Below are 72,089 nucleotides of genomic sequence, written 5' to 3'. Positions count from 1 at the left end.
TTCCATATTTTAGAGACGTGATTACTTTAAGTAGTCAGATTAAAAAGTTTTATTTTTCTGAACATGACTAACGATTTAATTATATCTTGTTCCACCTTATGTCTGCCCCCCTTCTTTTTTTTTTTTAAAGGAGCACCTTCATGTTTGGAAGTTATCTGAGCAAGGACGAAATTGCATTTTCTGATCCAACACCTGATGGGAAGCTGTTTGCCACCAAGTACTGCAACACCCCAACCTTCCTTATTTACAACTTCATAGCATAAGAAGGAAGCAACAGTTCATTAAATATGCTGCATTAATTGGCGTGAAGTTCTGAAGTTTTTCGTGTTAAAGGTTTTTTTGCTGAATGTTAATTATATGCAAAGCTGTTTTTTGTTAAAGCTTTGTGTGTAAAGTTGTTTCTATTGGGTAAGGTTTAGTATTCTGTATTTATAATGCAGCCCTTTTCCCTGAATGTTTTAATATCCCTTCCCCTGCTGCAGTGGGAAAATAAAAGTTCATACAATTTGATGTTACTTTTAAGCGTTTTTATTGTGAGTTCAGTTTTAACTGACAATCTCAATTTGTGAGACATGTTCAACATAATAGGATTCATTTTCCATGTACCCGTTGGAAGTATTCTGCACTTTGAAGGCGAAATATTTCTGAAACACGAATTCCATCACTGTTAAAGGGGAAATCAAACGATCAAACTTAGTTCATGGGATTGTGTCTTACTGTTATCGATAATTAAATTATAAACGTAAAGAGTAAAATTAAAAACCTTTTGTTTTATAATTCTTTGGTAAGGGTGCCACCATGTTGCAGTACCTCGAATGGTGACCTCACAGGGTTGATTAACAGTAGCTCTAGCAATTGGATATACTGGCGACAGATCAACCATAGAACATTTGGTTTGATGGAGGATAAAGCTGAAAGGGTTTTATGGTTGTGATCTATCAGCAGTGCTTCCAATCTATACAACTGCTAGAGCTAGCATTAATCTATCCCTGGACATCGCCGTGCGAGGTACTTCAACATGGCGATGCCCTTATCAAATTATAAAACAAGGCTTTCTTTTCTTTTACGTTTATGTTTTTCTCATTTGTAATATAAGTATTGATAAAAGTAAGATACGATCTGGTGAATTAAGCTAGTTTGGTTGAACAACTCTTTCCCCTTTAAGGGATGTTCCTGCTTCGCGCATTTAACAAAAATTCTTTTAAGGATATTTTTTTCCCCACCCACTTTTACACTTATTTACAAAAAGACAATAGTAAGAGCATTTTATGGTTTACTGTGAAAAAGTTAATGAAGTAAAGGATACAGTAAAAGATGACAAAACATAGAAATGACAATTATAAAACAGTGTTTTAACTGTTCCAGACAAATGGTTAACATTTACAAGAGTTCAGAGCAATAAATGAAGATGTTAATCAATAACGATCACCTCACATGGTGCTCTGTCCAACACAGTGTTGTCCTCTAAGGCCTGGACAATCTGTGCAGCTGATGGTCTCTTCTTAGGGTCTTCCTCAGTGCAAAGACAGAAGAGCTCCACCATCCTCCTGTACGAGGTGCCCAGAGATGCAGCGTCCAGCGGTGGCCTCGTCCCCAAACGCTCATAATAGGCATCCTCATCAAAGCTCTCCTCCATTGAATCGTCTAGAATGTACACAATATTTAAATCAGTGAATCTTGTGATGGAAGATGGTTTGTTTTAATACCATAAATCCATCGGAGTTAGAGATTTTATTTTCCTTTCAGAAGTACAAATAAAGGTAGTTGTTAAGATTCACTGGTAAAAAAACCAACTAATGTTAAGTTTGCTACCATAACTATTTCCTAAGTCTTAACCACAATAACATTTTTGTTTAACTATTTTCATTTATTACACAACAAATCAGATAAAATTTTCCTAAAAGGCAATAAGGAATCTAGAGTATACTTTTTTTTAAAAGACCGATTAAAATAACACTATAAAATGCTGACAAGTTTAACACTACAACCATGGTTTTTCTTTATTAGTAGCCTTTTCTTTATATTTTGAAATGGGGGGGGGGGGGGGGGGGGGGGGGATATACCATACAACCTGTAAAATTTTATGTAATTTTTTTAGTCAGGGTTTAGTTTGTATCAGGTTTAGTACGTTAAAGGGGAATGCTGTCCCCCACACACCCGCGGTTCTATTTTTTCAAAAACAAAGCAACGTGTGTATGACGTCATCGTCCGGGCCACAGGCAGCTACGCTCTACCCCTTATATTCATTCGGCTAGCTAATCTGAATTGTTCAATTCCATTTGAAGAGCGAGATCATCTGTGGTAGTAGCACTAGACATCTTCCAGGCATGTGAGTAAAACTAGCTGCAGTTCAGCGGACTGCTGCTGCAGGATGAAGGAATGGTAGCCGGCGCGCAGATGACGTCATACACACTCCGCTTTGTTTTAAAAAAATATATAAATATAAAAAATATAACCGTGGATGTCTGGGGGACAGTGATTTGCCTACATGTTATGAACGCTGCCACACCATAAAGAATAAATTTTGAACAGTTTAGTTTGAGCCTTCAAGTCGTTGCCCATAGGAAGACGTTACTTGGATATAACCTAACGGAATATCTTCAGAACAGCTCCAAATGACACAAAACTCATATGGGTGAGTAGAACATGATGTAATTACTTAAAATCAAGGGGCCAATGAAAAAAAAAAAAAAACTGGCGTCCCCTTTAACTATTGTCCCTGTAAATGTAGTGGACAACTTAGGCCGGTTTACCACTTTCAAAATAAAATTTTCTGTAATAAAAAAAAACAAGCATTGTATCCATAAGCCCACAATTGTGAAGCCATCTTACCCCCGTTATCGTCTTCATCACCGTCCAGCATCTGCAGGTGAGGCATGTCCAGAGTCATCATCTCCCACAGGGTCAGACCGAAGGCGAAGATGTCTGCCTTATCGGTGATTTCTCCTCCCTCCTCCAGAGCTTCTTTTGGCTTCCACGGCTCTGTGCCGATATACTCTGCCTTAGGGTCAGACACTGAGAACAAGTGGGGTTATTGTTATCCAACTCTTTGATGGGCATCTCTACAACATTTACACATAGGAGCTACAATACATATCTAGTTTACCTTCTTCATTTTCTTTCTTTTAAGCTAAACAAAGGCAAGTTTACCTCTAAATATCCACCCTTCCCAATCATTTACGCTGGCTAATATCATGCACAACAACTATGAGCCACTAGGGGCGCTAGAATAACAACCAAAAGGTATAGAACAACACTCTCCCTCTGGGTTCTGATAGACCAGTAGATTGAGAGGACATGGAATATATACATATATTTTACTTCTGGGCTGATATAAACTATCCCCTCTAGTAACAACTGATCAATTTCCTTAAGGACGTCCCAAAAGACTGAGAACCCTTTATAATTGAAGATAAGTTATACCTTTCATGTTCTCGTAGAGATGCAGAGAGACACCAACGTCACAGATCTTGACAGTCTCAAAATCACCTTTGATAACCACGTTACACGACTTCATGTCCCCATGCAGAAGCTTCTTCTCATTGTGAAGGTACTGCAAAGACAATATATAAAATTAATAATCTGGTGTTTTCATTTGGAAACCAAATGAAAACACAAACTTCATTAATGGCAACATTTCACATGTTAGATACGGGTTAAAATAAAAAAGTCGGCCCCTTTTAAGTTTGTTCTATTATGAATGTCACACTGAGGTGCTTATATATATATTAGGGATGGGACGATTTATGAAAACCGTCAGAATCGTTCGGTTCGACTGTCTCGGTTCGGTTCGCGTGTGTTTCGTTCGGTTCATGCGCTGCTCCTTTTTCTCATAGAGGAAGCGATTACACTCCAGAGCAGAAGGTGGCAGTGCTGCGACCAAAGCCAACCGCCAGTAGTAAACAAGAAGAAGAAGAAGCGAAGCAGCTTAGCCGGGTGTAGCAGGGGAAGAAAATCAGAACAGGAGTTGGAAGACGAGCCAGCAGCACTTTATAGGTCTGCTGTATGGTAGCGCTTTGCATTTAGAGTGACCTACGATGACGGCGGAAAGAAAGTTGTGGAACAGTGTGCAAGCATTGTGCAACACGTTTTGTTTATGCTAACAGCAACATGTCATGCTAACCCCGTAATCCCACATACTCCGTCAGTAACCCCCGCTCCGCCCCAGACCGGCTACTCAAAGCAAAGCTACAGCCTCCACTGTGGCTTCGTCTGCTCCCCTCTGAGTCCCTTGGAGATGTTAGAGAGCAGGCGCCAGATGATTAAATTCAAAGCAGCAAAACATACGGAAATGATCCAGGGTTTTTGCGGATCATTTAAAATAATTACAATCCATTATTTTTTGGGGGATTTTTTCATTAACTTCATAAATTTTTATGGGATTTCGGTGTAACAATCAACATGTATCGAACCGAACCGTGGATTTTGTGAATCGTTCCACCCCTAATATATATATATAGTTTTAATATTAAATAAATATAACCTTAATAAATACAAAAACAAATTTTCAAAATATTAATACAATAAAAGGAAAAAAGAACCCTGTATAAACCAAACTGACACTACAGTTTCTAAAACCCTTTTGCTTAATTATGACTTGACAGTGGTTTAAAAAAAAAAAAAAAAAAACACTGCACAACTTGTGCTTTTTTACCTAAATTGAAGTGTTTGCTTAAATTGAGACATATTAAATGAATTTTTAGGTCAATTTACAGCACTTGGCACGTATTGATGCTTCATAAGGGCATCTTTTCACAAAAAACTAGTCTACAGGTGCTGGTCATAAAATTAGAATATCATGAAAAAGTAGATTGATTTCAGTAATTCCATTTAAAAAGTGAAACTTGTATATTATATTCATACATTACATACAAACTCATATATTTCAGATGTTTATTTTGTTTAATTTTGATGATTACAAATGACAACAAATGAAAATCTCAAATTCATCATATCAGAAAATTAGAATATTACTGAAGACCAATAAAAACAAAGGATTTATAGAAATGTTGGCCAACTGAAAAGTATGAACATGAAAAGTATGAGCATGTACAGCACTCAGTATTTAGTTGGGCCTCCTTTGGCCTGTATTACTGCAGCAATGCGGCGTGGCATGGAGTCGATCAGTCTGTGGCACTGCTCAGGTGTTATGATAGCCCAGGTTGCTCTAATAGTGGCTTTTAGCTCTTCTGAATTGTTGGGTCTGGTGTATTGCACCTTCTTCTTCACAATACCCCATAGATTTTCTATGGGGTTAAGGTCAGGAGAGTTTGCTGGCCAATTAAGAACAGGGATACCATGGTCCTTCAACCAGGTACTGGTAGCTTTGGCACTGTGTGCAGGTGCCAAGTCCTGTTGGAAAATGAAATCTGCATCTCCAAAAAGTTGGTCAGCTGCAGGAAGTATGAAGTGCTCTAAAACTTCCTGGTATGTGGCTGCGTTGACCCTGGACCTCAGAAAACACAATGGACCAACACCAGCAGATGACATGGCACCCCAAACCATCACTGACTGTGGAAACTTTACACTGGACTTCAAGCAACGTGGATGAAGTGCCTCTCTTCTTTTCCTCCAGACTCTGGGACCTTGATTTCCAAAGGAAATGCAAAATTTACTTTCATCAGAGAACATGACTTTGGACCACTCACCAGCAGTCCAGTCCTGTTTCTCTTTAGCCCAGGCAAGACGCTTCTGACGCTGTCTGTGGTTCAAGAGTGGCTTGACACAAGGAATGCGACAGCAGAAACCCATGTCTTTCATACGTCTGTGTGTGGTGGTTCTTGAAGCACTCACTCCAGCTGCAGTCCACTCTTTGTGAATCTCCCCCACATTTTTGAATGGGTTTTGTTTCACAATCCTCTCCAGGGTGCGGTTATCTCTCTTGCTTGTACACTTTTTTCGACCACATCTTTTCCTTCCCTTCGCCTCTCTATTAATGTGCTTGGACACTGAGCTCTGTGAACAGCCAGCCTCTTTAGCGATGACCTTTTGTGTCTTGCCCTCCTTGTGCAAGGTGTCGATGGTCGTCTTTTGGACAACTGTCAAGTCAGCAGTCTTCCCCATGATTGTGTAGCCTATAGAACTAGACTGAAAGACCATTTAAAGGCTTTTGCAGGTGGTTTGAGTTAATTAGCTGATTAGAGTGTGGCACCAGGGGCCATCAATTTTGAACCTTTTCACAATATTCTAATTTTCTGATATGATGAATTTGAGATTTTCATTTGTTGTCATTTGTAATCATCAAAATTAAACAAAATAAACATCTGAAATATATGAGTTTGTATGTAATGTATGAATATAATATACAAGTTTCACTTTTTAAATGGAATTACTGAAATCAATCTACTTTTTCATGATATTCTAATTTTATGACCAGCACCTGTATATACTGGAGCATGTCAATCTGTCGTTGAATGGGCCATGAAATCCAGAGCAATGTTTTATGGCTGAGCTCCTGTTAAACACGAAAGCTAATTAAGGTAAAATTACTCTGAGGCAATAAAACAATAAGCATGAGTGGTTTTAAACAGGGACCATGAGAGACCAGTGCCCCTTTAGAACTGTCCAGTGTCCTCGTTACACTGCAAAAACTATGTAAAAAAAAAAAAAAAAAAAAAAAAAAAGAGTAAACATTTCTCAAAATAACTACCCTTAATTTGAGCAGGTAAATAAGATGATCTGCCAATAGAATAGGTATTTTTACCCTTAAAATAAGATACTAAGATATTATATCTTTGAAATAAGAGACTGATGTTTTTTTTATTATTTTAAATCTTAATAGTCTTGTTCTATTGGCAAAGTGCCTCATTTACCTTATTCTTTTTTTAATAAAAATTAAAACTATCACATATGAGCAAAATTACTCAAGTATTTGGTAGATCATCTTATTTATGTGCTCAAATTAAGGGCAAATACATTTATTGTGTATCGCACTGTTTTAGATTGTTTGTTGCAGTGTAACACAATCAATTTATGATCATATCGTAGGACAATTTAATTAAATTAATTTAATTTAACAATTAATTTGAATTTACAGTAGACTTTGAGCCTTTTCTTTTTTGTTCGTCCATTCTTTTGTGCAGTTGTGCAATAAAACACATAGCCCTTTTATCCATTATTAATTGATTCTATAGAGCAATATTGAATTTTTGTTTTTGTTGATGATCTGAGACGTTTAAGTGCAACTGAAAAAAAAAACAAAAAAACAAAACCAACCGAAACTAAAGAAATCTGGAAAGGCAAAACCTCCACCTTTATAAAACAACGTACACAAGACATTTATGACACGTTTTACCTTCAGCCCACGCGCCACATGCAGAGCCACCTTTTCTATGTTAGCAGCGGGAAAAGCTTTTAGTCCATTCTCCCTCCGCTTCTCTATCAGGTCGTTGAGGGACTGCTCTCCTCCATATTCCATAGCCAGACACTTTGAACCGTCTTTTGCTGTAGCAAAGGCACGGAAACCTTGGCAATGACACAAAGAGGCAGAGAATTACCCCTAGGGACTCACACTGGTTCAGAGTCAAGAAACAAAACAAGCCATGAAACAATTTATCTCCATGTTCATGAGATTTAACAAACTGATGAAAGGAGGCTTAATGCATATCACGTCATTATATATTGTGGGGTGGGAAATATTCTGTGGAAAAAAGTAATGATCCTGTTTCTACATTTCTAAGGCTGTGTCTGAATGTCCGCCCGAATCAGTGTATAGGACACTATATAGAGGTTATGCCATTTTAGATGAGTGTCCGAATGTCTAGTGGATGAAAAAGTAGTGGATTCGAAATTTCACAGAACACACTTTGAAAAGTAGTGATCATCCATGGTCACTTGACAAGCAGATATATCTCAGAATGCTTTGCAAGGAAAGCAGAAAGCGTCATAGGATTTGTTATCAAATAACAAAGATGGTGCAGGCACCGTGCAGGAAGGCAGAGTTACGTGACAAACCTGAAGCGAAAACTAGTGATCATCTGTCAGAAAGGTCAGTTAACTGAGTTCACCATAAAGTCCACCTTATAGTCCTCGCTCTATATAATGATTGAGAAATTTAGGAGTTAGGATGGACGTCCAGACACAGTCAAGGACTCTAGGTGCCTTTTCATAGAATCCAAACATCCAGTCTTTTCCTTGTAAGGTTTTAAGCACATAAGAGTATTTACCATTTATAACATTTGATGTAGAATAATTAATAATTCTTAATACAGTAAAAAAAATATATTCTAAACCATTACGTTAAAAATGTTTCGTCTTACCAACAATATTTGGGTGATCTATTCCTTTTAGGATCTCTGCCTCCTCATTTAGACGCAGCTGGTAAACAGCCGACTGTTTGGATGCACATTTACTGTTGATCTTCTTCACAGCCCATGGAGATGAGTTGAGCTTCCCCACTCTGGATTCAAAATGGAAAATGTGTCACTGCAACACCTGATCTCATGCAACAAATTAGAGAATTAACCTCCTGGGCTTTTCTGTTGATAAGCACCGATTTAACAATAAGAATTGCAGCATAAAAGAGATAAAGATAAATAAGTAAACGTTGAAGTTAACTCCTTCAGGCTGTGAATGTTCCCTTACAAAGTTCAAGGTAATGAGCAATTTATGTAGACCTGTTTCTTAAACAGATGTAATTTAAAGAGCAATGAATATAATGCAGTGTTTCTTAATAAGGGGATGCAAGAAATTATAATTTAATGAAAGAAGTTACATGTTCTACTAGGACTTTTGTCAGGGACTAATACTTAGTAATGAGGTCTGCAACCTTTTAAACTCAGAGCCACAACATGAAATAAAAGTTAAAGAGCCCCAATAAAGACTTAATAAATACTAAAAGTCAAATAATTAAAACTAAGATTCTCTACTTTTAGAATTAAAAAGAAAAATAATAATTTCACTGTTAAAGGAGAAAAATCCTTTATATGTTAGAACAGGGTTTATACAGGAATGAGTGACTCTAATTTGATGCTTTTTAATGCTCTTTTAAATAATATTTAACGCCATCAACAAGTACCTATGACTCTTAGACTCTAATATATATATATATATATATATTTTTTTTACCGTCGAATTCCTCATTTTCCAGCTACTTTTGTTAAAATTAGCATTTTCCCCCATTCTCTGCGTTTCCATTCTGGCATTATAATCACATTTAATGAATTTTAATGCCTATTAAGGCCTTAATTTAAAAACGAAATTAATGACCCGCAGAAACCCTGTAGAATAAGTCAAGCTGGGTGACCCACCATAAATATGAAAGACAAAGAACGACACTAAGGCTACGTTCACACCGCAGCCTGAAGTGACCCAAATCCGATTTCTTTGGCCCATATGCGACCTGTGTCTGAATTTTTTCATGGCAGTCTGAACAACACAGATCCGATTTTTTTCCAAAGCGACCCAGGCCGCTTGGCTATGTGGTCCTGAATCTGATCTTTTCAAATGTGAACAGTGTCTGAACGGCCAGGTCGCATTCATCCGACCTGAATGCCATTAATAGCCAACAAAGGTCACTATTCTGGGTCTTGCTATGAAGAAGCAGCAAGAAAAACAACAACCACGGCAGACGATGATGCGGAGAGCAATATTTATGTTTAACCATCTTGAAAAGATTGTGTTTTTATGGTTGGGAAAGATCGCTAGATGCGATACCGGCACTACCATCCATGCTTACTTCCATAAACACAAAGCACGCTGGCCTGTGATGTCATTGCATCCTCTACTGCGCATGCGGGACACTCGCTTTGTATGACTGCATTTCACACAGGAGATCACATACAAGTCGCATGTATTTGGAAATGTGAACGGCAACGCAAAAAAATTTGATTCACAAAAAAACGGAATTGAGCATGAAGGCCTGCAGTGTGAATGTAGCCTTAATCCGCCCAAAAATATAAACATATGGTTACAGCTAGGATCTGTACCGGTCTGTTGTGGTGAAGAGAGAGCTGAGCCAAAAAGCAAAGCTCTTGATTTACTGTTCGATCTACGTTCCTGCCCTCATCTATGGTCATGAGCTTTGGATCATGACTGAAAGAACGAGATCCCAGATACAAGCAACTGAAATGACTTTTCTTTTTTTTGTGTCTGGGCGCTCCCTTAGAGATAGGGTGAGGAGCTCAGTCATCTGGGGAGGACTCAGAGTGGAGCTGTTGCTCCTCCACATCGAGAGGAGCCAGTTGAGGTGGGTTGGGCATCTGATTAGGATGTCTCCTGGACATCTCCCTGATGAGGTGTTCCAGGCACCTCGCACCGGGAGGAGGCCCAGGGGGAGACCCAGGATGCGCTGGAGGGACTATGCTTCTCGGCTGGCCTGGGAGCGCCTTGGGATTCCTCCAGAGGAGCTGGCCAAAGTGGCTGGAGAGAGGGACGTCTGGGCCTCCCTACTGAAGTTAACACAAACTCTTGTACCACTGGATGTGCCAATTCAGATATTATATGCAGTGTTTAATGATAACCACTGTTGACTTGACAATTAAAATCATTTCTTATTCTGTCTGGGTTAGAGCCACATGCTGCAGATCCATGTCCCTCAACCAATCATACTTCAGCTCACTTTCAGGCAAAAATATTTTGAGTTAAAGTGGCTGGATAGATAACCTAAAACTACAGCAAAAGGTTGCAACAGTGATATCAGTAAAAATCAGCTCAGTTGACCTAATATGCTTCTTATTTTACCAATACACAATGTCCTCTCCTCTCCTTTGTGTTTTAACATCTCAGGTATTCGTCATTAATGATCATTGAGAACAGTTAGTCCATTCAGCAGGATAAATATATTATCAATATGCAGTGTCCGGGCTTGACTTTCAAAAATATGCTTCCAACACTGCATTCGGTTGCCTTTTGTGATTGCACCCGTTTCCCTGTAAAACAGTTTTGTGTTTTCATCAAGGTTCACTTGGATTAAATCTGTACTAATACATAAACTAACAAGGTGAACATTTATAAACTGTGTAAGTCGGTTTCAAGGATCTTTTCCAACCTGTTCATCAGATAAACACTGACTCCAGTTCCACAACCCAACTTCTTCATGAATGGTGAAGCAGGAATGGTGATAGGGGTCCCACCTCCACTGCTCCCAGAACTCCTCACCCTGCCTCTGATGGGGGTTTTAAACACGCTGTAATCATTAGTAGAGGCCATCCTAGGAAACAAAAACAAATCAAAACAATATAAGAAACATTTTATGACAAACATTTAAAAAATGTCCCTCTGTCTTTAAATTTAAAGTACTAAAATAAAGCTCAGCTGTTTCAAAAATCCAAATGTGATGCCAGGACGAAAGAAACAAAAATGTACGAATTCAGAGGGAGGTGTCCATTTTAGGAGAGAGAAAAAAAGTTAAATGTTTTCGTTAAATCATGAAATCAATCAAGCAGTATTTATTTCCCCCCCAAAAAAAGTTATAACAGCAAGAAACCTTGAACATTTTTCGTAAATCAAAGCAAAGGAACCGACCCTCGCCTGAAACAATGACAAAAAAACCGGATGCTAAGTTTCGGCTTTTAATTAGATTATCGTCTAACACATTAATAAGGTTAATGTAGAGGTAACAGAATTAATCGTGTATTTAATCTGACATTTAAAACGTCTTTTTTTTCAGTACATTTAAAGTTACCTCGGTTTTCTCTAAACTCAAGCGAAGTGCCAACCGCGCAGTACATTCAAAAAAACGGCTGATAGGTATGGACGCCGAAGAGGGACAAAAATCTTTCTTCTTCTTTTTCTTCTTCTTCTTCTGTTTTTGTCGCAAGCAAATTCTCAGCGCTTTGGTGACTGACTCCATAGGTCGGGAGGAGGAGGGGGGGATATATGTTGGACTTGCTTAAAGCGCAGCAAAGAAAATGTTTTTTTTTTCAGTAAATGGGACCAAAAACGAGGATTACAGGGAGGAGAGGTTAAGGCTAGATGATATAAAGTCACAGAATAAAAAAAAAGAAGAATAGTAAGTTATATAAGGGGTACGATCTAGTCTCTCATCCTGAACGTTCACCTCTATGCCATATTATCTTAAAGACTGAATGAGTTATTGTAAATACCCCCCTTTAGGTCTGAATTAATCTACTAATTATTAGTGGTAAAAAAAAGTGACAAAAGCGCCAGTACACATTGCCAGTACAATGTGTATTTAAAAACTTATAAGAATGAAAATGTACTTGTTGGACACCAAGTCCAGAGGAGAATAAGTGTAATTCAAATGTTCACCAACAGGGGTCAGTCATGCATTTTTAGATTGGATTTGGAAGCAGACCTGTGACAGGTGTATCTAATAAGTATGGCATTTTCATTTTTCTAAAAACTCAATTGGTTCTCATCAAGAAGTAAATAGGATCACGGTTTTTGTATTCAGTTATTTATCTGGTGTTTACAGCAGCAAAAAGGTTGTAGAAAAAATGGTCACACAAATGTGGAACTTAGAAAAATGTATAGCAATAACATGCAAGCAAAGAGTTAAAAGATAAACAATAAAATACTGTACTGTTTTAAAAATATATAAATATAGTATTTATGTATATATATTATATCCTCCTGAGACCCGGCCCATTCATTCATGTCCATTATAATGGACATTTTGTCCACCCTTATCTCCCTTAAGTATCTGGAGTTACCCTATCAAGCCCTACAGTGTTTTGTAGAGGACATCCTGGGCTTTCTAGTGATGTGTCATGTGATAGGTTGGCATGCTGGGAACTTTACTTTTTTCCTCTCACAAGATGGCAGCCATACCAACAACAACATTTTATGGAAAGAGGAGAGGTAAGTCAAATATTCTTTATCTATTGCTGTTTTTACCATGATAATTATATATATTCTTGTTTAATAATGTGTCATCAACAATATTATTACATCTGAAAACACTTTAATTATTTATGTTTTGAAATAACAGTCATTTAATGAATGTCAACTGTAGTGGACACTGGGACCATTTTAATGTATTTAATGACTGCACATTGTTGTAGGAGACAGAAGCAGAGCAGAGAGGATTCTGTACCAGATGATAGAGGGAGATTCAGATTTGGAGCTGTCAGATGAGGAAAAGGATGAGAATGAGTATCAGTCTGTAATAGGGGAAGATAGTGATGAAGAAGGAGAGGAAGAAAATACAGGAGAATCTGATGAGACAGAGTCAGAGACAGAGAGGGAGCCAGAAAGTCGTCATCCTCTGTGGGCCAGGAAAAACTTGTATGTTTTATTTAGTTTCAGGTTAATGTAATCAATTTTATTATCATGTTACTGTAGATTATTGTAGAATTTGTTGTCTGTATAACAGATGTTAAATATATGCAAGTTGCCTAAAAAAAATGCTTGTGAGAATGGTCAATATTACATACATGACACTGAAATTATGGTGTAAAACAAATGTAGTGTTTTTATTAACTTTATTTTTTCCCATCCCATTATAATAGATTCACACTTGTGCTACCTGGGCTCTCTGCCGATCACAATGACCCTAAAATCCGTGAATACTGGAGTCTAATACAGTACTTTTCACAGTACATTGATGACAAAATATTTGAAGATCTGGCAGTCTTTACAAATCAGAGACAACTGCAAACTACAGGAGTGTCGCTGAATACTACTGCCCAAGAAATAAAAATTTTCTTTGGCATATCAGTTCACATGGCCTGCCTTGGCTATCACAGAGTGAAATTTTTTTAGGCTAGAAAAACCAAAGTACCAGTCATTAGGAAGAAGATGACAAGGGACAGGTTCTACAAGCTATGAAGTTCACTTAAGATTGTCAATGACCTGGATGTGAGTGAAGAGACAAAGAAGTCAGACATTCATTGGAGAGTCAGACCATTGCTTGACCGTGTGAGGCAAGTTTGTTTCAGCCTTCCAAGGTGTGATAAAGTGTGCATTGATGAGCAAATCATCCCATTCACAGGCCATTGCCCAGTCAGGCAGTATCTGCCAGGAAAGCCAAACCCTACTGGCCAGAAGGTCTTTGTGCTTGCCTCTCCAAATGGTCTCATCCTTGATTTTGAGGTTTATCAGGGCAAGAACACATTCAGGGGGCAAAGACTGGGAGTTGGAGCTGCAGCAGTCTTGCGAATGGTCGTGTCTGTTCCTCCAGGAACTTATGTGTTCTTAGACCTTTGTGACAGAATGCTGAGCTTCTATCGCATGTCTACCAGGACGAAGAGGTGGACATCCCACGTGATGACACATTTCTTTGTTGTTGCCATCACAAATGCTTGGATTCAGTACAAGTCTGACAGTATAGCGCTGAATCGACCAGCTAAAAACACAGAGCACTACCTGGACTTCAAACTGCATCTGGCTGAAGAGCTGATGGATAGTCCAGCATTTCATGACAGCAGTGAAGACAGTGAGGAGGAGTATCAGCCACCAACCAAAACAAGGATTCCACAACCAGAGCCATCTGTACGCAGACTAGGAGCTAGACACATGCCAGAGATGATGGACATAAAGCATGCGGAAAGATGCAGGACCATGGGCTGCTATGGCAAGACATACATGAGGTGCACCAAATGCAAGATGTTCCTCTGCATAACAAAAACGAAAAGATGCTTCCAGGAACTGCTTAGTTCTATGTCTTATAGTTTATTGTTGAACTAAATACATGTATTTTTGCTGTTGCAAGCAACAAACAAAATAAGAATTTTACAGAATTGTATCTGTTTTTATCAAATGTCAAAGGTTCTTAGGTAAATATCACTTTCAAGACATAATCTTTTTTTATTTCTTTATTTCTTAAGCTTGTTCTATTTTCCCATGAAAATCGTCCTGTTGTCCTCCACAGTGGGCATGCAATAAAATTAAAATTAAAAATATATTTAAAAAAATTAAAATTGTAATGTGTTTTTTTAGGTCCAAATACATGGGAAATCACACAAAAAAAGAAATTGTAAAAAAAATTTTTTCTTCGGTTCTCAGGAGGATATATATATATATATATATATTCTTGCTTCGCTAAATACAAAAAAGTAATGATTTACCTCAAATTGCAATCAAAAGATAAATTTATTTGCTTTTTATTTGATGCATTTATTTACATTACCACAATTGATATTGCAGCTGATCTTTCCAAATACAACAGGATAGCACATTTACTGTTTACTGTACTCAAAATAGCAGGTAATGACAAGCAATGTTAATTGGTAAGCAATCTTTTATTGCTATGACTCCCACAAACATGATTTACCCAGACACTACCTTCTGGCAGAAACCCTTGAAAATCCGAGCCCACTCTTCTTGCAACTGCCTTATTTACATTTTTTGTAGATTGCAAGTTCCAACTATGATCTTAACTCCAGATATTTTCCAGGATCCCTTAAACTATGGGATGTTTGATTTTGAGGAGTGGTTAGATTTATTTTACTGTTCAAATTTCTGATTATATGCAAACATAAACTTCTCTAAAGATGGCCAGAGATGGGTAGAGTACCCAAAAATTGTACTCAAGTAAGAGTAGCACTACTTACTCAAGTAAAAGCAAAAAGTAAAAAGTAGTCATCCAAGAAATTAATTAAGTAAAAGTAAAAAAGTATTTGGTAGAAAGGCTACTTTTGTACTGAGTGTTGGATAATACACATCAGATTTAATGTTTATAAATTATGCTGGCAAACAGACTTTATGTGCAAGTGCTGGCATTTTAAAGTCTCGGATCGATACAGAATAGAAGTAAATGTCATGAATATAAAAAATAAATTTGTGCAGAAGAAATACCTTCTCCAATTAAAAAAAAATAGTACTTAGAAAAACAGTCCTTACAATAAGAAATGTATATTTGTTAGTACAGGGTAGCAAACTTCTAGTGTTAATATCTACTATTTTCTATTTGTTTACCTGATTTTTGAATAATTCAAATTACAGACGACAGTTGTCAGATTTTACCTATTTGGGAGAAGAATTTTCAAGAATATTACTCAAGGAAAAGTAAGAAGTACGTCACAGTCAACCTTCTCCATCCCAGTCTCAGGTCTTTTGCAGACTCCAACATGTTTTCTTCCAGAATGATCCTGTATTTGGCTCCATCCACCTTCCCATCAGTTTTAACCATCTGACCTGCTGAAGAAAAGCAGACCCAGACCATGACGCTCCCACCACTATGCTTGACTGTGGGGATGGTGTGTTCAGGGTGACAAGCTGTGTTGCTTTTATGCCAAACATAACATTTTGCCTTGTTGCCAAAAAATTGGTTTTGGTTTTGGTTTCATCTGACCAGAGCCCCTTCTTCCACATGTTTGCTGTGTCTTCCAGGTGGCTTGTTGAAAACTTTATAAGACTTTTTATGGATATCTTTAAGAAATGGCTTTCCTCCATAAAGGGCAGATTTGTGCAGTATATGACTGATTATTGTCCTATTGACAGAGTCTCCCACTTCAGCTGTTAACCTCTGCATCTCTTGAAAAGTTCAAGGGGGGGCGAATACTTTTGCCATTTTGGGTGACCTGTCTCTTTGAAAACATAGTTTTGTTTTTTTAACTTCTATCCATTTTCTGTGGAAAAATATAATTGCATTTGACCTACCTGCACTTCTAAATGTACGTCAGATTACTGTCATCAGTTTAAATATTTGTGTTCTCTCTTAGGCAAACTACATTTAACAAGTAAGACCCTTTATTAATTGCGTCTGTTGCGCTGAAAACACAGAATGTAACGTTTAAGTCGAAAATGTTTTGTATGTGCCTATTTCCAAATCAACATTAAGGCTTTGCTGAAAAGCAGCCTGTCTTCGGTGATGAAGTGGGAATGAGTCTGGACTTATGCAATCACATTTTTAATAGATTTTTTTTCTAACTTTTCAGCAAACAGTGCAGCTAAATCTGCTCATAGTGTGAAAGTAGAAACATTTAACTGTGAGGAAGATGAACAGCAATGTGGCCTGATGACAAATGGACATGGCAGGGAAGAATGGGACTGTCTACTTTTCCCACCAAGTTCCTTTTCCCCTCGGAGCAAAATGAGATCATGTTTGTGATCTGCAGCCCATGCTAGGGTGCATATTATAGCTGGGTTGTGTTCTCATCACTGACGACTAAGAGAGGTACAGTCCTCTTCAGTGGCCTGACTTACTATCTTTTTTGATGAAGCAGATAAATGGTGATATCTGGAAACACCTTTACCCATAACTTTATCATTAGCAATAAAGAAAAAAATGCTTGAGTTATCAAGACAGGTTATGAATCAAATTCTGATTGTGGTTCATACATCTGGAATCTCATAGTACAGCAACACATTGAAAACAATGCTGTAACCCAGCTCATTTTACCAAGTCTTCTGTACCAAATAGTTTTCATAATTTTCTTACAATTAGTTTGCCAACTTTGACACATTGACTTATCCCATTTATAATTATAAACAAAATGAACAAATCTGAATAAGCACTTAAATTTAAAATTAGGGGTATATTGCTTGTTTTCTATTTTGTTTCAGGGAGATTAGGTGGAATTATCAATTGGTATGCAGGTCTGCAGATATATTTCCTGCCCTTTTAAAATCACTTATATAAAAACCTTGATGTACAACTTCAGCACTTCAAATTTCACCTAAAAACATAATTATTTTAATACTGACATCCAAATCTGATCTCACATACTTAATTGGTGTTTCTATAAAGAGATATACCCTAAAGGCTGTTGCTGGTCTTACCAGTCAATTTTACCATTAACCCAACATATGCACAAAGTTTAAAAGAAATGCTTTTGTAGCAATGGCTTTTATAATGATGTTCACAGTGAAACGGAGACATTAAAGGCTGTTGCAGCTCTTTTCCTGTCGTGGATATCTGCCATGGTGAGGAGCACTGCATAAGCTGAATCCTAATTAGGCAAACTCGTAAGGACAATAAAGCAAAAGTACATCAGAATAGGACTGGCTGTAAGGAAGGAGGTACAGTAGGAGGTACACAATCATTTGCATGGCAGGAAGTTAGGCAGGGCTGACTGTACCTTTTGTGACACATGCAAATTTGCACATCTTAACATGTTTTGGGTTTAATAAAAGACAGCTTAAGCCGTTTGCTACATTTATATAATTTAAATTTTTTTGTAGTTCTTTTGGCTGTAGTCCCAACTTGACTACCATCATCCATGCACGTTTCTGTCCAGTGTTGACGTCCAGAATGCTAAAGGCCAGCACAGCAGTCTGAAGTTTGTTTCCTGCCCAGGATAGTGTTCTTACTGTTGACCACATGGAAGATAATGGAATAGAAGCTAGCAAGTATGAGGTACAGCGAGTGCTACTAGGATTCAGCTCTATAGACTGCAGCTAATGCTATAGTCAATAAAGAATGTTGTAGCAGAGCACTTATTTTATGAATCTTGGGGTTCTTTATGTGCCTTTTAACAAAACATGGATAACTGTAACTACTTTAAAACATTTTACAAGATAAATTATTAAGGACATATTTTAATAAATATTCATAGAAGTCACTCTATTATCAAAGCTGTTTGTGGGTGGAAAACATGAGTTCATTAACAACAGTGATGCTGAGTATATTGCTTTTAAAATATGGTGAAACATTGCTGCAATATGGAGAAGGTTAATTGGAAAACTGACAGTGCCAATATAGACCATGCCATGCTGATAAAATCTAATCATGGTACTCTACCACATAAAAAACACAATGAAATTCAACAATGGTCCATTAAAAAATAATTCTGATATGGATTTGGGACAAATAACCATATCTAACTTCAGAGATGGGAAGTAACGAAGTACAAATACTTCGTCACTGTACTCAAGTAGATTTTTCTGATATTTTTACTTTACTTTACTACTTATTTTTATGGCGACTTTTTACTTCTACTCCTTACATTTTTATACAAATATCTGTGCTTTCTACTCCTTACATAAAAAAAAAAATTGACTCGTTACTTTAGTTTTGAATCATTTCAATGGAGTTACTGTTATTAATTTTAACGTCATCAATACCAAATTCAATCTAATTGGATGGGAATCTACGTTGCATTTGACGCACCACTACAAGATGAATCGACAGATTCGGCGGTATTCATTCGCGGCAAATCATTGCAGCTTGGTGGCGGTGGCGTTAGCATAGTAGTATGGACGACGAGATGATTGAAAATGAACACAACGGAGATCTAGTCCTATTGGCAGACATCCATTTAAAATGTAGGCAACGGCATGAAAAACGTGGTTTCTACTTTTACTTTTATACTTTAAGTAAATTTACAAGCCTGTACTTTGTTACTTTTACTTGAGTAAAGAAGTTCAATCAGTACTTCCACTTTTACCAGAGTATTTTTTAACACAAGTATCTGTACTTTTACTCAAGTACGGAAAGTGAGTACTTTTGCCATCTCTGTCTAACTTTGAATTTATCAGTTCTTCTCTTGCTACAACTGCTGTCGGAAGACTGCAATTCAGGTGACTATCTCTTGAAGCTCATCATCAGAATGCCAAGAGTGTGTGAAGCAGCAATCACAGCAAAAGGTGGCTACTTTGAAGAACCTAGAATAGAAGACATATTTTCAGTTGTTTTTACACTTTTTTTGTCAAGTATATAATTGCACACGTGTTAATTCATAGTTTTGATGCCTTCAGTGTGAATCTTGAATTTTCAGACTCATGAAAATTAAGAAAACATTTTAATTGAGAAGGTGTGTCCAAACTTTTAGTCTATGCTGTACGTTGATTGTAAGTTACTCATAAGTCATGGCGTCTAGCTTGTCCAAAATCTATGAGTAACGTGTGCATAACTTATGTGTTAAGAACTTATCTCCAAGGCATATCAACGTATCTAACGTGTTCCAGACAACCACTGAACGTGTTTCCATCTTACAGCTAATCTTTAATGGTGTATTGGCAGAGTTTTGGTATAAAAGGGGGTTCAAAGGAGGAAACTGTCAGTTCTCCTCCAGACTTGATCCCAATCATAGGGTGAGTGAAAATGTGTGATAGATCCTCCCTGTGTTCACCCCCATGACCAACAAACTTACCAGCAGACATGACGCTGAATCTGCTGCGACTGCAGACCTTCTTTCTTTCTCTTTCTTTTCGGGCAGGTGTTAAATAGCAGCTAGGTGTATAGTTGCTCCCCTCAGGTGCATCGCTGCTTTAACTGATGCTTTGTAATGCCCATGAAATTATGCTTATTCATCATTTAATGGGCATCACGCTGCCGTATGTTATGCATAAGTTAGGCTGTCATTGGACATCATTTCTGGACTTATTTAAAAAATACATAGAAAGTCCAGTGTATGCCAGCGTTATAGAAGATTCTGGGATGTCGGACATACGCTGGCTAAATCGGCAAGGTGAGACAGGGCTCTCGGCAAAGAACCTTAACCCCACACTGCTCCCCGGTCGCCGCAAATGGCAGTCCACTGCTCCACAAACAAATGGGTTAAATGCACTGTACTTGTGACAGTGTAATGACAATAAAAGTGCTGCAAAATACGGGCCATTACAGGTCTTGCACCCCTGGTGGCCAGAAGTTACAATGTGTGCCTTTAAAGCAGTGGCTTAGATAAAAAAACAAAAACAAACAAACATTACAGTAAAATGGAGCACCGTCTGCACATATGGACATTGTGAACCATAACCGAACAAGAAGTCCAAACATTCTTAAACATGTCAAATTTATTGAACGTTAAACATGCAATCACTGCTGTTAGAAAAACTGCTTGAATCTATGAATATATGTCAGTTTTTTGTTTAAGGCCATATTGCAAAGGATGTTGAAATGTACATAATCAGGTAAATTTACTTCAGACATACTTCGATGACATGGAGTAAGAAGAACACCTCAGCGTTTTTTTTTTTCAGAGTTAGAGGCCAGTGAAGAAGTTCTGTCACATTCAGCTGCTGCCTTTCAGATTTAGTTTTATTGTTTCCTGTGCTGAGGGAACACGTTCATCATCTTCTTCTGGCTGACATCTGTAGAGAAACTGGAGCAAATACAAAACTGCTGCACTGAGATTCATGCAGATTTATTTCCAGATAACAGCTGGGCCTCAATTAGCCAATGTTAAGAAGAGCTTATTCCATTTTTCTTTTAGCTTACTGGTGTTTTCACCAAGATTAAGAACATTTTTACTTACAGAAAATAATCAGTTATGTGTAAAAATATTCTTCACAAAACTAAACAAGACATATCAATACCAGGTATTTACCTGGTAAAAAACCTGACTGAAGGTTTTTCATACCAATTTTGTGGAGAAAAGTTTCTAACATTACAACTAAAATACTGCAGTTTTCATAGTATATAAACGTTTTATGAAACATACATAAAATGTTTCAACTAGCCATAGGTCAGGGGCAGATTTTATTTGGAAAAATGTAATTAAAGTACAGGGAGTTTACAGCTTTTACTTTTAATTGAAGGTAATAACATATAACACAAGATAACATGATAATGATAAAATAGATATTAAGTAATGATTCTAGTTATGTCATCTATGCCATTTATTGTTTAATGCTGTTTTGATTTTGAGTCAAAGTTAAGTAAAAATGTAAAATTAATCCTCCTGCCTTTGTGTTCTTAAGGCCTCTCCATAAAGCATATGAAAAAGTTTATATTAGCAAGATAATTAGAAAGGCTATCTGATAAGCTAGCCAGCAAGGAGTCTCATAGTTTATATGGCAGGGCGCTCCTTTAGTTTCCATGTCCTTAAACATTCTTGTCGCTAGGGGAAATATTTCCAAACAGATTTGACCTTCTTTCAAGTGAAGAAAAGGTTCAATGGTTTTCTATCACCTGACTATCCAGCAATGTACAGCAACAGGTGGGGGCAGGTGCCTCGCCTCTCTTCCAAAGCAAGGTTTAAAAAAACATTTAAGTCATAAAATGTAAGATGTCAAATTTATACCAAGATAATAACGACTGACTCGTATCTAATACTAATAAAAGTTTTTGTTTTCTCAAGTATCAGATGTGACAGTCTAATCAGAGATATTTGTGATGGTTTTTAGGACACAATAACTCTAGGCATGTACAGGTGCTGGTCATAAAATTAGAATATCATGAAAAAGTAGATTGATTTCAGTAATTCCATTTAAAAAGTGAAACTTGTATATTATATTCATACATTACATACAAACTCATATATTTCAGATGTTTATTTTGTTTAATTTTGATGATTACAAATGACAACAAATGAAAATCTCAAATTCATCATATCAGAAAATTAGAATATTACTGAAGACCAATAAAAACAAAGGATTTATAGAAATGTTGGCCAACTGAAAAGTATGAGCATGTACAGCACTCAGTATTTAGTTGGGCCTCCTTTGGCCTGTATTACTGCAGCAATGCGGCGTGGCATGGAGTCGATCAGTCTGTGGCACTGCTCAGGTGTTATGATAGCCCAGGTTGCTCTAATAGTGGCTTTTAGCTCTTCTGAATTGTTGGGTCTGGTGTATTGCACCTTCTTCTTCACAATACCCCATAGATTTTCTATGGGGTTAAGGTCAGGAGAGTTTGCTGGCCAATTAAGAACAGGGATACCATGGTCCTTCAACCAGGTACTGGTAGCTTTGGCACTGTGTGCAGGTGCCAAGTCCTGTTGGAAAATGAAATCTGCATCTCCAAAAAGTTGGTCAGCTGCAGGAAGCATGAAGTGCTCTAAAACTTCCTGGTATGTGGCTGCGTTGACCCTGGACCTCAGAAAACACAATGGACCAACACCAGCAGATGACATGGCACCCCAAACCATCACTGACTGTGGAAACTTTACACTGGACTTCAAGCAACGTGGATGAAGTGCCTCTCTTCTTTTCCTCCAGACTCTGGGACCTTGATTTCCAAAGGAAATGCAAAATTTACTTTCATCAGAGAACATGACTTTGGACCACTCACCAGCAGTCCAGTCCTGTTTCTCTTTAGCCCAGGCAAGACGCTTCTGACGCTGTCTGTGGTTCAAGAGTGGCTTGACACAAGGAATGCGACAGCAGAAACCCATGTCTTTCATACGTCTGTGTGTGGTGGTTCTTGAAGCACTCACTCCAGCTGCAGTACACTCTTTGTGAATCTCCCCCACATTTTTGAATGGGTTTTGTTTCACAATCCTCTCCAGGGTGCGGTTATCTCTCTTGCTTGTACACTTTTTTCGACCACATCTTTTCCTTCCCTTCGCCTCTCTATTAATGTGCTTGCACTGTTAAAAAAGTAAATGGCAATTGTTGTTCTAACACACAATTGTATTGTAATCCGACTCAGAAATATAAATTTGACATCTAACAAATAAATACACGTTTGCCCAACTCAAATTCTCAGAAGTTGGTTTAATAAGGAGTTTTAAATCGCCTATACAAGATTTTTTGAGTTCCCTCAACTGTAAACTCATGGGCATGTGCACTGCTTATGTTCATGGACACGCCCACTACGGTTACGGGGTTTCCTATCCCTTTCTTCAGGGGCACAGCCTTTTTCCCTCGTGTTTGAGAAGATTGGCGGACATTGTGCTTTTATGCATCTGGAGAACCATGGAGGAACGACCCTGGGACCTTACCAGTTTTCTGAATCTTTTCTTTTCCCGGTGAGTGCTGCAAAGTACAGACAGTTAGCGGTTAGCTCCGTGAGTTAGCATTCCCTTGTGGTGTATTGCCACCGAGTTGAAGCATGAGTTCACATGTTTTTCACGTTCTGATGAAAGCAAAAGCCATGCGCGTGCGTGTTTATAACGCGCATGTGCGCGTGCGTGTTATGCCGCGCATGTGCAGGTGAGTGTTTATAGAGAAAAGAGTGTGCCTGTTATTTTCATTGTACAAATGAAAAGAGACATTAAGTTGAGTGTAATAACTTATGAAATTTCTAAATTGTTTTATGTAGTGCAGTGTTGTTGCACTCAGGCACAGAATATTACAAGACTACATTATTTTACTTTCTTAATCCGATGTGGGTATTTACTGTTTAACTGTAAGTGGTTTTATAATTATTTACATGTGGATTTTTTGCTTTCATGATTTTATTTGCTTTACAAGAAAAACAGTGACAATAATATTTTATATGTTAACCCTGTAATGCAGCAGTTAATTCGTAATGAGTTAGAAAAGTTACATTACACACTGAAATTTATCATACTTGAAGAGATATAAACTGTACAGTTAAGAACAAGAAGTGAATGGATTTAACTAAGCCCTGTTGTGCTATGCAGGCTGGGTTTTTTGGATACCCTGGATTCTGGATTCTCTCCTTAAATGGAGATGGCGAGCCAACCGTGTGAACATCTGGATTTGGAGTGAAGAGAAGGATTTGGACTGAAGAGGACTTTCTTTTCTTGCATTCATCGTCCTGTCGGAGTGGTAGGACAAAAAAGAAAAACTCAGAGATAAAAAGGGAAAACCTTTTTCTATTTCCGTTGGGAAACAAGACATTTTATTTCATTTTATTTTTTTAAAGGGTGCACCCAATTTAAAGAGACTACAATTGAAAAAACAAACTCAAGGCCGTCCAAATTTGTAAAACTGTTATTTTTTCATACATGTTAATACACTTACTTCACAAAAAATTAAAAAATTAAAAAATTTCCTCTTACTAAATCGGTGTCTTACTGTTTTTTTCCCTCATCATCACTCCCTCTTACGAATCTAGAACATTCTGGTCCAGCGTCAGGTTACTTTGATCTGTGCAGTTAAGATTATGTTGTTGAACATGGTTTTATACTGTATCTATTGATACAATGTTTGACTTGAAGCAATAAAAATGTTGTATTAACATCATCTTTTGTGTGTTGAATGATTGGTAGTGAAGACGATTGGTAGGACTAAAAAAACTGAGTTGATAGAACTCAACTTGCAGATAACACTACAAAATCTGAGTTTGTAGAACTCAAAATCTATATGTCAAACTCATAAAACAAAGTTGATAGAACTCAGAACTTAAAGGTGAAACTCAAAAACCTAAGTTGGCAGAACTCAAAAATCTTTGTAATCTCAACCACAGTGAATTTAAGTAATGAAAACTCAAAAAAACCAAATGCATCACGTTGCCTAGAAAATTTAAGTTCTGTCAACCTCTATTTTTTTTCAGTGTGGACACTGAGCTCTGTGAACAGCCAGCCTCTTTAGCGATGACCTTTTGTGTCTTGCCCTCCTTGTGCAAGGTGTCGATGGTCGTCTTTTGGACAACTGTCAAGTCAGCAGTCTTCCCCATGATTGTGTAGCCTATAGAACTAGACTGAAAGACCATTTAAAGGCTTTTGCAGGTGGTTTGAGTTAATTAGCTGATTAGAGTGTGGCACCAGGGGCCATCAATTTTGAACCTTTTCACAATATTCTAATTTTCTGATATGATGAATTTGAGATTTTCATTTGTTGTCATTTGTAATCATCAAAATTAAACAAAATAAACATCTGAAATATATGAGTTTGTATGTAATGTATGAATATAATATACAAGTTTCACTTTTTAAATGGAATTACTGAAATCAATCTACTTTTTCATGATATTCTAATTTTATGACCAGCACCTGTAATACTTAAAGAAAAAAAAATTACAAAGGCAGCCTATTGCCTAAGACTACCTTCTTGCCAGAGATACATTTGAAACACTTCAGCCTATGCATAATCGGTGCATGGATTCTGTTTTTTTTTTTTTTTTTTAATCTGCCATTTCTCTCCCGTATCTGGATCTTTTTCAAAACAGATTTTGACATTTCCTTTCTCACTGCATCCACAATAAAAAGTCAAACTCTGCTTTAAAATGTTAATTTCTTGCACAGGAACAATTGAAGGAACATTTCAGATAAAAGTCTTTAAGGCAGAATTTCTGTGCTTCAATTTGCCCAAATGTCAGGGTGATCTAGAATCAGGTCCTGATTCCGGCATAAGATTCTTTTAGATCTACAGAGCTTTAGGTCCCCAGCAAAGGGAGAACTTTGGAGGTGCTGTGGTGTTTTTAGATTTAGGTTCAGCTATAAAGAAAATCTGAGGGACATAAAATGGTGAAGCAGATTAATGAGATTTGTTTGGAGAACTGATGCTTAAGCAATCCAATGTTTGGCAGACTGACAAACCCACCATTATAAATCCGACAAGGCAAGTCATCCATCTGTTTATACTCATTTGGACTTCATAATCATCATCTGTTTACTAAATTACTGTTAACCCTTAAGAGTCTTCTTTTATGTAAATGCACCTCAAATTAAGCATTTAGTTATGATTTTCATACAATAGAAATAAAATGATTACCTATTTACAAAAACAGTAGAGATATATATATGTATTATTGAAAAAGCATTTAAATAAACTTTCTTCACATTACCTTACAATCAAACTTCTGCACATTTTACTGGAGTTAAGGTGAATGACTAGTTTACAATAGAATAAAAAGAAAACATAGTTTACCCAAAACCTTTTTATTGATCACATGTGTAAACAGCGGTGTAGATTTTAATGCAGCCCTTGCTATTGTGACACCCCTAAATAAAGTAGAGCACCACCACTTCCTTCAGAAGTCACCTAAATAGTAAATACAATCCGCCTTGGAAAAATTTAAAAAGGCACTCCAAATTAGCAAAAATATATTCTGTGTACACAGTATATGATGTTATTAAATGAGGTTCCACTAAATAGGCCCTAATGAACAGATAACATTTTAACAGAAGGAAACAAATAAAAACAAAAACACTGCTGCAGATTGTGGCATGAAGCAACAATATAAATGTACCCATATTTCTTATATTTCTTTTCAAAGAGACTGATTTACCTGTAGTCTTTTCAAGTGGTCATAGTTGCCAATATTGCAGACTTTGTGAAGGCCTTTCTAAGTTTTTCTTTGGGAGCCTGTTGTTATATTTTACGTCAATAATTAAAATTTATTGATCTCATATTGGAAAAATTTACATCTGCATTTAGCCCATCCTCTTGGGGAGCAGTGGGCTGCCATCGTGGGGCACCAGGGGAGCAGTGTGGGGTTAAGGGTCTTGCTCAGAGACCCAGAGTGGCAGTCTGTGGGAGTGGGGCTCGAACTCAGGACCCCAGGATTCCAAGCTCTATGCCCTAACCTCCCAAAGGAACAAGATCCATTTGAGTTTTGGCCTTAAAAATCGAAATGGCATCAAACCTTCCTTTCTCTTAAAATTTCAAGTCCAACTTAAATCCATGCTTATTTTAAGTGACTTTTTATAGAATGTGAGTTGGTTTATTTTACCAAAGTATGTTTTATTCTGCTTTTATTTAGTTTTAGTTGTGCTTCTATTCTTAATAACATTTGTGTGAATTGATATATTTTAGTGCTGCAGAACATTTTGATATTTTTTTCTAAAATATGCCAAATACACAGCACCGATTTGGTTTTAAAGCTAAAAAGACATTCTTATTTACGCCACAAGGCTATGTCCCTTTGCTCCCTCATGCTGCCATTATTAGGAACTACATCAAATATTAGTAAAAAAAAACAACAACACCTAATTATTAAAGAAAAAAATTAGAAATCTAAAAAACAATGAAGATAAAGACCACTTCAAAAGAAAACAAACAAAGTCAGTCTTTTTGAAAAATATTGTTCCACATGATATCAATAAAAGCTGAACAGAAAGAGGTGTTAGAATGTGTTTTTTCTCTGCACGCTTTCAGCCATCTTTTGACCTGCAAACCATCACTCAAAAAAATATCAAGCAAGGCAAAGAAAGTAAGTACAACCAAGCACTCTGCAGAAGCCCTTTGCATTTCTTGCTACAATGAGAAGCTGCTTGTAAAGGTAAATAAAAATCATTGACATTCTTAATTCTGTCTTAAAGAGCCATTTCATTCCCTTTGGAGGTGAATAAGATTATTATTTGAAATGTCCTGATTTGAAACTTAGTTCAATCCATCCTTATTGGGTGAGAAGAAGGCACTATCCAGACAAGCAATCTTTGCCTTTATAGTGCAGGTCATGAAAAATAACACTGTCCTTCAGTGTTAATAGTTCTCTTATGCTCACAAAACCACAAATAGAAATCAGTTTTTATCTGTTTAGATGACACCTTTTGGTGCCAAGTTGGCAAAAATACTGATAAAAAGGCACTCCTTTAAAAAGGTTTGACAAAAATGGTCCAAGAAAAGGCCTAGAATGGAGAAAAGTTTGCAGGCAGGAGTGATCCTGAATAATCAGACTGTACAGGTGACGCCGGCGTCCTCAACATGGCCGCAGTTCGTATTGGCCCATCCAGGAAACCTACACTGGTGGATGGTGTCTTCAGTCCCCGTGCAAGCAACGTCATCCATCCAGATCACACCAGTCCCTGGAAGAAAGGGCAAAAATAATAGGTCATACTAGGAAATTATCTTTTCATTCTAAATATTCAAGCAGAAATGTAATATTGTAAAGAAAAACTGAACAGTTTAAAGAAAGATTCTCATTCAATGGCCTAATAATGCCATTAAGCTGTTTTAATGTTTCAAAATATTAATAGTGAAATGAGAAGATGGGATGTGTTAGAATTGAATGATTCAATGGAAAAATTATGAATCGCAATCCAAAAGTAATCAAAGCTGGAGTTTATGTTTGAATTTGTGACTAAGACAGCAAGTACCCTTATGCTTCCTCTGAGTATTGTTGATCAGATTATTTTCTATCCGGTTATAAAACACACAGTTCCAGCTGGTGAGCAGATATTTTGGCCACATTGTTTTCTCCATAAACTATGGTTCCAGTTTGCAACAGTGCGGTCAACCGGAGGTTTCAAACAACGTAAACACTTCAGCTTTGCAGCATTTGAAGATGGCGGGAGAAGCCAGAACTCATAGTCTTTGATTGAACTCACATTTTGTTTCTTAGTTAAGGCTTTATGGCCGGTGTGTGAAAGGAAAGACAAACTCGACACAGATTTGACAGTTGGACAGCGTCACTTCTTGTGCTTGCACAGGATGGAAAATGAGGTAAGCTCTTTGGAGAGTGCACATGGTGCTGCTGCAGGTTGCAGATGACAGCCCAGCTGTTCTGCTGCTGCAAACTCAGTGGATTCACCTCAGAAGAAATACACCTTTAAAGTGCCTCTCTGGATCTTAAAACATTTACAGTGCAGTTAGCAGGATGATGTGACTTTTGTTCACACCAAGTTTATACCACTTCTTCCACGGTGAGGGATTTTAGGGGAATATCCAGGAGGGATTCAGTCACAGGCAAATTTGGAAGAGTGTTGTAATGACTCTGAAATAACATTTTTGCCGTAAAAAAAAAAAAATCATACCTTATAATTGTCCAAAATAATAATGGCTACTCTACCAACACACTTATGTTTCTGAGTAATGGTACAAATCATTAAACCTTCAAAGCCCTTAGATACACACTGCCCTGCTATTTTACTAATTACACCTGTGAAATCGTATATTAATGCAAATAGTCAATTAGCCAACAAGCTGTCAGCTACTCAGAGCTTTTAGCCAGCTGGTTTGATGATCCCTGGCCCAAAACAAGTTGTTATCTGTAATCTTCTTGGAACCCACTCCAGTTTTTGTTAGAACCTTGTGCAAATATCCATTTTTATTGACTACCTGAATGTCAGAACGTTAGCCTAACAGTGACTGAACTGACAACTCACAAAAGCCTCAGAGAGAGGTGATTTTCTGCATGTTTTAGATTGAATCCAGCTGTTTAATTTAGAGGGGAGTCCCCTGGAAGAAGGAAATGTTCTCTCCTCTAGCTGTTTTGGGTCAGAGTTTTTACTGGACTGATACTCTGGATGATGTAAGGCTAAATGGTGAATGACACAACGACGAAGAAAGAAAAATAGATGTCACCCCTGAGAGTCTTTGGCATCGACATCTGGCTCAGAGTGTATTTCCATTAATGCTTCAATATCAAAGCGTGCATTGAAGGGTGACGATTAAGAGATACAGCTCGACATTATAAAATATTATAAAAAGTACAAGCTAAATCTCTAAGAAATTTCTACATATGATCTGACTGAACACTTTTTGTTAGACTATATAAAGATTTATAAAAAAAATTGTGGTGTGCCTTTTTTGGTCAGATCACTTTACTCTGGCATCCCCTGAATAAAGTCGAGCATAACCAGTTGTCTGTTTGTATAGCAGCAGCATATAGAAGCCAAAATATGTGTGGCAGAAAAGTACCATTGCGCATAACTGTGATTACTGTACACCATCCCCGCTGTGGTGGGAGTATGAAGCTGTTAGTGGCAGCATCATGCATTTTTGGGGTAGGACAGAGTTGCTAGTCAGAGAAGAAGAATCAATAGAGATAGCAAAAGGCTTGAGACTTGAGTCAACCTCCATCCTGACTAAAGTTTGATAAATATGGAGAAAAGAAAGGGAATGGCAAAAGCAATTCAGGGTCTAGCTATGCAAAGCTGACATAGATGTAGTCCTAAGGACTTGCTACTCGTGGGGATTGGAGTTAAGATAATTGAAGACAATTCAAGACTAGACAAGGCAAGAAATATTTTTACTATCCCACATTGGAGAATCTGTTAGTTTTCTTTACTTTGGTTACCAACAAAAACAAAACTTTTTTAAATTCACCATTTTGTATCACTTTACTAACCTACAACTCAAAATTCAATGAAATATTTAGTAGGTTGTGGTTTTAACGTTTAAAAAAAGCTTCATCATTATAATCTACACCTCCTTTTAAATAGATGAGAATTAGAATAAATTCCTGAAGTAATACCTCCTGAAGTAATGATTTTTTCTCTTAAAGGAACACAGATACATAGTATTCCAAGTTCTGTTTTGTGTCCTATGGGGGATGAGCAACATCTTTTCATAGATGAACCAGATGCATCGTTTACTTACCCTGCCCAAAACGCCCGGTCTTATGGACGGCTGCTGCTCCCCTGTATCCCAGCATCCTACAGACGACATCTCCATCCTTTTTGTCCCAGACGTCGTCACACACCGTCCCCCAGCGACTTTCATGCAACACCTCCACACGGCCTTCATGGGGACCTGATCCGTTCACCAATCGCACCATAACCTCCTCGACTGCAGAACATGTACAATTAGATTGTATTAAAATCTTTTAGTTTTTGCAGGCAAAGCTTAGAATTTGTAGAGTTTTTTTTATGTTGTAGGTGTTTGAGTTTAATTGTGCAGTTAATCAAATACATAATAAAATAAACTGGGATGAAGGTATGTTATATGCACACTGTAACCAAATTTATTTGTGAACCAGAATAAAAAAAATAAAATAAAGTTACTTCTGGGAGTTTTTCTTTGGTCCTTGTTCCGCTAATCAAATGTACGGTTACAAGTTCTATTTGAAAATTATTTTTTCTTTAAATACACCTCGTTACCCTTTAAAGGTAAATAGGACGATCTTTTGTTTCCGGGTGGATCATCTGAATAAGTAGTCCTCCTAATTGTCAATCATTGTGGTGATATGTTAACGTAAGGCAGTCCTACGTGCTCGCCCTGTTAGCTGTCGTTTTTTTTCCAGCCGTGTATCTGTGGTGAGCTACGGTTTCAGCTGGTCATTGAAGCTCACCTTTCTCACCGTGGTTCTTTGAAAATGTCCAAGGGTCATAAGAGAAAAAGTGTCTATGAAGTATATGAGAAGATAAGAAAGGCCTCAGAAGGGGCAGATATATCCCGGAATGCTTTGCACAGAGAGCTGTCTTAGCAAAGCATTATGGGGTTTGCTGTCACAGCGGCCAGCTGTCACCATAGGTTGTTGTTAACCGATAGCGATGACTAATAAAGATGGAGCAGACACCATGTGGAGAAGGAGGAGTTACGTGACCAACGAGGCAAAAAAAGTCCAAACGGTCAGTTAACTGAGTTTGGTATAAAGTCCATTATATAGTCCTTGCTCTGTGTGGACGCAGTAAGGTTGTATGAGCTATGAGAAAAGCTCATTTAAAAACAGGACATGCACAAGGAGAAATGGGCTCATGCATGCTCTTGCATGTGCAGTTTTATTTAAAGTGGATAGGGCAGATCTTTTAAAATATCCTCCACAATAACTTAAATCTGGGCATAATCTTAAAGACCTGACAAAGCAGTTACTGGAGAACTTTGAAATTTATATCTTCTTGCTTTGGAGCTTCACAGAAAGCATCTGTAAGCATTTATCCAGTCAACTTGTTGAACAAGTAAAAACAGCCAGATGTACATGCATAGAGAGTAAAAAAAAGACAGATTTTTGAGAGATATGTAAAGAAGGCATTGCTAACATATATATATATATATATATATATATATATATATATATATATATATATATATATATATATATATATATATATATATATATATATATATATATATATATATATATATATATCTAAGATTAAACACATTTTTTAATAAATATGTATTTCTTAACATCAGCTGACTTACATTGCTGTACTAATACTTTAGCCTTTTCCTAATCTACGAACACCACCAAAAATAACCAAACTTTCGTTTACTTTTTTTTCCCCCCCGGAAGTTCATAAATGTATTTTGTAGTGTATCTATTTTTAATTTGGTGGCTTTTTAAAATAATTTTTGGTGCACCAATGGACCATCTCAGAAAATTCAACAGTGTGTCTCTATGAGCTCAGAAAAAAATACAAATGCATAAAAGACATAACAGGGCTTGATGTGCCATAAAATTAACTTCATTTACTCAGGTTTAAACCCAATGAACCTTTTTTTCAAAGGTCAAACATGCAGGATATAAACAATGCTAGAGCAGCTTTAGAATACTCCATTAAATGTCTAGAAAACACATTTTCACAAATGTTCTACATCCAAATGCAATAGGGTGGAGCTACTTTGCAAAGAGACTTCTCTAAGTCTCTTTGCAAATCTCTTTCTCATCCAAAACTGGATGAGAAATGCCCCAAAGACTGTTACATTTAGAGGTGATAGTACTAACTAAGCTTTTTTTAGAACAGCTTCCAGTTTTTTTTTGTAAAATATATTTTATTTTCACTTCCGCTGTGCACCATTGCATATAGCTCTATCACTTAACCCTGTAATGCCAAATGTATCATATTTGATACATACGGTTTCTGAAATGTTGTGCATCTGACACCTTTTGCATAATTTAATGGTAAAAACTTTTCTCAAAATCCTATTGTACACAATCAGATATACCTGATAACAGAGGGCAGAAGACTACACAAAAAATAATATTGACTTATCGCATAGTAATAACTTATTAATATCAAAAATGTATTTCTGTTTTTTTCTTTTTACATATTTTGTTAAAAGGCCAAATAAGGACTTCAAACCGTTTTGTTTTATTCTTGGATCGGGCTTTAAAGGGTTAATATCTCAGCTGCTTATAACGTAACAAAGTATGAATACTTAAGCAACTCACTGTAACAAACAGCACTGTTAAAAGGCTTGTGTGAGTCAGTGAATTTGCCGCATAGATTGAAATCATGAATTCTTAAAAACATGCACAGCTGCAATAATATAGCTTGATTTAGTGTAGAGAGGAAATGAGAAAGAGGTAAACGTTCACCTAGGCATGCAAACAGCTCTGTTATTATGGAATTTTCATCATTGAAACTGTTGACAATGTGCTGGTGAGTAAAGGCAGACACACCACGGACACGCCGTATGAGTCTCATCAGACCATCATAAACTTGCACTGCGAATCCCTGATCTCTCATTATTCAGTCAAATACTCCATAATCACTGGCCCGTCATAATTTCATATGTAGCATAACAGTTTGCCTTTGCATTTGCAGCCTATATTTGAATTGTGTAACTTCAAGCAGCAGCAAAATACAAGCAAACATTTTTTTCCTGTTTCTTTTATTTCAGTCAGCCGGTTAGAGCAGAGTGGTTAGTCACAATAATTCACAAAAAAATTATATGAATTTAAAATGTGACGAAATCTGATGTAAAAGCCTAACCTCACCCCCAGAAAAAAATGTAAAAACTCCCACAAAGTCATGCTGTGTAGCTAGAATAAAAATAAAATACTTGAAATACCTGAAAAACGCTATTGAATGCTAAATCGATACAATGCTTGCAATTCCTATTCCTGGAGAGTCATGAAAATGTGCGCCTGAGAGAAATGGTTTTATGATATGTAATTATTGTTCTCTGAAGTCAGATTGCAGCGCTTTTGTCATGGTTATAAAAGTGGCTTTTGTGGCTAAATTTTAACAACTGAGAATAAATCTAGCCTGTTGCATTTCTTGTCGCCTGCTCTTTGTTCTTGTTTTTGACACTTTATTTAAAGATGTCATCCTGTTCTTGAAGTATCAACTAAAATCTTTTTGGAGCTCTAATTCTGCCTAGGTTTGCTGTTCAGTCATTCTTTCATTAATGCCATACAGGCAATCTCGGTTATTGAATGTATAAATAATCAATAATTTTATTCTCTTATAAGGCACGCGTCATAGCAGACAAAAAAAAACAAAAAAAAACACTTAAAACACTTGTACAAAAATATAAAACATTGTTAAAAGAAATTTCAAAACAGTTTTGACAACAATTTGTGGACAAACATTCACATATCTGTTAGGTACATAGGAGTGGTTAACAACTGGGGTGCTGTGTATATATGATACGCAGCCAGTCCAGTCCACTGATCTCTCTTTTTTCACTGGATTTGTGATAGACTAAAAAAACCAAAGTAACCTGCCGCCATATTGGTACTCCCCACTCTCACAAAGTTGTGCCACAATAATGCCTGCAATGTAAAGTGATTACCATAAAAATGTAATCAATAAGTGTATATTACATGTACATCTTCAATTTAGCGCATTTGGCACATCATCAGATGGTGTGGGTGTGTGCATGTTTAATATTCTTAATATCTGATTACAGTATTATTCTGCTACATTAACACACTAATTTTGTTGGGATGGATTTGTATAATATATTATATTACATGATTTATAGACTTCATTGACCTCATAATGACTATGCAATGTGATGTGCCAATTTTTACTATAAATTACAGTCATCAACTGATGCTACGAAACAGCGAGTGTGTTTTAAAGTAATGATTTTATCTTTATTTATTAACAATCCTTGTTGTTCGATACTGTAGCGCATGTATTGTTTACATTCCAACTGGTCTAACTAGGGAGTACCAATATGGCGGCCGGTGACTTTACTGCACTGTGTACTACCAACGGCCTATCAGTAATCCAGTGAAGAAATGGAGACCCGTGATCGAGTCTATAAGATGGAATGGGTGATGTGTTTCATTGACAGTTATGGTGTGTTCATGTGATTGTGCATGTCTGAGGATGTGTGGGTGTGAAGGTGGGTGTTGGTGTCAAGGAGTCCAAGTAGAAACATTAGGAATCCCTTCCCTCACCAGCCAGAGAATCTCAAAGTGCACTAGAAGTTATATATCATCCCTGCAACAAGTCCTTGGACTTCAATGGGGTTTCATCTCTGTGGGACATCCAGAGACTTCTAAAAGGAAGCACTCTAACATTGATCATTGAACATCTGCATCTGACTCCTTTTAAAGGGGAGAAAAAAAGGTTCAAACCTCTCCTAGAGCAAAATAATTTATTCTTAAATCACCTCGTTTGAACAGGATCCAAATCTTGTGACCGCTGCAGATGGTTGAAACAGCTCGCCCAGTAAACCCAGACCTAAGATGAACGGCTCTTTACTGTGACAAGAAAATAAATCAGCCTCCTTACTTCTTCATAATAGCCTATGTAAGAGGTTATGAATATAGCCTGTGTTGTTCCTGTGATGGATCAAAACTCAAACAATTTATGATAAAACAGACTGAGCTTAACATAGATAGTCATTAGGTCATTAGTTTTACCTTTGAGAACAGGCCTCGGGAGAGAACAAAGAGATTACATGAATAACCTAAAGAAAAGTAAACTACAGGATCTGTCAGACAGAATCAATGCTTAAATTAACTAAGTTGTCATCGTATTATTGACTTTGAAACTATATGCTTCTGCTTTTTTCTTTGTTTCCCAGCAGCAAATAACAGTAGCAGCAGAAGCATTGTCTAAACTTGAAATTATCATAAAAAGCAAAGCTAATGTAATTTGTGGAGCCTTCGTTTGGAAGTTAATGGTCATTATGATAAAAACCAGCACTTTATGCTGTTAAATCGTGCAAATGAACAGAAATATTGTAACAGAAATAAAAAATAATGTTTTAAATACTACAGTTTCAACAGCACCCCCCCACTCAACACTTCAGTAATTGCAAAATCTATTATATGTTATAATCTTTACTGCACATAAGAGATTTTCTATAAAACATTTGCAAGAAAAAAAACTGAAAAGATTTCCATAATAAGAAAATAGTTCAAAACTTTTCAATACAAAAATGTTCCACATTTAAAAAAATTGTATTACCGTATATGTAACACTCTTTAAAAGCTACAGTGTGTAACTTTTAGCGACATCTAGCGGTCAGACTGCAGACTGCAGCAACATGAACATCTCCCCCCCACCGCTTCTCCCCTCCAACAGTACGGCGAGCGTTACGGGACAAAATGTCTTCCACGAAGTCCGCATCACCTAACTTCTCAAGTGATGAGGTTTGTTTACATAGATAATTTTACAGATAGTATTTCATTAGTCTGTGTAGGGTATAGATTTCATGTAGACTTAAGATAATAAATATACCCGTTATTTTTTCTACATCGTTGTGACGTTTTGGCGATCTCGCAATCGCTAGTTTGTTGGCTCTGCGCTGCCGTAGCGCAAAGATGTCTGCCTCCATGGCTGCGAGACCCGCTCCTATGTAATTATAAATAACGAATTATAAGGCAACACAAATATTAAGGTTAAGAGGCTGAGCTCGTAGATGATGATAAATAACATAGTTATGTATAATATATTACATTTCTGACTGTATATCCCTGTAATTATTACACACTGTAGCTTTAAACAAACAGGCCTTAGTTCTGTAGTCTAAAAACGGAACTTTTAATTTCTCAAGGTGCTGCTGCTGATATTTTTAAACAAATCTCTTATGTCACACTTGGAATATTTCAGTTCCTCCCTTGTTGCTTGGCTAAGCAGATGTTTGAGCCAAGTGCAACCTCTGGCTTCAGCTCTCCAGCATTTGCCTGATCTTCAAATGGTAAAACAAAATGTTTGTGTGCCATTTTTTGCTATCAAATCACTCTATGTGTCATTAAACCCAAACAATGTCCAAATCATTGATATAGCATCATTATTTTTACTAACTCCTCCAGCTCAGCCATGTTGGGACAGCACTGATGATGTAGGACCGATTTATACTGTTTCTACCATCTATTACATAAACAGTGCAGCAATAATTTGAGTAAAGAGGAACTTAACAGATAATTGCGGTTAAATATGACAAATCCTTATTTTTCCGTTTGAGATGCTACAAGATTTAAATGGCTGTTTTGCTAAATTGAAACTACACGTTTATCCTAATAAGAGCGGGAGATCATTACAATAAATTACTAAATACAGGTCCAGACAACAAAATACAAAAAACAGGACAGAATGAACATAAAACCAGTTGGCCGTAACATTTACTGTAGCCATGATGGAAAACAGTCCTTAGAGATTTGATGTTTAATAATAAATATTTCTGAAAACAATTTTACAAAACAGAAAAATAATGTTTCTAATTTACTGTGTCCACAGCACTCATGTTCACCTTAAAAAAACAAATAAAACTCCACCATAAAACACTAGTGTTACCTAATTTAGACAACAAGCTTCACAACTTTTCCGTTCAAGTCTGTATAATGAGGGATTTCATGGGATGTAAAACGTTTCTGCTCAGGAAAAACGGGCAGAGTGAGCTCCAAGTGTTGACGGTCATCCAAATCTTTTTAAGCCCCAGAGCCCGAGGCGAGCTGCAGCAAGCAGAACCAGAATAATGCCAGAACATGCAGGAATTGCATATTACTAATGTTTATCTGGCACGCTGGAGGACTTTGGGCTGGACAGAACTACATGGCTTCAGGAGAACAGCTAACTACCTCCATCTGTTCATAAAAATGATGCTGCCTGCCATCTTTTATCCTGAGTTCCTTTAAAGGTTTTACTTTCATTGCATCTTCTTTCCATTTAAGGCAAGGATTTTAATGCAATTTCTTTGGTATTTTGCGCGTTTGACAACTTCTTTGTGTATACAACTTCACTTTGGGCAGATTCTATGCCAACCTCAAAAGTTTTAATAGACGTTTCAGTTTGAACATGTGCTGCAGTTAAGGAACAAATCTTTAAACCCTTGTCTTCATTGAATTACGGATAACCTAAATAAAATCATAAAACTACACCTTAAAACCGTTTCCAGACCAGCTTAAGAAAGCTGAAATTATTTGTGTTCTGATCTGTAGTTGTGGAGGGCAACTATTAAAACAGCCCGTTAAACATTAAATCCACTCCTCATAGTAGGAGACCCATGAGATCAGTTATCAATCTGCCAGATGGAGTCTCTTCTATGATATGTCAGCTGTCAGGGGAAAATTACAAAGTTTGAATGGGCTTCAAAATGAAAAGAAAAATACAGTTTTTTTTTTTTTATGCACACAGGGGAAAACCCCTTTCAAAGAAAAATATTAGGTCCCAGTCTCTCTTTCTAGTGTTTGTTAACTTTATTCTGAAAATCAAACACACTCACATAGGTTGTTTTCAAGTAATCTAATCAGCCTCTGGAGGATTTTAGGGAGATCATCCATCATGAAATGATTACCTTGTGTTTACCTACTCTATATGCCAATATTCAAAAGCTTAATATTAAACAGAGCTCGATTGCCATGGTTGAATACCAAAACAATAACAAGATTACCATTCTGGAGCTTCATGAATACAGTACTTCCTCCTCCTCAAGGATATTAGCAGCAAAAACACGTTTAGAGGTTTGCACTTTGAAGGGTTTAGAGCAGGGGTCTGCAACCTTTAAAATCCAAAGTACCATTTTGCCCCGTATCTGGCTGAGTGGAGATAATTTACAACAACAAATATTTTATAACACTTTAATAAAGTTTAGTTTATTTCTTTGTTAAATATTTAATATAGAAAACCTGTTGCCATTTCAATCAACCAACAGTTTATTTGCATTTTTAGCCTATATAATTAAATAAATTATAACATGTTTTACAGAGATTAATCATGGAATTCCTTCCATAAGATACCATTTGAAGTAGAAAAAAAGTAAGCTAATGATAAGAATGGTAGATCTAAGACATATCTCTGGTTCTTTCAATGTCACTCAGTTGTGAAAATTCAATCAAATATTCTCAAAACCCCCCAAAAACTCCTAATGCTAATCCTATTTGTTATTATACTACTGTTAAATGAGGAAGTTATGTCCCCTAAAAAATCCATTGCGCCCCAGGGGCTTCCTCACGGTTCTTTTCCTGGGAGCAAGTTATTTACTACTCTTAACTGGCAAAGATTGAGCCCCGAACAAGGTCATCTCCTGCTTCTTATACCTTATGTGTCTATGTGTTGCATCAGGTGGATGCTTAGCTGTCTGTATCAGAAACTGACACGCCATCAATGCCCTGACCTATATGCAGCTTGCCTCTATGCCTCAGGGTTACAGATAGCTCTCCTCTATCAGACCGGCTCCAAGATGTGCCCATATCCTGTGTATTTTTAAAGACACGAAGGCTGTCCTGATTAGATGACCTCCGTACACACAGTGACATCCACAATGTGAAGGAAGGCCATCTACTCTCTCTAATCTGGCTAACAAAGTAACAGTGCAAATGATGTATAAAACATAAACCTAACACTACATTAGTTTCTTTTTTACATAATTTTAGGCCACTTTTAAGAACGATTGCAGAAGTAACAAAGAGCCACTTGTGGCTCCAGAGCTGCAGGTTGCAGACCCTGTGTTTAGAGCCTCACCTGATTTACAGAGAGTGCATGTGTATACAGTGGCTCTAAAAGCTGAGCAAATGGCTGTTTTTAATAGCATGTTTTTGTAAAAATAAAAAATTAGATTTTGCTAAATGATGATTTCTAAATTTTTGAATGTATGTGACATTTAAACGGTGCATTTGTCAGGGCTCTGCCTTTCTCTCCCTTCTCTGCAGGTGGCTGGAGCTGACAGGTGGGCGTGGTACACACCTGTGGCTTGTTCAGCGGTGAGCGGCTCTGCTATTTAAGCAGCACTTTGACAGCTGATGGACGCAAGAGTGTTAACCTTGTTGGTCTTTTCTCCTTGTGAAAACCGTTCCAGTGTTTCCTCGAGCTCTGACGTCTTCAGTGGAAGTTCTCCGGTTCAGACTGTTCTGGATCTACCTCTGAATAATCCCTCCAGCTCCCTTGGTGGTACCAAGCCGGGCTGGAAAGCCTTTCAAGTCCATCTGGTTCCATCAGCTGCCCCCGGATTCCTCCTCGGCCGCTGCTGCTCGGGCCCCTCCTCAAAAACTTCCATCACCTGCCCACCTGTCGCTCAGTCACCTGCCAACTTCTCGGGAGGTTCCTCAGTGAGTCCGTCTCTCCACTCCCCCCTGCCCGGTTCCTTCATCCGGCGGTAGGTTTATTTAACGTTTCCCCTATCTCGTTCTCCCTATCTCTGTGTCTAACTTTGGCTCTCACCGCAGATCGATCAGTCCAGCCTGCGCTGATAGTCCACCTGCTCACCGTGCCGCAGCTCCCAGTGTTTGGTTCCCTCGCTGTTTAATTAAACGTCTAAAAATTGCTCTTGCCTTCTGTGTTGGTTCTGCATGTGGGTCAAGCACCTCAAAACCATGACACATTAAGCTGTGATATTTTTTTTAAGTAAAAGTATAATGAAAAAGGGTCCAATAAAAATAGGTACCAGACCGGAGCAGAATTATGACATAGAGACTGCAGATGACAAAAAATGGGGGATAGAGGAATAAAAAAAACTGAAAAAAAGAAAAACAGTTCTCCCAAACTCATGAAACGCTAAAATTCAATGGTCTCAGAAGCTGTCTAGAGGCAGTCTGAAGGGAACTGGTGATATTTCTGCTTAGTATTGGTCATGCTGAATATCCTGAGTTTCTACATGTCTTGAGAAGAGGAGAGACAATAAGTCATCTAGTCTAAACTAAAATGTTCAAATTAATTCTGGGGGAATGTGTTATAGGCTGAAGAAATCAGACTGAAACCTATAGTCTTAATTTAAAATACCCCATTTGGAACACTAGCTTTGGGCAACACTGGAATGACAGCAAACCCATAATGGAATAACATGGTGGCAGGATCATAGACTGGGATTGCTTTTCTTCAGATGGAATTTATATTTCTGACAAAGTTGTAAATTCCTAAGAAGCATTCCTTTTTGTCCTAAAATGTCCAGGTGTCTTCTAGAAAGCCATGGACATGGGTTTTCAGTGAATCAATGATCCAGTATGCTAAAGGAATCAAAATAAAGACTGAAAGTTTAACTGAATTAAAATAAGATGTGATTTACTTTTACTTGCTTGTCTGCAAAATTAATATACGCCTCCTTCTTATTGATTCTTTCAATTGTTTTAAGAATCTCTAAAGCAAAAGGAATAATGAAAAGAAATAATATAAAGTGTAAGTAGAAATAAAAAAAAACAGCCAAATAGCATGTTCAAACAGTCCAAAACCAAATTTACTCCCCTTATATAACAGCTGTAAATACTGAAATCTGAACCGGAGATTTTTAAAAATCCTAGTTTGAGCTATTGAGGCTTTCAACAGAGCTGCAGTATTTGATCATTCCAATGACATAATGTTCTGTGAAACAGGCTGATTTTGTATAAATATCCAGCATGTGTGAATTAACTCAAGTGCTCTCTCAGGTACAAAATATATATACTTTTCGAAGTGTAAAAAAAAAAATACAAGTCAAGCAACTATTAATAAGTCACCCATGAGAGCTGTGACAGAAGAACGTATGAGGTTGTTATTTGATATTTCTTCCAGCCTACAGCAGACGGCCTTAGACCACTTTTCTTTCTGTGAAACCTCAAACACACACGTGTGGTTAATGATGTGAGGAAAGAACTGATCTTTGACGGCTTATGTGGCTAAAATATAAAGGCTTTCTGATGTGAGCATGACCCCATGGCACATGCTGGACATGCAGAACAGCTGTAGTGACGTAACAAAGAAAGAAAAATATCTGAAGGAAGGAAATAATAAAAATGAACTCCATTTGCAGCCAGTCATTTATTGTTTTCGTTGCATCTGCACATACTTAACTGTTCTCAAATTGTACCCATTAACACATCATGATATCCTTTAAATTACCAGTGTATTAAAAAGAAAAACAGATCATAAAGCCTCAGTTTTTGCATAGACAGAACTTTTTGGACACCATATGAAAGTCATTGCTTTTGCAGCTTTCTCTGCATTTAGTTGTTTGGGATCAAACACTGAGCAGTAATATATATAAAAGTACAGCAAGCTATCTCAGTTGTTGGCATCTCTGGCTAAGACGTCTAATAAAACTATTAAAATAATGATTTTTATGGAGATATGTTAACCTTAAGCTGCATTTTTTCTACTATAACATCCTCCTCACAATGGGTGGTTTCAAGATAAATGTCATTCTTCATCCAGCATTGAGGTGAAAGATCAAATCATTTAAAGTATTGCTCCAATTCTAGATAAGGGCGAGTTAGAAAAATGCCGTTATTTTCTTGCCACTTTCTGTCTTGAGGATCCAAACACATATGGCTTACCCTAAAAGTATGTCCATTTCGAACAAAAGCTAAGAAAGTAATTTTCTTTTTTGTCAGATCATGTGTAAACATTAGGTAAACAGTAAGACCGATTACTTTGTTAAAGTTGAGAAGCATAAATTGAAAACAATATCTTTTCAGTATTTCCTAACATTAGATCTTTACTCCACTAAACATTTATTAATTGAAGGTTAGGATTTTTATGTTTTTTTTTTATTTAGCATTTTACAAAGACATACTGTAAGGTCTATCATAAGCTTTTAAGAGCAGTATCTGATTAACTTTGGCTTGTGTTGTTAATGCTGTTTGGAATTTTGTAAGTTAAGAGCTTAAACATTTCCTCCAGTGTTGGAATAGACTTATAATAATGATTCAAATTGATTTGCAATATTAGGTCTATTAAACAAGCCTTTCTGACATTTCAATTCTTCCATTAGGTTGTCATGTATAGAAACACGAGAGTTTGACCAACAATACATAGAACAACTCGGAATGATGATGATCACAGAAGACAAAGATATACTGCACATGAAGACCAAGATAGACAGACAGGAGGAACCAAAACAAAACTATGAAAACTAGAGAGCTTAAAGACTGAGGCAAGTGTGGAGAGTGACATTAGATTCAGATCAACTTAAGCAGGGGAATTAGAACAGGTGTGCAGGTGATTAAACCGCCAGACTCAAGTGAAAATATTAACCACGGACAGAAAAGACTAACGGTGACTTAACTAGATAAACCAAATTACAGACAACAAAACATAGGATGCATGTAAGAAACTACACATAGAGAAAATTTTAAAGTATGGCAAGACCTATATTAACAAAAGCAGGAATGAACTGAATACAGAAAGACCTTCAAAAAAATAGGGAATTCAGGAGGATTCAAAATACAAGTTAAAACCAAAATCACAGTGAAACAACAGGATTTGATTTGTATGATTTGTTTGTCAGCAGGATTATTAAAGTGTAAGGCACGTTTAATGAATCCTGCAAATGCAGAATCTATCCATGTAGTCAATCCGAACATCCAAGACAATCCTGGTCAATGTTGTGCATGAACGCGATCAATGAACGGCGTTCACTAAATACGTTCATATTTTTAGTGAACGTTGATCTGAACAGATCACTTTTTAAGTAATAAACGTAAATGAGAACGACGTTTTCTCTAAGAATAGTGAGCAACACATACAGCTCACGTTCATGTTCAATTTATAATGAGTTTTTTCATTGGATAACTTCAGGTTTTACTGCCCTTATTACAGCAAACAACATGACAGACCAGCATGTCTACTGCTAGTACTAGTCTGCGCGATTCAGACTCATCTTAGACGGAACTTTATTAATCCCTTGGGATAACTCATTCAGGGAAATTCTGGTTCCAGGAGCTTGTATAGAGTACAAAGGACAGATTTAACTCCATGAAAGGTAAAAATACAAGACGCAACATAAAACCAGTGTATATAGTACAAAAAGCATTAAAACAGGTTGTAATGTCCTGGAATACGTTTCCTTTAGATATAAAAATATCTATAGAGTAGAGAGCTAAAGGAAGACTACACAGTAGTTGACATGGATTATTGCACTTGCACTGCAGAAATGCACTGACTATATAAATAAGTAAAAATTATACAGACTACAAAGTAGTTGACTTGGATAATCAACTACTATGATGTCAGTTTTGCAGAGGACTTGGGAGAGGTTACGAACTAGACTCGGACATAAAAAAAAAACTCAATAAACTAGTCCGTACACCAGTCACATCCACTTCAAATATCTGCTACTGAATGAGAAATGTAAGAGATCATTTTTGATACAGATCAGCAGAACCTAAATAAAGGCTTCACTGCACATACAGTAAACCTTGACTGCATCAAGTATTTTCTATTTCTTTCTATATATTATAATCACACATTTAAAGGGTGAATATTGAGGTTCTATTGAGTAGAATTGTGGTTTAATTTACCAAATGAACTTAGTTAATTTATCGGTTTGTAAACTTAATTTTCGAACATGAGCTAATTCATTATTATCTGTGCGAACTTAACTTTGAGCTAGTTCTTTTTAATTATAAACTGTCACAAATTGATCCTGTAATATTATGACATCATCAGCTATTTGAAGGTTTGTGCAGCATACATTATTAGTTATTGTGTACTAAGCTAGACATACATTTGTTGTGAAATAACAAACAAGGCTAACATGCAATAATTTGGAGACACAAACATGGACTAAAGAGAAAAAACAAAATGTTCTAACTGGTCCTCACCTGTTCGATCTCCTCTGTCTCCTCGATCACCTTTCTCCCCTTTGAAGCCTCGATCTCCCCTGTCACCTGTGAACAACCAAAAAAATAGGATGACTTTAAAATGACAAGTGAATATTTTTTAAAAATTGATATGAGAACATGCTTACATCAGAAATGAATATAATACAGAAGGTTTGAGCAGATTTAATACCTGTTTGCAAATTAAAAAATCAACAAAACTCTTTTAGAACTGATAAAAAACCAGAGAAGGATTAAAATACAGCAGATTTTCCAGAGTATGTTAGTTCAGCCTTAAAGGTCAACCTTCTAAATTTGTAATCTATTTTCTTTATCTCATATCTACTGCATCTCCTTAAAGTTGTTTGGAAAATTTTTACCAGAATACTTTTAGTAAGCAACCATGTAATATAGGGCAGCAGGTATAAGACGCACAAATTAGAGGGTTGGAAATGTGTTTTATTTGTCTCTAAAGAGGTTAACCACAAAGAAGCAAACCAGAATAATTCTGTAAAAACATTCTAGTATTGACACATTAGATTTTATATGTTATATTGCTAAAAATCAAATTAGTGAGGTGGATATCACCTTCTTTGTGATTGTTGTAAATTTATGACACCTGTACCTACAAATATCCCTGCAGTCAGAAGCACGTCATTCCTCTTTTTTATTTAAAAAATATATGTAGCCTAACTCTTTGACAAAATGACCAAAACCACAAAACTGTTTCTGCGATGGAGCTATACAGAAATATGGAAAAAACTGGGCTTTTATCCAAACTTCAACATGATTTCCTTTTTATTCATAGGCCGGCAGTGGAGGTGTTGGTGGCGGTGGACCTCAGCTCTGCCACCCAAGTTTTATGGCCTGTGTTTGGTACAAACAAGCTGCCACACCCTGCGTATGATGTGAAGAGTTGTCAGGGCTGGATGTCTTTTGACCACATCCTTAACAACTAAATTACACAGCAGGGAAAACACAAACACCCCATAAGCTACTGTTGAGCCACAAAAATACAGCGAAGGATCAGATTTAAGATCTACAAAGACAGTCTATATTTTGGTGGTCCTGAAAGATGGAAATGGGAAAACCATGTTAAGTAAACTCGTTTAGACTTCCAAATAACAAATATTTATGTTATATTTTAACACTTAACATTAAAGGTGCTGTAGGAGATATTGGAAAAATGGTTATAGCAAGCTATATTTTTGAACAACATTTTCGCTTTTATTATCCTGTTGTCTGCAGTTTTGATTACGGACATGAAAAACGCTTTCCAGCCAGTCACCTCCGCCGCGGCAAACTGCAAGGAGGTGACCGGGCCAAAGGCTGCTGTTGAATGGGATTCCTGGTGATAACGCACCGCCGGTGTAGGGGGTCTGAGCAGCTCCAACAGAAAAAATATTTGAATGCAGGATGGTAATCTGGATGAATTGACTTCCCTGACCATGTTTTTAGGGTGGACTTTCTCATTTCAAAATAGATTCAAACTACTTTATACCCACTGATCAAAGCAAATATAGCTGCCATTGTTACAGGCAAAGACAGTATAGGGTAGCTCCGCCTAACGTGCATCAGACCCAGCACCACTGCGCAGCTAGAGCAGCAATTGGGATTTTGGTCGACTACAGTGCAGCACATAGTCAAAACAGGGAGCAGCAATCAACACGACCCCCCAGAAAAAAAGTGTCCTCCTTTTCAGAAACCAAAATCTGGTCACCCTGGCAAGGGTGACCAGATTTTGTCAGAACTAAACTGGTACAAGCATAAAAAATGAAGCAGCATGCGCACTTTGCTGCTCTTGCTGCTTTAGCTGTGAACGTAGCATAACAGTGGCTAGCTTCCGGCCATGGCGTACTGCGCGAGCATTGGGGGATCCATTCGTTCAAGTGTCAGGGTACGCACGCAGGGGGGAGGGACAAGCAGAAGACCATGATTGACATGGCAGGAACCAATCAGGTACAACGAACCGTCATTTGTGATTGGTTGGGTTTATTCATTGATTTCTCACTGTAGAGGGGACCATTTATTTGAGTTTCAAGCGGCTGTGGGGAGATCGGCTAAGCGGCTGTGGGGAGATCTATAAGAAAAGATCTCCTACTGCACCTTTAACATTTTTACACTTTGGGTAGTTTTATTAAAAATTACAGAAAAACTGGTGAGCGGCTAAAATAAAGCAGCATCAGATTGATACGGATACATGCTTATGTCTATTCTAGTCAAATTTGAATCCCGTTTGAGCTTAATAAGCATGAGTTTGAAATGAGAAAGAAATGTGAGAAAAAAAGAAATTCATAGATGCATGGAGTTAGATCAACATTCATGCAAAAAAACTGCCAATACTGTTCCTCCATAATAGAAATAAATATTTTTATTATCTAGGCAACAAAGGAGATTATGAAAGAAGTACATGGTTAAACAACCGTTTTTTTGTTCTTCTCTACCCTCTCTTTCAAATATATAGTATATAGAGGTTGAATTGTATGTTCAGAGTTTTGAAAGATCTTCTGGGATGATTCATAGACAAAGAAGCCCTCTATAACATGTGATGCATCTCCCCGTTTTTTCCCTGGCTCTTTGGAATGTTTAAAAGAGGAGTGGCCACAGTGAGCTAAAACTTAATCAGGCCCACATCAGATAGAAAGTGGTTTAATTAGAGCAATTTACTGTAACCCTTTTGGTACTACAAGTACTACTTTAAAAAAATTACCATAACAGCTCAGCTTTAGTAAAAACTCCGCTGGCATCAGAGCAACTGGGCTACTGCCATGAACACCTTAAATTAAAGGAAATAGATCTGGGGCTGTTTTTCAGTCACATTTTTTTCCTAGACATAGTTGTGAGCTTTTAATGTGACTAACTGTATGTTAGTAATCACAACCCCAGGGGGAGATCCCCTGACCCCTCAGTGCAGGAAGGGCACTAGCCAAAAAAAAAAAATGTAATAAAAAGCCATACATTTAGGAAGGACACCTGCACACAAATTCCACTTACAAAAGAGACTAGAATGGACAATCTTAGCCAAGTGACCAAGCAGGTCACCAGACAGCCCAACCTCAGGCAAGAGGTGCAACATGATGTAAATGCTTAATAAGAATTCTCCATCAACCAACACAACATTCTGCAAAATCTCCTTTTAATACACACACACCTGTACTGCACATCTCAAGACCATGTCTGTCATCCCTGCGAGGAAAATGCTTTATTCTGCTGCCTTGACTGCCTGTCTCCTTTTTCAAATGTCAGGATCTGACCCAGCATGGATAAAGACAGGTAGGAATGATTTAAAGCACTTTTTAGAAAACGCAAAGAAGAATGAACAATCTGGAATTCACATAGAAAAATTTAGTGTCATTTTCTAATCGTGTGTTAATTTGCATAGTTGCTATTAAATAAACACATTCTCAAAGAAAAAGTTTTTATATATTAAAAGAATATAAAGCTGACTAACAGCTTCTCCATTATTAAACTGGTACATTTTTTCTTGAGGTTTGTGACACAGTATTGAACCAAACAAAACACAGATTTGCCTTCAAAATATATGTACAAAAAATAAACCTGTACATGAAATTATGTTTTTGTTTTTATAAAGTGTTTTTAACTATGTATTTTTCTTTTGTTGGCATTAATATTAATAAACTGGTGTGATAACTTAGTATACGTTTGATTGGTTTTTGGTATACATCTATTTTGTATTTATAGCCACCCCTGGAGAAAAATCCAGCAGCCGCCAGTGCCCTCACTGATTTGGCTGTTTGTATTTGTTAAGGAATTATCATTTTATCCACCTGCAAGTTGTCACAAACAAATGTCTGTAACCAACGTGAATTGTAAACGTAACAAAAATTTTAAAGACTGACAAAAAACATGCTTTACTTTGACTGAAACACGGAGCTCGTGCCAAAAACGAAATCCCTAACTGTTCCCATCGACTCATTACTTGTCTTTGAGATTAAACCATGAAGCTTCCCAGTGATGTTTTTACAGACATTTTATTTTCCCTCATCTCCTCAGTCTGCTTAATGTTGGGGCCCTGGTCATACAAGAAGATCTACAGACTCTTCACTCTCCAGTCTGTAAAATAAAAAATGAAGTGTTCAGCTGGAACAAATAACAGAAACTACATCTGATCTTTCTTTGTAATAATCAATAAAATTGTCTATTACTTGTTCAGCCAAATGATGTAGACCCAAAGAGCTTCATTGCAGGCAACATTAACATCATGTTTCTAAGCTAGGATGATCACAACCCTGAAGCTAGTTTTTCTGTTTTCTTTAATTTATTCTACCAACAAGAATACGCTCGGGTCACTGATTGCAACATGTGGCTATGATTTGCAACAATAGGCCATTTCCTCTCATTCTGACGTGTCACACTAAGAAAACAAGCAGCGGAATCACAGGACAGCTGCTGGTGATATATGATGTCTCTTGGTGAGCTCTGTTTGTGACGGTTCACAAACACTGCCGTTGTGATTCAAGCCTCTTACTGTGAAATATGTCAGCTGTTCCAGGTAAAAGCAACAAAACAGCAGCTGTTTATGGCACATCAGTCTAAGCTTTCCCAAACAGTATCTTGGACATTTACCTATGATTTTGTCATTAAAGCAGCAATTGGTTAGGATGAGTTTTGACTAGGATGAATCATTATTTTTTAGAATATTACCTTTCATTATAGCTGTAAAACTTACCTCTACTTTCTCAAAAAGGGTGGCAAAATGCCAAACGGTCTTAACCATTTTGGTTTGTTGTGTTTTTGTCCACTTTGTTTTATCACACAGGAGGTTGAACCAAATGCAAAGCTGTACAAGTTGAAATGTTTCTCTTAATGGAAATCTTCCAGAGTTTTCAGTGCAATCTTCCCAGCCACTTATCATTTCACTGGAATAAAATGAAAATGTCTTATCTGGTTCAATTTAGAATATGCAGTTTCCAAGTTTACCAACTGTATATTTTGTCAGATGGTTCAGCTCTTTACTTGCTGAACTCTAAAAGAAAATGTGCAAGACTCAGCCCAGTAGTAAGCTAATGAAGGCCTTCTTTGTTGCAATAAAAAGGTACTGTGATGTAACGTGTTAAGTCATTATAGCTGAGTAGCTTAAAATAAACATTCATTTCTATAACTGCATTAGTAGTACAACATTTCTCCACTAAAATATAATAGTTGGCCATTATCCAGATAATACTCTGTTCAGATCCAGATTTATACTGAGGTCCACCAGTTAGGGAGCTCTATATAAGCGACATCATGAGAACATGGATATGGAGAAGCAGGCAATTGAAATAGTTTCATTTGTGCAAATAAATACGCAATAAAGATGGAATCGAGTCTTAAACTCACTGCTGGACCGTATCAAAATGCATGGAACTGCAGGTTTTTCAGAGATCTTGGTAAACTGTGAGACCGAACATTGGACATTTTGACTAATCCAGCTGTGACTAACAACAGCTGTCGGCTGGGCAAAACACACACATACTAAAAACTCAACAGTTGCTTATCCTCGCTCTGATTCCTTCATCAGAATTGTGTTCTCGTCCCTTGGGTGTTTCGTTATTACTGGCACGGCTCAGCAATGCTGGATTCAGTGTGATATCTGGATCTTTCTGATTTGTAAATTCCAAAAGATCCACAAAAGCCAAAGGTAATAAAGACAGTTAAGGTTAAGAAATGTTTCACTGTAGTTGAACAATCCTGCATTTAGATGTTTTTGTGGAATTTAAACACTGAATGCTTTTAAACTGAAAACAGAATTAATATTAAGCAATTCTTAAACTAATAAATGTTGGAAATATTATGTGTTAAAACAATTGTATTCTGAAGTTGTAAAAATGTATGAGGCCATAAAAAAAAAAAATATTAATATTATAATATGGAGTTCTTTTTTGTTAAGGATTAATATGAGCACTTAATAATGAGTTAATGTTTTACATGAAACAACAAATTTTAAAATAAATTATTATATTAAGGAATAAAATATATTTTTTAATATGTTCATTGGTCAAAAAAAAACTCCCAGTCAGTTTTTCCTTTAACCAGAAAAAACACGTGGTCTAACTTTTTTTGTTGTTGTTTTATTTGCACTGGAGGAGTTATGAGACGGCTGAACAGAAATTGGATTAGCAGGAACAGCTGTCATGCTAGAATAAAAATTATGTGGCTTTGTAAACAGTTGCACATGCTAGAGACACAAGTAGTAGTAAACTTTTTAGTTTCCATGAAATCCTATTAGAGATATATTTCACAAAACTATTCGTAAATGTTTTATGAAATTTTTCTGAGCCTGAAAATTGTTTCAAGGAAGAACATGTTGAAAAACTTTAACCCTTAGTGATAAAATATATGAAGAATTGAGAGCTTTTTCAGATTTCAAGGGTGTTGAAATCTGAAAAATGAAACGTAAGAAACTGCTGCAGTGTCCTATATATGAAGCAAAATAAGTCCCAAGTAAACAAAAAAATGTACCTCGGAATTCTGAAAATCTTTGTAAATGTGTAATGTCATTTCTATAAATTTACAAAAAGTAAAAAAAACCCTATTCATTACATATTGAGAAATACACACATTTTTTTTTTAAACTTGGACCATAAAGCAGTCTTTACACTTTAAAAGGTTACTGTAAGTTCAGCAAAGTTAAATGTGTCCTGCCTGGTTTGGCATGAATTGTTGGGGTTCAACTTTGTACACATCTTGGCTTGCTTTGGTTAACATGGTTTTTGTGTTCATCACAGCCTCGGTTCTCCATAAGCTCCATACATGCTGTGTTTAATTGCTGGTGAAAAGCTTGTTTAAATTGGTTGCCATTGGATTCTTCTGGTATTTTTCAACAGTTAACCCAATAATGTGCATTATAACACATTGCCCTAAGTTTCTGTATCTTAAGAATGTTAATTAATATATAAAACAACAGCAGGTTTTGACACAGTTTGAAGGCAATGCAACAACCAGACAGTTTTACTGAAATACTAACATAATTATTAAGCCCAAAATTGCACCCTTCCACACTATAAACAGCACAAATACCTGCTTTACTGACCATGGTAACACTTAGACTGATCTGCCAGCTACAGAAATAGGCCTGACCTTAAAACCACACAGAAAATGAGTAGATAAAATTCCAGAAGAAGAAGCGACATCAAAACCAACAATGCAGAGGAGTTTTAGGCTAAGATTAAAACAAACCTTGGCTGCTTTAGAACCATAAACCTCCCCTCGCTCTATGTGTGAATAATATATAGAGTTTAATGAATGGGTTTCAAATTTTGAATTGAATTTTAAAGAAGTTGGATTTAAAGAGAATAAAGGTTTGTAGCATCTGGTGTTACACTTCTCAATTCATAATAACCAAGAAAAAAAAAACAAAAAAACAAAAAGTCATTCCCTTGATTGCTATATTTTCTGTCTGAGATAGACCCAGATACAGACATGATGTTGGCAGGCACATGTAGGAATCGGCTTAAAAATGTAACAACAACATAACAGAACATAACAGAATGACAGGAAGTAAATCAGGATATCAAACCAGGGTAAAAAAAAAACAAAAAAAACAGAGATATTCAGTAATTATTGATATAACAGAAAGACAGTATAGACCAGACATAAAATTTGCTGTTTCACGTTGGGGAAATTCAGGAGAAGATGAAATTACACGAATAATGCCAATGCACATAAATAAAATTGGATTTAAGCAAGGAGCTGAAAGCATGAGGTGTCTATGAAAAGTTGAATATGGAATGTTCTGTGCACTACATTATCTAACTATAACGGAAAGACATAAAGCTTAATAAGCATAATGGTACAAAAGGAACTTCAGGTCATAGAGATAGATTATTGTACCTTTAGGCCCAACTGGTCCACGTTCGCCTTTCTCTCCCCGTGGGCCATCAGCCCCAGGAGATCCTTTTATTCCCTGTGTGCCTTGCATTCCTTTGGCTCCTGTAAATCCTACAGCAACAACACAAAAACAAAGCTTTAATCACATTAGGTTTTAATGGTGCAATGATATTCAACTTTAGGCTTAATTGGCAGCATGACAGTAGAAAAAATTCAAGAAATTTGTATTTTAATTAAATTTATATTGTTTACGATATAAGTCTCGGTCCTTGAATTTTGTGTTGAGATGGATAAAAAGGAACCTCCAAAAACAAGTATTAAAACCCACTAATCCTCTATCATTTAATGGAAAATTTGGATTTGGAAAGGCTCAAAGTTTTCTTTGACATGTGCCAAAACGCCAATTTCTTTCTCATTGCTTCTTTTAAAACCATGGCACAAACTCAGAGCATTTGTTGATGGTAAGCACGATCAGATGTCTCTAAATTATTGTGCTAATGCCTTGTAGATTGCAGCTCTGAAGTCAGCTTTATTATTTTCAAATGTCTTTGTGCTCCGATTCGCTCTGATTGCACAGTTGTGACAGACTGCTCGGAAATGTGAGTGAGAGGATTAGATTAAAAGCATTAGAGCAAGAAAGGTACAATAAACTGATGATGCATGATGTCATGTAACAAAGCAGTTCAACAACCCACTAAGAAAACGCTATCAATCACAGTTTGGTTCCGTAGCAAAAGTGTTCTTAGTGCTCTGTAGGTATATTCAACTGGATCACAAAGTAGAAAGAGGGTGGATGTGATGAAAGGCTCTTGGCTTCGATGTAAATGGAGAAACATGAGTGTCTAGAGTAATATATAAACAAATTGTCTCAATCTGAGTTTGTTTTTAAGTGAAGCAGCCTGGAGTACTGAAAATGACATCTTTAAGGTCAACACACTTCCCTCCAACTTCCTGCACAAGACTTACAACCCCACTGCACTTTGGCAGGCAACTTGTTTTCTAATAGAAATGCATTAAAGGAAAAGGAATCAAAAAATTTTTTTTAATGCTCTAAGTATGCATGGCCTAGCCATCCCTTTGTTTGGTTTTGTCCTCTCAAACTCAGAAAGTGTAGGCAAATGGCTGCCAATTCTAAACCTGATTTTGATTAAATGAAGTTGCCCTAAGCCAGTTATCCATTTCCAACTGCTATTTTATATTTTATTAGATCTTAATGTATGGAATTGGAATGTACTGTAGTTGGTCTTAATTACATTTAAGATATTTGTATTTTAATCTGAACTTGAATGTATTGGATCAGTTTTTAAGTGAACCGTTTAAAAAAAGAAAAACAGGAAAAATGTAAAACAAAATGTATGTAACTACTTGGTGAAACAAACAGCACCATGAAAATAAAAAACACAGCAAAAAGTTTGAGAAGTTCGAGAAGTTTAAGTTACAACCACTATACATTTAGGGAACCCTACAAAGAAACGGAATGGAAACCTACAAAGAAATAGATGCCAACATTCATTTATAGGAAGTTGTGAGGATAATATTAATTTATGAAGAAGCTGCAGAGATTTAAAGCTCCTTCGAATATTATTTTTGTACTCTACAAATCAAATCTTTATTGATTGGTCTGAGGGGAGACAGCAGAGTGATCAGGAAGGAGTGGTTGATGAAAAATTATGACTTGATTACTCGACAGAAGAAGGGGAGGTAGCATGGATCTGTAGGGGATTGATTCAATGGGCTGTAAAGACTGTACCCCAGAGGACCAGGAGAATTTGATCCAAGAAAGTTAGTACTTGCAAGAGACGTTGTGCTGGAGAGGTGATGAACACTGAGAGCAGCTGTACAAAGGTAAGAGCTTTTCCATTAAGATTAGGGAAGAACTGAGGTTCATTGGTAGTCTGGAACAATAACAGAGTCCACATTAGAAAACATTAAATAGAAGACAAATTTCAACAAGAAAGATATTCCAGGTTTAGATCTTTGGCTGGAACACCGTTAGGGGTTAATCATCTGATGAAGAGAGCTGATAATTTGTCTCCTTTAATACACTCGAGTCATCTTGATTGAGACATGTTCTCAGGTGTGCCACAACACGGGTTGGTGCAACCACCCACAAAGATCTTCTCTGTGACAGGAAGCTCACCGACACCAGAAAGACAGCAAAACCCCAGAGACCCTAAAAATACCCCGCTTTCAAGGAAGGGCGAGAAGCCCAAAAGTCCCGAACAAGGTCACTGTCCAAAATAGAAAAAGAAGGAATTCAAAACTGTTCCTCAGGGCCATAACTTTCCCAATCGACCAGATGCTGAAAACCCCGTCCTTTCTGACAAGTATCTAAAATCTTTCGTACAGTGAAGGTTGGGTGTCCAGCAATGTCTCGGGGGGGTGGAGGGGGACTGGGAGGGGGGCAAAGAGAACTAGACAGGACAGGCTTGATCAGAGAAATGTGAAAAACAGAATGAATCTTTAAATGATCGGACAGCTTGAGGTGAAAAAAAGAGCGACTGAGCGCTGCCTGGATTTTAAATGGACCCATTAATCTGGGAGAGAGTTTGTGACTAGAAATCTTTAGGTTAATGTCATGAGCTGACAGCCAAACCTTTACTCCAGGTGAGAACCGGGGAGCTGAAATCCATCTCCAATTGTCCAGACGACTATTTGTTTCAACTGACTGGTTCAAGGCAGAAACTGTCAGGTTCAAGAACGGTCTGCAGCGCAGAATGTGGTGTTTGACAGAGGTAACTGCAATGGGGTTAAAATTCTCAGTCAACTATGTCATAGTCATACCAAAAACGTTAAAAAAACAATCCACTGGACATTGTTTCCAAGTTTGAAGACATTTCGTTACCCTATAAGGAAGCTTTTTCAATTCAAAATGGACACTGGTGGTAACAGTAAACAGCAGCCTCGTTTATGTCATCGAGCTTCCCTGGGGCTACAATGTAGTTTACCACCATCAGTGTGTGAGTGTGTGCCTGAATGTGTGAATGTAGTGTAAAGGGCTTACTTGAAAAAGCGCTATATAAGTACAGAATATTTACCATTTTAACCATTTTTAAAAGAGATTCACAAGAACACAAATTTCAACAAGAATGATAATACTGGTTTAGGTCTTTGGCTGGAATCCCATCAGGGGTAATCATCGGGCAAAGAGAGATGATTGTTCGCCTCCTTGTGTACACACTCGTCATCTTCATTGAGGAATGTTCTCTGTTGTGCAGCAGCATGGGTTGGCTCAGCCACAAGCAAAGAGCCTCTCTGTGATAGGAAACTCACTCACACCAGAAGGAAGATGAACAAACTTCTAAGGTATCTAGCTTGTGCAAGTAGTCGCTTTCAAATTTTTTTTACAGTAACTGCCTGAATCTGGAACAACAACACAGGATGATACAGTATAATGGCATCTCTTCAATATATTGTGATAACTTCTACATTTTAGTGACAAAAAGTTGACAAAATGAGTGAGAGAAGACAGCTGCTGCTTGTTTATTTGTGGTGCTCCTGGAAATGCCCCGCCCCACCAACACTACATTGTTATGTTTGATTGCAGATGTTTAATTACAGCAGCAGTTTTACAGTAAACGATGATTGCAAACCACCAAATTTTTAGTCATACCATTAAGAAAGAAAAGCAAAAAAAAAAAAAAAAGACTGACCTCAGGGATCCTCAAAGAGTGTTTTAGACAAGAATATACAACTCCAAACACAACATCTGTTTGTTGAAGAGACATGGATTATCTAAATTGTGAAACATTACACTGTTAGAATCCCCTTATTTATCTCTGTGCTGATGTCCATTGCATCTGCCAAGTTTTCCTTTTTCTGTCAGCAGCTTCTTTGTTATGTTTGTTTTAATAATTATTCAGCAACACAAGCAAAACACATATACAAATAAAATCCTTTGTTTTTTAATCTGTATTGATTTGGGAAGATTTTCTGCAATCAGAGAATACCTTAAATGATCAAAGACCATAGAAGATAACGGTAAAGAGAAAAAGGTACATGTAGCAGTAAACCCCATATAGACATGTTAAACAACTGCTGCATAGTCCTTTTAGAACATCCCTTCAAAATAACTATTATTAAACATGTTCTGACCTAATGGAAAACTGGTCTATACCAATGATTCGGGTGGCATGTCTGCAGTATATGATATGTTTGGGTCCAAAACGTCAGAACATAGCGAGACTCTAACTATGAAAAGTGACAAATATTAAAATTTGCTTTAATTATTGCTGATTGTATCTGAAATTATAGATCGGTACATTGGAAAACTTTATTTAAGGGATTCCAGTTTCCTTAAAACCGCGGTTCTCAAAGTGTGTGGCGCGACCCACTGGTGGGGAATTGAGACGTGACAGGTGGGGCGCGCCAAGTTCCGGTGTGTGTGTGTGTGTGTGTGAGACTATAAATGTAGAACGTGTGAGAGCAAACTGTCCTTATAGCTGTATGTTGCCGCTTTTTAGACCAATCAAACCCACAAAGTAATCATTACTAGCCTACATGCAGTCTAATTAAAAGAACATTAGATATGAGAAAAATTTCACCTGGAACTGAAGTGCCAAAATAATGATTGACGTGACGTCAGCATATTATTTGTAACGGAATAAACTTTCTCGCCCCAGTGTTGCCAACTCAGCGACTTTGTCGCTATATTTCAGACCCCTCCAGCGACTCTTTTTCAAAAAAGCGACTAGCGACAAATCTAGCGACTTTTGGAGACTCTTACGGGAAAGCACGTATCGTTCCTTTTCTTGTCCTCCAGCGGCAGGTGCTGCCGTGGGGCGCCTCCTCCCTCCCAACCCCGTTCTCCCCCGCTATCGCAGGAGTCCCTCTCAGCGCTGCAGTAAGGGACACAGCATGTTTAACTTTAGCGTCCAGACTGCAAATAAAGCGCACATGCGCCGGGATTGACGGCGCAGGTTGATCATAAATAACTGAATTTGAAATATTTTATCTTAAATGAATAACGGCGTTTGATTCACACAGCCACATGTTCATGTTTCTGGTTTGGAGTGGAGAGGGAGTATCCACTCATCGGGCAGAGAGCTGTGTGCATTCTTCTTCCCTTTGCCACATCATATCTCTGTGAGATGGGCTTTTCAGCTGTTGCTTCACTGAAAACAAAGCATGACTTGAGAGTGGCAGTATCAAGGCTGCAACACCGTTTTGAGAAACTGTGCAATGCAAAAAAGGCTCATTGCAGCCACTAATGCAGGGATAAATAGACCTGCCTTGCCAGATGGATTTCACTTCTTTTCTTTTATTAACAGATTGCAGAGTGGCACTTTAATTTTTTCTATCTTTGAGCTTGATACAAATTTTGACACAGCTGCATTTTTATTTTCTTTATTTTTGAGCTTGCTGTTATTTGATGTAGATAGTTTGTATTTAGATACTACTTGTTACTTCAATAAAATTGGAACATTTTAAGATTGTTTCATATTTCATTAGCATTGTGTTGGGGCGATGGGGACAGGCGGGGCTTGAAAATTCCCCCTTGTCCAAAGTGGGGAATGACAGAAAAAGTTTGAGAACCACTGCCTTAAAACAAACGTCAATGTAAAAAAAGTGTGATTTATTTATTATGTATTTATATATTTGTATAACTTTTAACAGAGATCTCTTCTCCAATAAAGACAAGAATGATAGAGTTATCGGGCTTTATTGATTTTACATGAAAAGTTAGCTTCTTATTTTCTTCAATCTGTTTTGTATTAACAACAAAAAAAAAGCTCTTCTTTTTGCTGTTGAGACATTTCCTGGAACCGTTACAGCAGATAATATTCCCCCCAAAAATAAAAGTGTGTCTTGGAAATGTTTGGGGATGCAACAAGAGGACAGGTACCTGCATATATGCAGTCAGTCTTTCAAAAAGTAAAAAAAAGAGCATCATGGCTCTGATATCGAAATTCCTTTTGGATGAAGATTGATGCTATGTTTAGCAGGATAATAAAGAAGAAGATGGATTATCCATCCTATTGGCCCCATCTGAAAATAAATCCACACCCAAAGTCTGGAACGTTGCGTTCTTAATATATATAGGTGACTATTTAAGCTGTCCACACTCTACATCAGAACTCAATGTAGTAACAGCAGTGAAAACAATGTGTGTGTTTGGAGGGTGGATTCGCTTGTGAAACTAATCTCTGGTCTTTAAATTTCCACCAGTCCTGCTATTCAGTCATGAATCTTACCCTCCCCCCCATATCCTCACAAATCCAAAATAGGCTGTTTGTAATCAATGTTTACAGGGTAGTGAATTAAAATGACTCAAAACTATTCAGCAAGATGTTTTGAACAACATTTCCTAACCGTCTTTACTGTGCAAACATATTAAAGCAAAATATACTGAAAAGCATTGCATATACATAAATGTATAAAAAAATAAATAAATAATGGCACATTTTTCTATCTGGTTGTTCTGCTAAGATTGAACAAGTCAAGCTGTGGCTAAAATTATTCTTATATATATTTTTTGACTTGCCACCGAGCAATTGACCTTATTTCGATATTGAGGCTAGTCTTTAGATAGGAGTCGTTAGATCCTGATTTAGACCATTACATTGTGTTCAGGTTTGGATTGGATGAGGCTGACTGCCTCATCTAAAAATGTTCAAAGATGTTGATTTTTTTTGTGTAGAAATGGCAGTTAAAGCTTCACTCTTAATTTGAACAAATTTCTTCCTTGGCTGGGTTATGGCAGTAAAAGTATATTCAACCAACAAATGTACTTGTCTTGTTGTTTAAGAGCAAAAAATCAGAAACAAGATTTGTAAATATATTAAGGTATCTGTAATTAACCAGCAGTTGTAAACAGCATGCATTTAATCTAAAGGATATAGAGGAGGCAGTCTCTGGGGAAAATATGCTTCCTAGAGCCTAACACCAGAGACAGAGTTCAGTTCAACCAATTTAAACCAACATACCTTGATAGTCGATATGTTCAATGGTACTGTATGGCTTTACCCACCTTGCAGGCCAGGGAGCCCAGGAACACCAGGGACACCTATTTGTCCAATGTCCCCCTTTTCTCCTTTAGGGCCTGGAGGTCCTGCACAGAGAAGTAAATATAAAAAAAGCTGTACTCTATCAATAGTTTATACAATGTACAGATGTGGTGCCTAACAGAGACATAGCAGTTACATTTATGGTCAGGGCAAGTACCAGTTAGTGATATGACACTATACCAATGTTTTAGAAAGCATTTAAACCATACCATCTGGGATGTCTGAATGAATCTATTAGATACCAGAGAAAGTGTCAAAAGTTATGCACATTTTCTCCGGTTGAATTGAGTTAAGCAGCCCTGAGCACTAGCCACCTTTGTAGCAATCACTGTCATTCAGCTAGCTGAGGAAAGCTCTTTCACATTTCCTTTGTGTACAAGATAGATGCTTAGAGATATGAAATAACAGTATTGGTGCTGGAAGGATATGAGAGCTGCCCATTACTCTTGTTAAGGCAACACTGTTTTTAACACACCTGGTAAGCCATAGTCTACAGAGAGTAATTTAATAATCAAAAAAGGTTTATCATGAGAAGGATACAAAAAATGACATTCTATGGCATTGGCAATACTGGTCACCACAGAGATGACAAACCTGGAAGGCTGCCTACAGCAACAACAAAGTACTTTAAATAATTTATGTTGTACTAGATGTGTAGCATGTGCTGGTGAAGTTTCTCAGTCATCCAGGTCATTGTCATTTCAAAAAACTTTAAAAAAAAAACCAACCACTGGACTTGTTTTCCAAGTTTGAAGATGTTTCGCTTCCCACCCAGAAAGCTTTTTCAATTCAAGATGTCTGGAGTAGTGTTGAGTTCCAGGCTTATTGGGTAGCCCAAATTAAAGCCTGGCTTAGAAAATATGCTAATTGAACTGAAAAACAGTAAATGATACATGTGTAGAACACGCATCAACAATGTCCTGTATGGTTTAAGTCTAGACAATGGTATAGGCTGTCAAGATGAATAAATTTTCTTATCAAGAAAAACTGTTAAAAGAGACAAATCTAGCAAAAATACACTCAATTATTACAAAAGCAAGAGGACGAATGTGTTCTGGCCTAAGGGATGCCTATGTACTGTCATCATTGGGTTGGCACCAATGTCCTACCATCATTGGGCTGGTACCTATGTCCAGCAGTCATTTGTCTGGTGCCTATGTCCTGCAATTATTGTCTAAAAAGCTGGATACACCCTGGACCAGAGGCCATTTCCTCATAAAGTCACAGAGTGACAAATACCAAACACACATGGATGCACACTTCTGAGGGTAATTCACACATACATGGGTAAAAGGTCTAAACTCTATGTAAAAAAGACCACAATCTGGGGTTCAAACTCAAGATCTTTTTGCCTCAAAGCATGACCATGCAACCCCTGTCTCCAACAGTTATTGGGTGACATGCAAGGTACACCCTGGAGAACTCGTCAGGCCAATTAAATTACAATGATAAGTATAGAACATAACAGAAAGCTTCTAACCCAAGCCATCTGGACACACTAAGGCCCCAAACCTTTCATAGGTACTGACCATAATTTAATTCATATAGTTAAACTCTATAGATCATTGCATTTATTTATAGCTGTAATAACAAGCAGAAAAACATTGCTGCTAAGTGAAAGTCACACTGGCCTACAGATTCAGGCCAAGCATTTGTTGAGAGACTTGGAGAGGAGAGGAGCCAAATACCCAGAGAACAAGCAAAAAAGTCTGGCCACAATTAAAACCACATGTTTAACAACCACAGCACAGCTTAGGGGAATACTCAGAAATTCAAGACTTGTTTTTGTGCAGTTAGTTATCATCCTTTAGACCTGTTATTTGCATGTTTCAAGACCTGCATTGGTTTTAAATACAGACCTTCCAGCAGCTGTCTTGAGCAACGCTGTAACTGTACACATGTTACTAACATGAACAGGTCCCTGAGACTGGCAGGAAGCCACAAAAATATGACAGTGTATACCACTGCATTTTCATATTATTTAACAACTGGGAGGACACAGACAAGAAAAAGGAATATTTCTGCAAGTTTTCGCCACAACCTATCATGAACCTTGCGTCAAATACTGTCAGTATCTGACGTGACGGGGACTTGACCAAACGTCAATATTTGACTAGTTGGGAGTGAGACTGTATTGTAACATCTGAAGCTCCAACATTATTTAAGAGCATCATTTAATCTCTGATTCAAAGATGGAAATGTATGTCCACAAACCTACAGTCCTAGAACATCTCCATCCACATACACTAACAGACTAGGCAAGAATAACATAATTTATAGAAGCATCCCAGAATATCACAGTAACTCTGCAGAAGCTACAGGGTCTTACAGCTCAGACAAGGGGTGCAACTATTGGTTGTGGTCCACAAATGTAAGTATTATGGAACAGTGGCAAGATGAAAGTTTAACCTAAGTGATAAACAGTTCGGTTTGCTTTTTACAACAATGTATGCAAGTAAAACCAACCAGCATGTGGAAGATGGTGCTATGTCCAAATATGACAAAAAAAAAAACACACATTTATGGGACACTAAAGATGACTTGAATATCTTGATACTTTTTGGTAAGATTCTGTGGCAGTCAAAACAAACAACTTGAGGGAATGTCTTGCAGCTTTGTATCATGACACATAACCTGTGGCAGTAAATGAGTCGGAAAAAAGTGAAGCAGCTTGATAAAAAAGCAACAACAGAACCAAAGCAGGCATGTAGAGAGTAAAGGGGAAAGGAGAATAAACAGATGTAGAACTTTTTTGGCAAAGGTGACGCAGACTTAATCACAGCTAAATGTAGCCAGAGCTAAGACTAATAACAAAGCTGATTAGAGTTTTCGTTCTGGGTATAGCTCTGAATTTAATCCACAATTGTTTGCAGGCTGAGGAGAAATGCCATCCCAACAATATGTAGGGCGGTCCCAAACTTCTGAGGTACCAGTTGGTTCTTTGGACAGTGTCCCCTGCCAGCATTACATCATGGCATACCTTTTAATTTTAACAAGCAAAAGAACCAATTTTTTTTTTACACTGGCAGTGGGAAATTAACTGCATCTGGAGTAATCATGTTTGAGCAGATTGGAAGGAAAACACAGAGAGTTGCTTAAAACTCCAGGGTTATAATCCCAAAATGTAAAGTGAAGTTGCAGTCAGTCAGACTCCAAAAATGGCTCAGAGGAGCTGTTGAAAAAAGATCCTTCCTCCACCACTGAGGTGCTTTCCATAGAGAGCCATTAAACTAAGAGCTGACATTATCATGTTCTAACAATGAATGTCTAACTTTGTAAATGTTACATTAAACAGCAGCACACATCAAACACTTTAAGTACTTTAGACTGATATTCATAATAGAGAAGATTTGATGTTTTAGAGTTTATCTAAAAGCTAAGATGTATATTCCTTTTAAACATTAAAAGCAGGCCTGAGGTTTGCAGGATTATTTAGAGAAAGGGTTTCCTGTGAGAGCACAAATGCAATTTACTCAGCTGATTTGCTAAGATAAAAGTCTGGGAAGTCTCAGAATGAGCCTGTGTCTCACACAGCATGCATATCTTTGCATAACTGATTACATAGGAGTTTTGCTGGTGATAGTTGTTTCAATACACTTCCTCTCACATATTTATTAACAATAGGGGGAGGCACATATGTAGAAGTCTTGAAGACTGCTTAATTAAGTTGTAAGGTATTTAGGAAAACCAACTTTCCAAACAAAATACTGACCTTGGATAAAGTTGTATGGATGAGGAGAAATATGTCACCACTGACAGATAAGGTCTAAAAAGGTCATAATTTAAATCTGCCAAATGATTTAACTCCTAGAGTGCACAGGGAACTAAATAAAGACCTTCTTTGCTTGCATCAGCCATCTTTTGTTATGGCATGGTGTATTGAAGCAGCAGCTTATCTGCAGCTCAGAGGAAGCTGTTTAATAAGCTCATTAGGAAGGCAGCTGTGTCTCAGCATGTCCACTGGACATAGGGCAGGTGGTACGAGACAGAAGGACATAAAAAAAAACACACAACTGGTGTACAATCTCTCCCATCCCATGCATGAAGTTCTTAAAGAGCTTGAGAGCACCCATATCTTAGATGCATAAAGGAGCCCTTTCACAGATCCTTTTTTCCAGCCGTTAGACTTAATAATCTATGCCGCTCCCATGAGGCCTAATGCCTTTTTACAACCCTGCTACTGGTTGTAAAGGTTGTTGGTCTGATAAAGAGTTATTTGCACTGTTTCTGGTTCGCTTAATAAGCATCTTACTGATGTTAATTACCACATATGTTAATGATCACAGATGCAGTATTTTTTACCTGTTATGAAATAGTTTTTTTCTACTATCATGTCTTATAAAGTTCTTTTTTTCCTGTGATCCAGCTTATTGCACAATTTTTCCACCCTTCTACGAATTTTCTTTTACACTTTTTATTTTTGCCAGAATGTGCCCTTTTATTATTTTTAATGGTACAGTATTTGTTTTCTTTCAGATATGTGTATTTTAACTTCTGCTTAACTTTTAGAATGTTGTTCTGTTTCATACTATTTAATATTGTAAGTACTTGTAAGATTTTCTCCTTCCTACTCTATTGTAAGTGTCAAACCTTAAGTGTGTGGGATTATGAATAGAAGTCTTTGGCCTAACTGCCATTCCAAAGGCGTTCTGAACCTTGGGACCCATAAGCTCTTTGAAATATCAAGAAATTCTGTTTGAAAAATGTTTCTCTGTTTTGCTAGAGGAAATCCATCCAAATCATATGGGTAAGTTAATACAGAAACTATTGACCAGCAATAAAATCAACCTTCTCCTGTGGTTATCATAGTTTTCAGAGCAAGTAAAATATAACCTGTAAGAAGAGCTGAGGAGCTGACAGCATTTCAGATCACCTGCTACTTTTAAAGACTGTGTATATTCTGCTATTGCACCCTGTGAACTGTATTTTTTATTAAAGATCACACATCCTAGAGTAGTCCATCTATGTAACTGAAATGAATTAAGATGGCAGAACAACCTATGTGCCAGCTTCTGTGCTTTAAATATACTTTAATTGTAACGTTTTTTTCTGCTCCTTGGTGACTAAGATATACTTGACGTATGTTTTAACATCTCTATTGCTGTTGGAGATGTAATGCTGTTATGCTCTTATGCTCTTATGTCATAAACAGACTTCTTTAACAGGACTTAAACTCCAGTTTCTATGGTGCTCAACAAACAGACTGAAAATAAAGCAAAGCCCTCTAATGAGCTCAAGGTTTCATACTTCTCGATAACGTAAGGGTGTTTTGCTTCCAACTTTAGAACAACTTGCTATTTTTATACCATGTCAATATTCTGTTTAATTTACACTTACTGCTTCATCTTATATTCTAAACAGGATAAAACCTGTAGTCTTAACCAATGTTTATGTCATCCTATTTACCTTCCAGCATCGTGAGGTTCTTCAGGGTCATGGATTGCTCCCAGTCCCTCAGACGGAGGTCCTCCGTTATTGTGCTCAGGATCTCCATCTCGCTCCTCAGCTGGGCCTCTGTGTGGATGTGTTTTCCCCATAAACTGCTGGTGTCCTCTGTTATGTTGATGATCTGTATCTAAACAGATAGAGTGCAAAATGGAGGATGTTAAAGTTATCATCAGGAGTTTTATCCACTGTCATGTTGTCTAAGAACTGGTGAAGCTCAAACCTGTAAGTCATGTATTTTAAGGTGATGTATGTTGATGTCATTGGTGAAGGTGTGATTAACAGCTCCAACAGTCCAGTTGACTTCATCTAATTTCTCTCTGAGCCCATTCAAATGACCTGCTGTCTCCCTGAAATACAACCAGGAATTACTAGGATTGCATTGTTGAACATTTTACCTTTTTCGAGCTGTAGTATAAAATTCTACCTCAGAAGAACGTCATGGTCATGAAGCCACCTGGAGGTTCGCGCTACTTCCATGCTTAAACCTGTCAGGTTCCTGCCAGCGGAGGTGCTGAAGGAGGACAACCTGTCGTCCAACTGTACCAAGTAGCCTTCTGACTGAAGGGAGTTAGCCTGGATGTTGCTCAGCTCCACCTCCAGACCCTTTAGGGGAGAGGATTTAGCTGATTCTCAAGTTGAAAACAAGATTTTTATGACAACGTTTAATACAATTTTTCACAATGGCAGATGTTCCTACAGATGTCAGGCTTTAGGTAGGAACTTGGAAAAAAAACACTTAGAAGAAATTTATGAAATGCCAGAGAAATGTATGGATGTTTGTATGGAGAAACACAAGTTATAAAATAAAAAAGAGAAAAAAACAACAAAATTTAAAATGTAATCACCCTGCTATTGAACCAAGTAACACCCGAGTTTATTTTTTACTCTAAACCATCCAACTAGTTAAATCAAATCAACTCTTTATCAGACCTGCTGAATCTAATAAACCTGCAATTCATTAAAATTAGAATTTGATTCCAAGCGTAGGCTTCATTTTAAAATAAACTGTTTAACTGCTTTAAACACAGCAAAGCTTTTTTTCATTACACCATAAAGGATCTGCTCTCTACATAACGGTCTCTAGAGCAGACCACTCATGAAACACAAGAGTGAGACAAAATTCCTGGTTTTTGCTGATAAAGCTATAAAAGGTATAAAAGAGGAAAATTTCCAAGCTGCATTCCTCTGTGAAGTGACTGAGGAAAGTTCTAGAAAGCAATGCAAATCCATTCTTTAAACAATTTTTGCTTAGATAAACACAAATGCAGCACTGTATGTAAACATTTCTGCTTTGTTTTGACAATTTGAATCAGAATCTTTCAAATTTTAATCAGTACATTTGGCTTTCTGATGCTCTTTGAAAGTTTTCTGGAGCTACTTTTGCACATATTTTTTATCCAGTCCTTATTTCTGACCCTATCATAACATAATATTGTTTATCGCAGGCATGAAATAATAGAAAAATTGACAAACGGAAAACAAAACAATAATTGGTGGGCCTAATAAACTAAGTAAAGTGGAGCCAATTTTGCTTTGAACTGCTAATTAATTAAATCAGTAAAGTCACGCAGATGAGACACAAGCCATACCAAAAGCTCTATATTGCTGGTGTTAAATACCAACAAGTTACCATGTTAGCACTTTTATAGATTTAGCAATGGAAATTGAATGCAAAGGGAGATATAAATCTTGACTTTCATAAAGCTCAGAAAACGCACAGATCATTATAACCCGTTTAAGAGAGTATAAAAAAGAAATCTGGATGCTTGGAAGCAAAATACGTAAAAATGTGGAATGACCCTAAAATTTTGCACAGTTCCCTAAATCTTAATTTAGCAATAGCTCAACAGTATTCATTTATTAATGTACATGTTGAATGTTGAAGGGGTGCAAACATCCTGCTCGAAACAAGTACATTGCTGATCAAACTGGATACACCTAGAACTCAATCCTTTTCGCTTGTGTAACCATCTTTTTGGCCTATGGTAAAAGTTTATAAGAGAGAACATGGTAAAATACAAAGGTTTCTGATGCTATATGTTACCTTGATGAGGATCTCCAACCTCTGCAGCCAGTTGCTGTGGTTCTGAAACATGTTTTCCAGTTTCCAGATGTTTTCCAGGAGGTCAGCCTGAGTGGATCCCTCACCCAGGGTCTGCTGGAGCACGTTAGAGTGCTCTGACATCCGAGTCACATTCTCAGTCAGCACCTCCTGGCGCTGTGAAGACACCTGGGATCGAGAAACTGGGGAAAGACAGAAAAAAGATGAGTGACTGGTCCATTTTGAGTAACAGCAAAATTCCCCAAATCATGTTTCATTTAGTATCAATAACAACAGAGAGTGTGGAGTGAGCCAGCGCGGTAATGTTGAGCAGATGTCAGTTTAATTGCCTGGGTTGATTTTAGTTGTTTGCTCCTGCTATGATGCATTGTTTTCATTTTTATTATAATGATTATATTTTATCTTCACTTTGGTTAATGTTTGGTTTGGCTTCAAGCACCTGGTCAAACTGTGCCTCCAAAACCAAATAGTTTGCAAGAACTAATACACATTTTTTCTTAATTTTATATTTTTCTTTGATTTATCCTAATTTTTCATCTTTTTGCAGTTTCGTATTTATTACGAAATCAGCATGGGTGAGTATGGAACAGAAATGGGGAAGCAAAGTTAATCAGTTAAAATGGAAAAATCAAGCAAGGAACAGAAAAAAAAAAAACAAGAAGTTAAATCAGAGGGGATTTGAACCAAGACCTGGGTACATACTGTTAAAGAAAAATGATTATTTTTAGCTTTTAATACAGTTAATCTTATGGCATGTGTAAACACTCTCACTTGAACATATTTCTTAATTTTGAATAAGGCTTTGTTGATGATTTAAAACTACTAATGGGTAAGTATTTAGAGCACCAGGCAATAGAATGAGTATCTCCTGGGGGGTGAATAACAGTTAAGCCTGCAGGAGAGATTTCTGCTTGGTTTACAGAAGGTCAAAAGTCTTCCAGAATAAACAACCAGGGATGGTGTGAAAACTGAATCAGGAAAAAGGCCCCCGCATTCCACAAGCTGTCTGTGGAAGCTTATCTTGTGTTTTATGACTTTAAGAATTCTAGATGCCAGGACAAGCTTTCCGCCTTTTCTTGTTAAAACAAAGAAGCAAATGACCCCAGATGTTTGCAGTAAATTAGGTAAAGTTTTAGGCAGTGTCAGAGATGGCTTTTGGTTGGAGGACCGAGGGCCAGCCCTTTTTGAATGGATTAGATACAAGAGGATAAAGCTTTCTAAATAGAAGTTACAGATCAGATTTGCCCTTGCAACTCTCCAAAGATGTCTCTGTACTCTTTGCTTTCTTTCCTCCTATGTCAGGTAATGGAATGTATGTCTCTGTTGTTCTGCAGTTTTGTTGTTAATTCATAAGTTGTTTTTTGTTGGATTAAATTCTGTGATTCTGTGACGTTCGCATATCTTGCTGGTTTTCCTTGGGGGCCACACGCAGCTCGCTGAGCGCACCTGGGAGAGGAAGAGAAACACCCAACCTTTTTCCAAAGTTAACTATTTAGAATATTTTCTTCCTTTAACAATTGGGGGCTCGTGCCGGTTCTGGAATCTCGGCGGGCGGCTGTTTGGTCCTGATTGATCCGTCTCGGCCCGACGCTTCGGTGTGGTAAGACAGTATTTGATTATTTTTTAGTTGTCTGAAGCGCCGTGTGGTCGGACCGGGGTTGATTTGCTGTGTGCGGCCTCACAGAATTCAGATGCTGCAGAGGTAGATAAAATCCCTTCTAAAAGAGTCAGTTGTTTAAGGATTTGAATAAATACACATTACAGGGAACTGTGGCTAGTTCAAAACAGAGCCTTTACGTTAACTCTGACTTAAGCTGGGTTTTAAAAAATGTATATTCTTTTTACCCTGAGGAGCAATGCCTGGGCCTCTAAAAAAGTATTTTGGAAATTTGTGTATTGGTTAGTTTTGGCTTGTATCAGCCGGAGATTTCGACTCATCTCCAGTGGACTTATAATTATTTGGGTTAATTGGATCGAGTTGTATCACTCATGGAAAAGGACTAATAGCAGGTTAATTGGACCGAGTTGTATCACTCGTGGAAAATAAAGGACTAATAGCAGGTTGGATCACCTTTCTTTGGCACCCTTAATCGGGTTGCTTATAGTATAAAGGACTAAAATAGATTATTTGATTTAGTACGGGTTCAATCGCTCTCCCCAGCTGAAAAAGAAAAAAAAAAAAACCCTTTTGTCACTGGGCGGATTGATTGATCGAATAAACTAAATTGAGGCTTATTTTCGCCTCGAGCTTGACCCAGCTCTGAAGTGTTGGACTGAGAAGTTGAAATGAGAATAAAAGGGATTTTTAAAATTGAAATTGGAAAATTAAAAGATGCGTCATACATTCTTTTAGCCGGCACCTGACATTTTCTTTTCTTTTCTGTCTTTTCTTGACTGAACTACAACGTTGTCTGTGTTTCTGTGTTTTGTATGTTTCTTTGTGTTTGTGTGCGTGCTTGGCTGCGGGTTGATCTATTGCTGTGTGTCTGTCTCCCCCGTTATACAGTACTGTATGTTCCACCACGCGCTGCTGTCTATTCGTCTGTCTGTGTCTGAATTGTGCTGAGATTGTGCGGAAGTGATTTGTGTTTCAAGTTTGTGTTATGAAATATTGTCAAATGTTTTTGCTGGATGTTGTATTACTAACTTTCTGTTAAAATGTGCTTCTGTGGGACAGAGGTGTCTCCATTTTGGTTACAAGTTGTGTTTCACAGCAGGGGGACTGATTGACCCCCCTTATTTGCATTTTGGGAGTGCTTCAGTTCTGTTAGCACTGATGTCCAGCTGACATTTTCAGGATTCTTGGATTTTGATGTGAATTACTCTTAGAATTGTGTTTTGTGTTGAGAAGAAAAGTACAAAATAACAGATTTACAGATGTTTTTACTTTCTCAGCGGGTGAAATGTGTTGCATCAGTTCCAGGCTAGAGCACTGGAATGATCCAATTGTTTTTTATAATACTGTAACATTGACAATCACTTCAATTTCTAGGTTTCCTGACAGGATGGAACACCCTCACTGATTGTAACAAGAGAACAAAAATGAGAACATATGGATGTTTTTCTGCTTAACAGTGTTTTCTACACTGTTAATGTGGGACATGTTGAAACACTAATGAATGACTTTGTTTCTTGTAGGACGATCTTCGTGTTCAGCCCATTTTGCATTTTACATGACCACATGAACGGTTTTTGGGTTTTCCTACAGGGGGTCTAGGTAGCCATTTAATAACAGTGGGCTATCATGAAATACGGTTGTGTGTATAATATGGAGTTTTTAAAAAAAGGGTTCACTAAAAACTGAACAATATTAGACCTGTTGGATAATAATGTCTTTTTATTTTTTTTCAACCATGGTGTTATAATAATTGTGTTTAAGACTTTTACAGGATGAATTTTGGTTTGAAATCTGGGGTAACATCCTGCATCTTTCTTACAATGGGGTGTTGATGAGTCTGCTTGAGTGTGAATGAGAGTGAATGTGTAGGCAGATGGCCTTTGATGGGTTTTAGGATGCTCTGTGTAAATATGACCTCAGTTTAGTGTGTAGCTGTGTGATATTTTTCTTATTTTAATCTATCTAGGGACAGTAAAGGTTTTGTTTCATAAATATGTTTTTATTACTGCTTTACGGAAAATTTTAAGGTAAAGACGATTACATATTTTGGTGTCACAATCTGGTTAAAGCTGAATCATCTGCTTGTGCAGTGAACTTAATATGAAACGAGAATTCAGCCTTGGCTTAAAGCAGATAAATGTAGTTATTAGGAAATTGTGTTATCCACTTTGACTAACAACACTAACACACTAACCTAAATTCTGACTAAATAAACTTGGTTTATATTTCATGTGGGTAACTTATTGGACATGTTGAAATTTTAGCATAATGGGGGAAAGTTCTTCCATTTTTGTTTTTCCACCTCTAAATTGTTTTTCTTTTGGAAATAAGAAAACACAGGGGGATGTTACAAAGATAAGATATTACGGATGGAACTTTGAAATTTACATAATCTCAGTCTAGTTTGAATACTAGATGGAAGATTTGGAGAAATGGTGGAACATCTTATAATATTTTGGTTTTTCAGCAAATTATTATATAACAGTGACATAGATTCCAAATTGTTTTCAAAATGATAATTTTATTATATCAACAGGGGGAGAAGGAGAAGTAGACTCTAATTCCTGGTAAATTTTTGGATATGGTTAATGGTAAATTAGTTAATCAATAATTTTGATTTTTTCATTCAACAATAGTGAATTATGAATTTCTTTAATGTAGAGTCATATGGCCTTCCTGCTTTGCTAAAATATGGTGTATGTGATATAAAAGCTTCTACTAAATTAGATTTGATCATCTAAAATTGAACGGTTTCAAATAACATCTATGCCATGTTTATTTACATTTAAATTGTTGATAGATTTCTGCATCACTGCTGACTTTGATTATATACAGTTGGGTGTAAATTCTTTGTTGAGGAAAATTTCGGTTAAAACTGCTATGAAATTCAAATAAAATGTAAATAATTTCTGAAATTTTAAAATAGGACTTTGTCTTGAAGCGTGGGACAATGATAGGGATGTTTGGTATTTAGTAGAACAATATGCAATTCATAATTATTTGACAAAGTGCAATTCCATCACAACTTTTATAAGTATCAGTACTAGGACATTCTAGAGTTTGTTCTAATTCTTTAATGAGTTTGTGAGGTTTTGATTTTAGAATTTGTAGTTGATATTTGGCACAAGCAGAGTGAATGTCATCGAGGTATTGACCTTTTTTGATTTTGAACAGTAAGTGTCAGTATTTTCTTAATTCTGGCACATCTGATCGTGGACTATTTTAACAACTTTCTATGTTTATTCTTTTTGCAGTTCAGGATTTGGGGCAGTTAGCCGTTTGTGCTATAACAACAACAACTCTAGAGCCACACGGGAGGATGCATCACAAGATAAATTTTTATTTATAATAGTGAAAGTAACAAAATGTGGCAAATATAAGTTTTGCTTTTTAATTACTTTGTAT

The 72,089-nt window shown here is 37.1% G+C and overlaps 3 protein-coding genes across 5 annotated transcripts in view; 1 reads left to right on the top strand and 2 right to left on the bottom strand.

Moving 5' to 3' along the window:
• The window catches only part of esco2 (establishment of sister chromatid cohesion N-acetyltransferase 2), an 8,815-nt gene extending 8,302 nt beyond the window's left edge, over positions 1-513 (top strand). For both annotated transcript variants that reach the window (XM_038272360.1, XM_038272358.1), the window contains exon 15: positions 131-513. In XM_038272360.1, coding sequence (XP_038128288.1) covers positions 131-263 — 133 coding nt within the window. In that variant the 3' untranslated portion in view covers positions 264-513. The remainder of the gene's footprint in view (positions 1-130) is intronic.
• Positions 128-11,748, bottom strand: pbk (PDZ binding kinase). 2 transcript variants are annotated; one of them, XM_038272361.1, is made up of 7 exons: positions 11,630-11,748; positions 10,988-11,154; positions 8,259-8,398; positions 7,295-7,464; positions 3,424-3,553; positions 2,833-3,015; positions 128-1,644 (listed from the first exon to the last, which is right to left on the bottom strand). In XM_038272361.1, exons 2-7 carry the CDS (start codon positions 11,146-11,148, stop codon positions 1,412-1,414), a joined length of 1,017 nt encoding a protein of 338 aa, XP_038128289.1. In that variant the 5' UTR covers positions 11,149-11,154; positions 11,630-11,748; the 3' UTR covers positions 128-1,411. The 2 variants fall into 2 exon arrangements, with proteins under 2 accessions (XP_038128289.1, XP_038128290.1); XM_038272362.1 differs by having other exon boundaries at positions 10,988-11,149; positions 11,624-11,745.
• Positions 11,749-26,861: 15,113 nt separating this feature from the next.
• On the bottom strand, positions 26,862-67,288 carry scara5 (scavenger receptor class A, member 5 (putative); the record flags this gene model as incomplete). The annotated part of the gene is made up of 9 exons (XM_038272354.1): positions 26,862-28,166; positions 30,682-30,870; positions 44,723-44,788; positions 52,553-52,660; positions 59,520-59,600; positions 64,963-65,131; positions 65,225-65,351; positions 65,429-65,607; positions 67,049-67,288. Coding segments are annotated over 9 exons (1,293 nt in total), but the record flags the coding sequence as incomplete, so codon positions are not given.
• Positions 67,289-72,089: the final 4,801 nt, after the last annotated feature.

Source organism: Cyprinodon tularosa, unplaced genomic scaffold (assembly GCF_016077235.1).
Source record: "Cyprinodon tularosa strain WSP-4 unplaced genomic scaffold, ASM1607723v1 ctg825, whole genome shotgun sequence".
Lineage (NCBI taxonomy): Eukaryota > Metazoa > Chordata > Actinopteri > Cyprinodontiformes > Cyprinodontidae > Cyprinodon > Cyprinodon tularosa.
This window is presented reverse-complemented; position numbering and strand designations above follow the sequence as displayed.

Bases quoted from the DNA above. Each gene is read 5' to 3' on its own strand.
- pbk (XM_038272361.1), bottom strand. From the start codon at position 11,148: ATGGCCTCTACTAATGATTACAGCGTGTTTAAAACCCCCATCAGAGGC. The intron at 8,399-10,987 runs GTTGGAAAAGAT...TTTTGAATCCAG, and splicing joins AGTGTTTATCTGATGAACAG to AGTGGGGAAGCTCAACTCAT. The intron at 3,554-7,294 runs GTAAAACGTGTC...TTGTCTTTGCAG, and splicing joins ATGTGGCGCGTGGGCTGAAG to TACCTTCACAATGAGAAGAA.